This window comes from Mustelus asterias, chromosome 2 (assembly GCF_964213995.1).
Source record: "Mustelus asterias chromosome 2, sMusAst1.hap1.1, whole genome shotgun sequence".
NCBI classification, from domain to species: Eukaryota; Metazoa; Chordata; class Chondrichthyes; order Carcharhiniformes; family Triakidae; genus Mustelus; species Mustelus asterias.
This window is the reverse complement of record NC_135802.1, coordinates 10,933,494-11,005,582: the sequence shown is the minus strand read 5'-3', so window position 1 is coordinate 11,005,582 and position 72,089 is coordinate 10,933,494. Positions and strand designations below refer to the sequence as shown.

The following is a 72,089-nucleotide window of genomic DNA, read 5'->3' as shown; positions in this document are numbered from 1 at the left end:
CCTAACCTGTACATCTTTGGACTGTGGTAGGAAACCGGAGCAGCCGGAGGAAACCCACGCAGACACGGGGAGAACGTGCAAACTCTGCACAGACAGTGACCCAAGCTGGGAATCGAGCCCGGTTCCCTGGCGCTGTGAGACAGCAGAGCTAACCACTGTGCCACCGTGGTCATGAACAGCTTTTAACTACAGATTTATTCATTAAATTCTTAAATTCCACCAGCTGCCGCAGTGGGATTTGAACCCGTGCTTCGAGAGCATTAGCCTGGGGGCCTCAGGAGTGACTAGCCTGCTAACGTTATCACTTCACCACCAGACTCCCCCCCTCAGCACCAAACGAGAGCCGGAGGGGGGCGGGGGGGGGGTTCCCGACATCCTTAAAACAATCAAACTGGGGGAAAAGAAAATTCATCCAGGCTCCTGTTAGTTGTATCAAACTGGCTGCCGTGTTTCCCTCTGTTAATGCAGAGACAACACTGCAAAATAAAAGGCACATCGCTATCCTTGAAGAGCTTTGAGACATCTCAACGCTCTGGACAATGTTGCATGAATGCAAATCTTTTCCTCCGTTCTTTCCAAGTCCAGAGGAATTGCTGGTGCCCTCCCTGAAGGAGACGGAATAATGGGAGCGCCAAATAAGACAACAACATTGACTGGAGCTGGGTGTTTGGATCTCAAAGGCCTTCGTACTGACATTGTTTTAATGGCAAGCAGTTTATAAGTACCGTTCCACTCTCTTGTTTAAACAGGAATCCTTTCATGTCACACCATGAGAATTCTAATGCAGTGCCCTTGGTTCCTGCCAATTAAATCGCCTTTAATTCAGTGTTGCTCATTCATCACCCACCTGCTGCCACTCTCGGAGTTTGAAAGGGGAGAAAAGACTTGCCACTCTTCCCATGATTAATTCATCCCTCAGCCTGTGACTGTTTTTCCGTCGGTTCCTCCCATCAAAAGCACCGAGTTATTGCAGCCTTAGTTTCCATGGCAACTTGGTTCCGTAGGCCTCCCACATCAGCAAACCACATTCGCCATGCCCCCAACCCGAAACCCAGCCCCCGCTCCCTCCCCCGCCCCCACCCCCACCCCCTGCCCCCCTCCATTTACCCCCTTCCAACCAGCTCACTTGGCAAGGAGGACATGTCCGCCAATTACCTAGCACCAGGGAGACCCTGCAACAAATCTTTGATTTGATTTGATTTATTATTGTCATGTGTATTATCGTACAGTGAAACGTATTGTTTCTTGCTATATAGACAAAGCATACCGTTCATAGAGAAGGAAGGGAGAGAATGCAGAATGTAGTGTTACAGTCATAGCTAGGGTATAGAGAAAGATCAACTTAATGCGAGGTAGGTCCATTCAAAAGTCTGATGGCAGCAGGGAAGAAGCTGTTCTTGAGTTGGTTGGTACGTGGCCTCAGACTTTTGTAACTTTCTCCCGACGGGAGAAGGTGGAAGAGAGAATGTCCGGGGTGCATGGGGTCCTTAATTATGCTGGCTGCTTTGCCGAGGCAGTGGGAAGTGTAGACGGAGTCAATGGATGGGAGGCTGGTTTGCGTGATGGATTGGGCTACATCCACGACCTTCAGTAGTTTCTTGTGATCTTGGACAGAGCAGGAGCCAGACCAAGCTGTGATACAACCAGAAAGAATGGTTTCTATGGTGCATCTGTAAAAGTTGGTGAGAGTCGTAGCTGACTATCCAAATGTCCTTTAGTCTTCAGAGAATGTAGAAGCGTTGGTGGGTTTTCTTAACTATAGTGTTGGCCTCAGCTTTCCAGGGGGAAGGATGACTGGTAGACATCGTTTTTGGTGACCTTGTTCTCCCAGCATTGAGCTGACAGAGATGTTAGGTGTTTAGGGCTGGAGGACACTGCCACCTGTGGGATTTTCCCATGTGGAAAACCAGGTGGTCCTCACCCAACTCCCACACCCATGGCGAGGGAAGAAAATGGGTCCAGTTCTCATGGGACAGAATTTTACAGGGAACGGGTTGGTGGCGTGAGAGGAAGTGGATTTGGGCAGGTCACCCAGCCCTGGCAGGTCACCCAGCCCTGGCAGCCCACCACGATTTAACCTCTGTCAGGGCATTAGTTGCCTGGTTGTGAGGTTCCTGCCCCCATCCTGGGAGGGGAAGTCTCTGGTCCCAATAGCGCCACTGTCAGGGGTGGCCATCGCTGGGACAGCAGCCATCCCTGAATGGGATCAACGAGGGAGTCAGCTGTGGGGGTAAGTTGAGGGTTTGCGAGTGGTTGTGGAGGTGATGGTGTGCCTAACACTGGGACCAGATTGGCAGTTCCCATTAAAAGGGGGAGGGGGGAGCGAGAGAGAAGGGGGCTCAGGGGCCTTGTTGTACAGGGAACTCGGGGGAGGGCGAATGGGGAGGGGGAGATCAAAGAATTGAGGTGGGGTGCCCCAATGGAAAAGAGGGCCTGCAAAGGAGGCCCACCCTTCTTCTCCTCACGTGCCCAACTAGTGTTACCTGCCAGGCTTCCCACCGAGCCTCAGCCCTCCACCCAGGAAATGGCAACAGGGTCAGGGCAAGGCGGGTAGGTGCCAGGAAAGGTGCCCATGGAAAAGCTACCCACAGAGTAAAACTCAGCCCATGGTATGTGAGGCAGGTTTGAGGCAGAGGAAACCTTTTCCTGCCCATTCCATTGTGGTCTCCATCACCTTCTCAAGGGACAATTAGGGATGGGCAGTCAACGCTGGCCTGGCCAGAGGCATTCATGTCCCTTGAAAGAATTTAAAAAGCACTGTTTCATGTTGGTGGTTATTCCCCCAGCCCCCCCCCAAACCCCTCTTCAACTCGTCCCCTCTGCATTAGATTCTGTTCTTTCCTCTCTCATTGCCCATCTCATTTCTCTTGAAATGCTTCTTTTGCTGCTACAATAAGTCTGTCGAGGCAGAAGCAAGCTTTCAGTTTATTTATTAGTTGCAGGTAAGGCTTACATTAACACTGCAATGAAGTTACTGTGAAATTCCCCTAGTCGCCACACTCTAGGAAAAAGCACCTAACCAGCAGGTCTTTCAGAATGTGGGAGGAAACCGGAGCACCCGGAGGAAATCCACGCAGACACAGAGAGACTCCGCACAGACAGTGACCCAAGCCAGGAATCGAACCCGGGTCCCTGGCACTGTGAGGCAGCAGTGCTCACCACTGTGCCACTCCAGTCCCTTCACCAAAATCCCTTTATTTACAAACTCTAACAGCAGGGCACAGAGTGCAGTCAGCAGCCTACTTCCCGGGGAACTGACACTCCCGGTTAGATACAAGGCAAAGACTCCCTGATTGACCCATCAATGGGATCCTTAATCAGGGACTTCATACTCCAATAGGCCAAACCCAATGGCCTGATTGAAGTCATTACAGCTGTTTGCCTCAATTAGAATGGAGACAGTGCCGCACTGGTATTGTCACTGGACTTTTTAAAAATTCATTCGTGGGACATGGGTGTCGCTGGCTAGGCCAGCATTTATTGCCCATCCCTAGTTGCCCTTGAGAAGGTGGTGGTGAGCTGCCTTCTTGAATCGCTGCAGTCCATGTTCTGTGGGTTGACCCACAATGCCGTTCGGGAGGGAATTCCAGGATTTTGACCCAGCGACTGCGAAGGAACGGCGATATATTTCCAAGTCAGGATGGTGAGTGGCTTGGAGGGGAACTTGCAGGTGGTGGTGTTCCCATGTATCTGCTGCCCTTGTCCTTCTAGATGGAAGTGGTCGTGGGTTTGGAAGGCGCTGTCTAAGGATCTTTGGTGAGTTTCTGCAGTGCATCTTGTAGATAGTACACACTGCTGCTACTGAGCGTCGGTGGTGGAGGGAGTGGGTGTTTGTGGATGTGGTGCCAATCAAGCGGGGCTGCTTTGTCCTGGATGGTGTCGAGCTTCTTGAGTGTTGGAGCTGCACCCATCCAGGCAAGTGGGGAGTATTCCATCACACTCCTGACTTGTGCTTTGTAGATGGCGGACAGGCGTTGGGGAGTCAGGAGGTGAGTTACTCGCCGCAGTATTCCTAGCCTCTGACCTGCTCTTGTAGCCACTGTGTTTATGTGATGAATCCAGTTGAGTTTCTGGTCAATGGTAACCCCAAGGATGTTGACAGTGGGGGATTCAGTGATGGTTACACCATTGAATGTCAAGGGACGGTGGTTAGAGTGTCTCTTATTGGTCATTGCCTGGCATTTGTGTGACGCGAATGTTATTTGCCACTTGTCAGCCCAAGCCTGGATATTGTCCAAATCTTGTTGCATTTGAACATGGACTGCTTCAGTATCTGAGGAGTCGCGAATGGTGCTGGACATTGTGCAATCATCGGCGAACATCCCCACTTCTGACCTTGTGATGGAGGGAAGGTCAATGATGAAGCAGCTGAAGATGATTGGGCCTAGGACACTACCCTGAGGGACTCCTGCAGAGATGTCCTGGAGCTGAGATGACTGACCCTCCACATCCACAGCCATCTTCCTATGTACCAGATCTGACTCCAATTAGTAATCCCAATGCCCAGGCTAACACTCTGGGGACACAGGTTCAAATCCCATCACGGCAATCTGATGGAATTTTGATTCAATTGATGAAATTAGGAATATAAACTAGTCTCAGTAATGGTGACCATGACAACTTCCATTGTTTGTTGTAAAAAAACCCCATCTGGTTCACTAATGTCCTTTAGGGAAGGAAATCTGCCGTCCTCACCCGGTCTGGCCTACATGTGACTCCAGAGCCACAGCAATGTGGTTGACTCTCAGATGCCCTCTGAAATGGCCGAGCGAGACACTCAGTTCAGGGGCAATTAGGGATGGGCAATAAATACTGACCCAGCCAGCGACACCCACGTCCCATGAAAGAAAAGACAAATCAATGGGGCATTTCCTCATTGTTGCTTTCAGGAGTTGCAAACTGTCTCACCTCAACATCGTTTTATTTATTTATTAGTGTCACAAGTTCTTACATTAACACTGCAATGAAGTTACTGTGAAAATCCCCTAGTCGCCACACTCGGGCGCCTGTTCGGGTTACACTGAGGGAGAATTTAGCACGGCCAATGCACCCTAACCAGCATGTCCTTTGGACTGTGGGAGGAAACTGGAGCACCCGGAGGAAACCCACGCAGACACAGGGAGAACGTGCAGACTCCGCACAGACAGTGACCCAAACCGGGAATCGAACCCAGGTCCCTGGCGCTGTGAAGCAGCAGTGCTAACCACTGTGCTACCGTGCTGTTCGGTTAGTGAATGGAACGTGCTTTAATCTGAAGGAGGTGGTTTAGGTCTACATAAAACTTCAGTCTCATCTTTGACTTTTTTTTATCCTTCATAATCACCGTTTAATTCCAGATTTTTATACAATTCAAACTTCACCATCTGCACTTCACCATCTAACCTGGCTCTTTAATGGCCTGTTAATAAGGCCTATTGTTATAGGCTGACTAATCCTCCAATTGGTCTCATGGAGTTTTGATTTTTTGATTTGATTTGATTTATTATTGTCACATGTATTAACATACAGTGAAAAGTATTGTTTCTTGCCCGCTATACAGACAAAGCATACCATTCATAGAGAAGGAAAGGAGAGGGTGCAGAATGTAGTGTCACAGTCATAGCTAGGGTGTAGAGAAAGATCAGCTTAATGCAAGGTAGGCCCATTCAAAAGTCTGACGGCAGCAGGGAAGAAGCTGTTCTTGAGTCGGTTAGTATGTGGCCTCAGGCTTTTGTATCTTTTTCCCGACGGAAGAAGGTGGAAGAGAGAATGTCCGGGGTCCTTGATTATGCTGGCTGCTTTTCCGAGGCAGCGGGAAGTGTAGACAGAGTCAATGGATGGGAGGCTGGTTTGCGTGATGGATTGGGCTACATTCACGAGTCTTTGTAGTTTCTTGACCCCCGTATCATCAGGCTCTCGGCCAACTGCATGGAGGCGGCCTTCTGGCAGCAATTGTGGAGGGGAGAAGGGGGGGGGGGCTCAGTGCCCCAGGGAGGCTTTGAGGCCCTTTGTAATGGCCTCAATGAGGCCCATGAGGTTGGACTCTTGGAGTATGAGCTCCCTGATTGAGGTTATGACTGCCTGCCCAATCAAAGACCCTCAACTGTGTATATATATATCGAGGAGCGTCAGGGCTACGGACACTCTGGATTCTGACTTTGGAATTGGGTTTGTAAATAAAGGGAATCTGGTAGATGGACACCGGCCCCTGAGGAGTTATTTTGCATTCCTCACCAGTGTGGCCTGAGCTGAGGCTATTGGCCGCACTGTGGAAGCGATCTCCCTCCAGGACAGTGACCTAGCTGCTAAAGGTAATCTTTTACTTCAATGCTGAAAAAGATGGAGACAGGTGCCTCAAAATGGAGGTCTCTCCTTTTCACTTACTGATAAAACCAGCCTGATGCTGGTGGGCCTCCTATTGGCTCTCCAGATTCAAGCGCTTGACCATCATCTTTAATTGGATAACAAGCCTGCCCTCTGGCTTAAGTTTAAAGTTTATTTATTAGTGTTGCATTAACACTGCGATGAAGTTACTGTGAAAATCCCCTACTCGCCAAACCCCTGCTTGGCTACACTGAGGGAAAATTTAGCACGGCCAATGCACCTAAAAAGCATGTCTTTCAGGCTGTGAGAGGAAACCGGAGCACCCGGAGGAAACCCACACAGACACGGGGAGAACATGCAGACTCCGCACAGACAGTGACCCAAGCCGGGAATCGAACCTGGGTCATTGGCGCTGTGAGGCAGCAGTGCTAACCACTGTGCCACCCCTCTACTCAGTAACTGACCAATTCTAGGGAGGTCATTGCCCAGTCACTGTTTCCCACATAGGGTCATGACCCCCCCTCTGTCTGACCCTGATGTTGGGATCCCAAAGCCCATGAGGTGTATTGAGCCCATAGGCCCAATACACCTATACCAACTCACCTGTGGTCCCTTCATTATCTTATCAACATCAACTGATCAGTGTTAATCATTATCATCCTGAGGCCATGGAATCCTGACTCTTTAGGCCTCTCTGGTGTTATGGGCTGGGAGAGGCGCTGGAAAATCTTTTCCCCTGTTGTTACCTCTTGACTGCAGCAAGCTGTCTTTCTTGATAAGGAGCGTTTTAACTGTGATGTTAAACAACAGGCATGAACTAAAGAAAGGATAAACATTTATTTTCACAACCCCTGAAATGTAAATGTAACAAACATCCCTCCCCAAAAACGCACCTACACCCAGGAGGAAAGAAGATTTCTCGAGATGCAACACGCACTTAGATTTATTAACAGAGGAACAAGAAACCAGCTTTTAAAATGGAAATTGAAAGTTATGCAGGCCTGTACGATCATCTCCTTTGAAAGCAAATGGAGGTCGGATGTGTCTGGGTTTTCTGGGTGAAATTGTGACCGAGCTTCTGTAGTGAAAAAATACTTGCAGGTAAAACAAATCAGTCACTTTTCACCGCCTGTGGTGGCTATCTTTTAATGGTAGGATTCTTTCCCTCCTGTGCCGGGTGTGATTTCCCTGTGCTACCGGTCCTACGCTGCCTCGCTGGCTCTCTTGTGCATGAATGAGGTATTGATTCCCCGCTCTCCAGCTAGTTTCAGTCATGTGACGGCAGTACTGATACACTCCATCGCCCACACAATGGGTTGGAGCTGATATGATTGGCACACATTGGTCGATGACTGATATCTCATCACAATTCCAGTTGTGATGAGCTCACCATTTTTTATTGGACGTCCCACATTTCGAAGGCAGTTCCAGTATCCATTGTCCTTTTCCACCAGAATGGCGAGCGGTTATATATTTACGTCTGGGAAACCCATTTACATTGCCAGGTAACTTCCCAGACATCCCTGCCTGCGTCCAGAAACAATAACAGGCATCTTCTGACTTCCTGGAATCCATTTTGTGGAGGTACATTGTCCATATTTCAGTTTAAAGTTTTAAGTTTATTTCTTAGCATCACAACTAGGCGTAGGGTGGCATGTTAGCACAGTGGTTAGCACTGCTGCTCCACAGCGCCAGGGACCTGGGTTCCATTCCCGGCTTGGGTCACTGTCTGTGTGGAGTCTGCACATTCTCTCCGTGGGTTTCCTCCGGGTGCTCCGGTTTCCTCCCACAGTCTGAAAGGTGTGCTGGTTAGGTGCATTGTACCAAACAGGCGCCGGAGTGCGGCGACTTGGGGAATTTTATAGTAACTTCATTGCAGTGTTAACGTAAGCCTTACTTGTGACTAATAAATAAACTTTTAACTTATTAACATTGACACTGCAATGAAGTTACTGTGAAAATCCCCTAGTCGCCACACTCCGGCGCCTGTTCGGGTACACTGAGGGAGAATTTAGCACGGCCAATGCACCCTAACCAGCATGTCTTTCAGACTGTGGGAGGAAACTGGGGCACCCGGAGGAAACCCACGCAGACACGGGGAGAACGTGCAGACTCCACACAGACAGTGACCCGAGCCGGGAATCAAACTCGGGTCCCTGGCGCTGTGAGGCAGCAGTGTTAACCACCGTGCCACCGCGCTGCCCACTTGGAGCTTGCTTTCTCCCAACTTCCAATGAGCATTTTGGATGTGATGAGGCCATTGCACTGGAGAATGATAACTGTTCAAACTGCAAACGGAGTAACCTCTCCTTTGCACCTCTCTCTAAAACCTCCTGTCATGTGGAGGAATAAAACCCAACAGTTTCCTAACTGAGGCCTGGCATAAAGTGTTGTACAAGGACAAAATGAGATTATTTTATAGCAAACAATCCTGAAATTAAACACCACAATCCTGTCTGCTTGAATGACAGTTCCACACCGTAGGTCACCAAAATACAAACAAAGAACAAAGAACAATACAGCACAGGAACAGGCCCTTCGGCCCTCCAAGCCCGCGCCGCTCCCTGGTCCAAACTAGACCATTCTTTTGTATCCCTCCATTCCCACTCCGTCCATGTGGCTGTCTAGATAAGTCTTAAACGTTCCCAGTGTGTCCGCCTCCACCACCTTGCCTGGCAGCGCATTCCAGGCCCCCACCACCCTCTGTGTAAAATATGTCCGTCTGATATCTGTGTTAAACCTCCCCCCCTTCACCTTGAACCTATGACCCCTCGTGAACGTCACCACCGACCTGGGGTAAAGCTTCCCACCGTTCACCCTATCTATGCCTTTCATAATTTTATACACCTCTATTAAGTCTCCCCTCATCCTCCGTCTTTCCAAGGAGAACAAGAATCTCTAGAAAATCTAGAGATTCATTGCACTCAAATATCCAAGTCTCTCGTTCACCATCGACATTAGTTGCTTTTTCTCTCCTCAAGCTTGTGTGTAGAATTCTAGAGTCATAGAATTTTGCAGCACAGAAAGAGTCCCTTCAGCCCATCGTGGCTGTGCCGGCCATCAAGCCCCTATCTATCCTAGTCCCATTTTCCAGCACTTGGCCCGTAGCCTTGTATACTAGTGTTTCAAGTGCTCATCTAAATGCTTAAATGTTGTGAGGGTTCCTGCCTCTACCACCCTTTCAGGCAGCGAGTTCCAGACTCCCACCACCCTCTGGGTGAAAAAGATTTTCCTTAACTCCCCTCCAAATCTCCTGCCCCGAGTTATTGACCCCTTTACAAAGGGGCAATGTTTCTTTCCATCTACTCTATCTATGACCTTCATAATTGTGTACACCTTAATGGGGACGGCACGGTGGCACAGTGGTTAGCACTGCTGCCTCACAGCGCCAGGGACCTGGGTTCAATTCCCGGCTTGGGTCACTGTCTGTGTGGAGTCTGCACATTCTCCCCGTGTCTGTGTGGGTTTCCTCCCACAGTCCGAAAGACGTGCTGGGTTAGGGTGCATTGGCCGTGCTAAATTCTCCCTCAGTGTACCCGAACAGGTGCCGGAGTGTGGCGACTAGGGGATTTTCACAGTAAATTCATTGCAGTGTTAATGTAAGCATACGTGTGACACTAATAAATAAACTTCAACCTCAACAGTTCCTTCTCTACTCTAAGGAAAACAACCCTAGCCTAACCAGCCTCTCTTCATAGCTGAAACACTCCAGCCCGGGCAGCATCCTGGTGAATCTCCTCTGTACTCTCTCTAATATACTCTTCACCTATGCATAACCTTGTACGTAGCTGAGGCTCAGATATGGGCTCACTTTCCCACCTCATTGTTTGCTTCTGAGTAATGAGCCTTCTCTACCATCCCGAATCTCACATATATCTCTGTATCATCTTTAACCTCACAGATCACCCCCACAGCACCGAGATCTAAATTGTTGATGGAAAATCAGGGCACAATAATGACCCTAACTCTGGAACACCAAATGGACCCAACTCCAAGATCAATCATTCCCCATCTACAGTTCCACAGCCAATGCAATTTTAAAATACTTCACAAAGAACAAAGGGAAGTACAGCACAGGAACAGGCCCTTCGGCCCTCCAAGCCTGTGCCGATCCTGATGCCCTAACCAAACCAAAAAAGAACCTTCTGTCCTTACTCGGTCCATATCCCTCTCTTCTCTCCTTATTCATGTACCTAACCAGATGCCCCTTAAATGTTGATGGTAGCCACGATGTGGAGATGCCAGCGTTGGACTGGGGTTAACACAGTAAGAAGTCTCACAACAACAGGTTAAAGTCCAACAGGTTTATTTGGAATCACGAGCTTTTGGAACGCTGCTCCTTCACTGGGCGAGTCTTACTCTTAAATGTTGCTAATGTGCCTGCTTCCACCACCTCCTCTGGCAGTGCGTTCCAGGCACCCACCACTCTCTGCGTGAAAAACTACCCCCGCACATCTCCCTTAAACTTTCCCCTTCTCATCTTGAATCTGTGCCCCCTTGTAATTGACACTTCCACCCTGGGGAAAAAGTCTCTGTCCACCAACCCCCTCTCTGCCTCTCATAATTCTGTAGACCTCTATCAGGTCTCCCCTCAGCCCCCGTCTCTCCAGTGAAAACAATCCTAGTTTATTCAACCTCTCCTCATAGCCAACACCCTCGAGACCAGGCAACATCCTGGTGAACCTTCTTTGCTCTCTCTCCAAAGCTTCCACATCCTTCTGGTAGTGCGGTGACCAGAACTGCACACAATACTCTAAATGCGGCCTAACCAAGGTTTTATATAGCTGCAACATGATTTCCCAACTCTTGTACTCAATGCCCCGGCTGATGAAAGTAAGCGTGCCACCTGCCTTCATATTCACTTTGGCCACCTGTGTTGCCACTTTTAGAGAAGAGCGGGGGATTTTGTCCCAGTTTAGGGCTGATATGTATCCCTGACTCCCCCTCCACCCACTCACTCCGTAACCGCCCCCCCAACCAACATCACAAAAACAAAACCAACAAACCAGATGTGTTGTTGCACTGCTGTATGTGGGATCTTGCTGTTTACAAATTCGTTGCCCGCGTTTCTTTACATTCGGAGCAGAAACTGATAGCCACGTTCCGCATGTATGAGGACAGCCTCAACCGGGATCTTGGGTTCATGTCACACTATCTGTAACCCCCATGACTTGCCTGGGTTGCAAAATCTCACTAACTGTCCTGGCTGGAGACAATACACATCTCTTTAACCTGTGCTTATCCCTCTCTCCACTCGCACTGTCTGTACCTGTAAAGACTTGATTACCTGTTAAGACTCACATTCCAATTATTATCTTGTAATTGAGTCTGTGTCCACATATGCCCTGTTTGTGAACTCAACTCTCCACTCACCTGAGGAAGGAGCAGCGCTCCAAAAGCTCGTGATTCCAAATAAATCTGTTGGACTTTAACCTGGTGTTGTGAGACTTCTTACTGTGCCCACCCCAGTCCAACACCGGCATCTCCACATCATCTTTACATTCCAACAATGACCACATCTAAAAATGACATTATACAATGGCTATAAAGTGCTTTGAGATGTGCCGAGGTTGTGAGCATTGCTGTATACAATGCAAACCGCATATGTTTCCTTCTTAAGCTCCCCGCCAGGAGGGCTGCTTGGGGGTTTTGGGGGAGTGGGGGAAGTCAACACCCGCCCACCCCCCCCCCCCCCCCCCCGCCCCCCCTCAGCCCTCTCTGAGTCAGTCACTGAACAACAGCGAATGTTCCCCCCTGAGTTCGTATCACCAGCCGGGCGGCTACTGAAGCTGAGATCCGCCCCAGCGAGAGAGAAGGCTGGGGTTCCTAACGTTCCGACATGGAATCCTCGGAGAGAGGAAGAGGGTTCAGAATTCTAGATGGCTGCTCCTCACAGCTTTCACTCTCGACGGGAAAAGCCGGATATCTGGTGTGACCTGGTATACCTGCGATTTTTAAAAAGAAGCACAACAGATGATAATCAGAGAGGGTTTCAGGGATCACAAGTTATACCATGCTAATAAGTCCAGGTTAGATGTCGGGAGGTGGAAAAGTGGACATTTGCACCAGAATTCTACTGTCGCGCCCACCACGGGAATTGGAGCAGGCGAGGGGGCGGGCAATGGGAAGATCTGTTGACCTCGGGGGAGGGGATTTTCCAGTCTCGGGTGGAGCGAGTCTGTAAAATCCCGCCCAATTGCAATCGGCTACGAACTGGTGTGATGGCTGTTAATCAGCTAAACTCCTTCAAGCAATATCTGGGCCGGTTTCAGGGTTGCAGACCCCCCCCCCCCGGCACACCCCGACCCCGGTGTAAAAAATGGCTGCGGCTCAGAATTAGGAGGGGCATTCTTGGTTTAGGCCCCCAGTGCTTAAAGAGCCGCGGCTAGATCAGAGAGGAATTTCCAATCTTCCACCTCCTGCCAGACCCCATTATAGAATCCCGAAAGTACAGAAGGAGGCCATTCGGCCCATTGGCTGTGTACCAAACACAATCCCATCCAGGCCCTATTCCCACAACCCCACACATTTACCCTGCTAATCCCCCTGACACTAAGGGGCAATTTAGCATGGCCAATCAACCTAACCTGCACATCTTTGGACTGTGGGAGGAAACCGGAGCACCCGGAGGAAACCCACGCAGACACGGGGAGAACGTGCAAACTTCACACAAGCAGAGATCCAAGCCAGGAATCGGATCCCTGGTGCTGGGAGGCAGCAGTGCTAACCACTTTGCCACCATGCCGCCCTCGAAGTGGCCCATGGTTTTTAACCAACTTTTTTTCAGGCCTTTCCCACAAGATTTTTTGGCCACATTGGCAAACGAAGACATTGCGAGTTACAAGGGATCAAAATTGTGTGGGGCAAGTTCGATGGACTGGAGGGTCCTTCCGTGCATTGCTTGTATGTTTGGAAAATGCCTCCAAAATCAACACCTTCCAGGGTTTTGATACGTCCGACTGGGAATCAGCACCTGGTGGTGTGATCCCTGAAGCCCAACACTTGTCAAGGTTCAGCCCCCCACCCCCCACCTCGGCCCACCCAACCCCACCCATGCAACTTTATGCAAGGCTGCCTTCGAATTAGCCACCATCGCGTACGCCATCCAATTAAAGATGGTGCGTGGGGTTCCTGAGGGAGAGACCCAATGAGATGCCTGCAGAAGAGATCGACCGGATTCCCCACCTGTCAAGGCGGGTGCTGCCGAGAGAGAAAGGTAAGTTGCCCGATGCTGTAAACTTGCCCAGCCAGGTTGAGGCAAAAGATCCCGATAGACCATCCCAAAGAGCAAGGGGTGCCTTATCCAATATTTTCCCCTCAACCAATATCAGAAGAACACATTATCCTTTCATGGTCACATTCAGGGCTGGATTTTCCAGCCATGCTAGCCCCCAGGACGGAAAATCCCGCCCAAGGGCAACGGACCTTGAGGCCGACGATTCCCGTGGTGGGCGGAAACAGGAGAATTCCACTCATAGAGTCAGAGAGATGTACAGCACGGAAACAGGCCCTTCGGCCCACCTCGTCCATGCCGACCAGGTTTCCTAAACTGAACTGAAAGTTGTTTCTATTCATTACAGGAAGGATGTGGAAAAGATTGAAAGGGTGCAGAGGAGATTTACAAGGATGTTGCCTGGATTGAGTGGCATGCCTTATGAGGATAGCCTGAGGGAGCTCGGTCTTTTCTCCTTGGAGAGACGAAGGATGAGAGGAGACCTAATAGAGGTGTACAAGATGTTGAGAGGCATAGATCGGGTGGACTCTCAGAGGCTTTTTCCCAGGGTGGAAATGGCTGCTACGAGAGGACACAGGTTTAAGGTGCTGGGGGGTAGGTACAGGGGAAATGTTAGGGGTAAGTTTTTCACACAGAGGGTGGTGGGCGAGTGGAATCGGCTACCGTCAGTGGTGGTGGAGGCAAACTCAATAGGGTCTTTTAAGAGACTCCTGGATGAGTACATGGGACTTAGTAGGATGGAGGGTTATACGTAGGCCTAGAAGGTAGGGATATGTTCAGCACAACTTGTGGGGCCGAAGGGCCTGTTTTGTGCTGTAGTTTTTCTATGTTTCTATGCTTCTAACTACTCCCATTTGCCTGCGTTTGGCCCATATCCAAAGATGTGCGGGTCAAGAGGATTGGCCCTGCTAAATTGCCCCTTACTGTCAGGGGGACCATCTAGGGTAAATGCATGGGGTTATGGGGATAGGGCCCAGGTAAGACTGTGGTCAGTGCAGACTCAATGGGCCGAATGGCCTCCTTCTGCACTGTAGGATTCTATGATTCTATGATATCCCTCTAAACCTTTCCCATCCATGTACCTGTCCAAATGTTGTAATTGTACCCACCTCTTCCACCTCCCCTGGCAGCTCATTCCATACACGCACCACACTCTGTGTGAAAACGTTGCCCCTCAGGTCCCCTTTCCCCTCTCACCTTCAACCCAGCCTCTCTAGTTTTGGACTCCCCTACCCTGGGGAAAAGACCTTGGCTATTCCCCTTATCTAAATCCCTCATGATTGTATAAACCTCCATAAGATCACCCCCTCATCCTCCGACGCTCCAGGGAAAATATGTTTCTGTCTGTGGGAGCTTGCTATACACAACTTGTGTTCTCTACATTCAGACAGACCTGAAACAAAACCTTCTCTCACCTTGTGAGTGGTAGATCCTTCCGGACTTCCCAACGGCGATCCGAATTAGTTCTTTGAAAGAAAAGTAATTTCCTGAGAGATTCCTGAGGCAATCCTATGGCAGCGAAGAGAGAGAATTCTTCAACGGTGAAAGAGAGAAGGAAACAGGAGGGGCGGAGGAGGGGGTCGGCAGTGCTTTTCGTTTGACCTTTGAGCTAGAGTTCAACAGGAAGTGTCCAAATGGCTTTTCCCAATGACCGGCACGGCGCCGTAACTGTCCATTCTCCCCCGCGACCACCTCCTGTGTATTTCAGTCTGTACCTGTTGGAAGAATAGCAGGGCGCTCTTTAATAGTTCCACAGAGTCATCACGAGTAACCAATCACGGTGGCACAGTGGTTAGCACTGCTGCCTCACAGCACCAAGGACCCGGGTTCGATTCCCGGCTTGGGCCATTGTCTGTACAGAGTCTGCACATTCTCCCCGTGTCTGCGTGGGTTTCCTCCGGGTGCTCCGGTTTCCTCCCACACTCCGAAAGGCATGTTGGTTAGGTGGATTGGTCATGCTAAATTGACCCGAGGGTCAGGGGGACTAGCTCGGGTAAATGCATGGGGTCAGAGTTATAGGGCATGGGTGGGATTGTGGTGGCTGCAGACTCGATGGGCCGAATGGCCTCCTTCGCTATCTAGGATTGCCTCATAGTGTACCTGAACAGGTGCTGGAGTGTGGCGACCAGGGGATTTTCACAGTAACTTCATTGCAGCGTTAATGTAAGCCTACTTGTGACAATACAAACTTTAATTGAATTAATTTAGTGTGAAGGTGAGAGTTGTTTTAGAGAGTGATTGACGAGGACGATGATGGGTTGATGTGTCATATTGAAGCTTTTACTTACTTCTTGATTGAGGAAACAGTACAGCACTCCAATGATAAATCCCTGCAGAGGAACAGAGAGCAAGAAGTCAACCCTCAATAAAACCTTTCTCAACTGGAAGAAGCAAGGTGAGCTCTTGGACCTCGCTGGTGAGAAAAAGGAAAGAATTGCACTTATATACTGCCTTTCACATACAGCGACACTGGGGCAGCACGGTGGCACAGTGGTTAGCATTGCTGCCTCCAATGGCAGAGATCCGGGTTCGATTCCCGACTTGGGTCACTGTCTGTGCGGAGTCTGCACGTTCTCCCCATGTCTGCGTGGGTTTCCTCCAGGTGCTCCGGTTTCCTCCCACAGTCCAAAGATCATTGAATCATAGAATCCCTACATTGCAGAAGGAGGCCATTCGGCCCATCGAGTCTGCACCGACCACAATCCCACCCAGGCCCTATCCCCATAACCCCACGCATTTACCCTACTAATCCCCGTGACACTAAGGGGCAATTTAGAATGGCCAATCAACCTAACCCGCACATCTTTGGACTGTGGGAGGAAACCGGAGCACCCGGAGGAAACCCACGCGGACACGAGGAGAACGTGCAAACTCCACGCAGACAGTGACGCGAGGCCGGAATCGAACCCGTGTCCCTCGCGCTGTGAGGCAGCAGTGCTAACCACTGTGCCACCGTGCCGTCCCAAACACAAAGATGCAGCAAAGATGTGCGGGTTAGGTTGATTGGCCTTGCTAAATTGCCCCATAGTGTCAGGGGGACTAGCAGGGTAATTATGTGGGGTTATGGGGATGGGTGGGATGGGTGCAGGCTCGATGGGCCGAATGGCCTCCTTCTGGGGATTCTAAGGATTTAGGGATTCTTTAGGGATTCTATGATGTGCTTTCCAGACAATTAAGTACTTTTTAATAAAAGCAAATTACTGTGGATGCTGGAATCTGAAACCAAAAGAGAAAATGCTGGAAAATCTCAGCAGGTCTGGCAGCATCTGTAAGGAGAGAAAAGAGCTGACGTTTCGAGTCCAGATGACCCTTTGTCAAAGCTAAAAGGCATAGAAAAAGTACTTTTTGACGTGTCGTCACTGTTTTATATTGCAGGAAACACCACAGCTAATATGCACACAGCAAAACTCCCACACAGTAAGACCAGATAATCTGCTTTAGTGGTGTTGATTGAGGGATAGATATTATCCAGGATACCAGGAATAATCATAGAACATTCACAGCACAGAAGGAAACCACTTGTCTTCAGTGCCTCAACTGAAAAACCAGACACGCGGAACTCCCCTACTCTCTTCGATAATCCTTTTACTATCTACAAGATGCAACAATTCACCAAAGATCCTTAGACAGCACCTTCCAAACCCACGGCCACTTCCATCTAGAAGGACAAGGGCAGCAGATACCTGGGAACACCCCCACCTGGAGGTTCCCCTCCGAGTCACTCACCATCCTGACTTGGAAATATATCGGCCGTTCCTTCACAGTCAATGGGTCAAAATCCTGGAATTCCCTCCCTAATGGCATTGTGGGTCAACCCACAGCACGTGGACTGCAATGATTCAAGATGGCAGCTCACCACCATCTTCTCAAGGGATGGGCAATAAATGCTGGCCAGCCAAGTGACGCCCATGTCCCACGAATGAATTTTTAAAATGTCCTTGAGGTATAGGTACACCTGCAGTGTTAGGAAAGGGGTTCCAGGACTTAGGCCCAGTGACAGTGAGCGAACGGTGATATCATAGAAAGAAAAAATCATAGAAACCCTGCAGTGCAGAAAGAGGCCATTCGGCCCATCGAGCCCGCACCGACCACAATCCCACCCAGGCCCTACTCCCATATCCCTACATATTTACCCAACTAATCCCTCTAACCTATGCATCTCAGGACACTAAGGGCAATTCTTAGCATGGCCAATCAACCTAACCCACGCATCTTTGGACTGTGGGAGGAAACCGGAGCACCCGGTGGAAACCCACGCAGACATAGAACATAGAACATAGAAAGCCACAGCACAAACAGGCCCTTCGGCCCACAAGTTGCGCCGATCACATCCCTACCTCTAGGCCTATCTATAGCCCTCAATCCCATTAAATCCCATGTACTCATCCAGAAGTCTCTTAAAAGACCCCAACGAGTTTGCCTCCACCACCACCGACGTCAGCCGATTCCACTCACCCACCACCCTCTGAGTGAAAAACTTACCCCTGACATCTCCTCTGTACCTACCCCCCAGCACCTTAAACCTGTGTCCTCTCGTAGCAACCATTTCAGCCCTTGGAAATAGCCTCTGAGAGTCTACCCTATCCAGACCTCTCAACATCTTGTAAACCTCTATCAGGTCACCTCTCATCCTTCGTCTCTCCAGGGAGAAGAGACCAAGCTCCCTCAACCTATCCTCATAAGGCATGCCCCCCAATCCAGGCAACATCCTTGTAAATCTCCTCTGCACCCTTTCAATGGCTTCAACATCTTTCCTGTAATGAGGTGACCAGAACTGCGCGCAGTACTCCAAGTGGGGTCTAACCAGGGTCCTATAAAGCTGCAGCATTATCTCCCGACTCCTAAACTCAATCCCTCGATTAATGAAGGCCAGTACACCGTACGCCTTCTTGACCGCATCCTCCACCTGCGAGGCCGATTTAAGAGTCCTATGGACCCGGACCCCAAGGTCCTTCTGATCCTCTACACTGCTAAGAATGGTACCCTTCATATTATACTGCTGCTTCATCCCATTGGATCTGCCAAAATGGATCACCACACACTTATCCGGGTTGAAGTCCATCTGCCACTTCTCCGCCCAGTCTTGCATTCTATCTATGTCTCGCTGCAACTTCTGACATCCCTCCAAACTATCCACAACACCACCTACCTTGGTGTCGTCAGCAAACTTACCAACCCATCCCTCCACTTCCTCATCCAGGTCATTTATGAAAATGACAAACAGCAAGGGTCCCAGAACAGATCCCTGGGGCACTCCACTGGTCACTGACCTCCATGCAGAGAAAGACCCCTCCACAGCCACTCTCTGCCTTCTGCAGGCAAGCCAGTTCTGGATCCACAAGGCAACAGCCCCTTGGATCCCATGCCCTCTCACTTTCTCAAGAAGTCTTGCATGGGGGACCTTATCGAACGCCTTGCTGAAGTCCATATAGACCACATCCACCGCTCTTCCTTCGTCAATGTGTTTGGTCACATTTTCAAAGAACTCAACCAGGCTCGTAAGGCACGACCTGCCCTTGACAAAGCCGTGCTGACTACTTTTGATCATACTAAACTTCTCTAGATGATCATAAATCCTGTCTCTCAGGATCCTCTCCATCAACTTACCAACCACTGAGGTTAGACTCACCGGTCGGTAATTTCCCGGGCTGTCCCTGTTCCCTTTCTTGAATATAGGGACCACATCTGCAATCCTCCAATCCTCCGGAACCTCTCCCGTCTCCATCGACGATGCAAAGATCATCGCCAAAGGCTCCGCAATCTCCTCCCTCGCCTCCCACAGTAACCTGGGGTACATCCCATCCGGTCCCGGCGACTTACCAACCTTGATGCCATTCAATAGTTCCAACACATCCTCTTTCTTTATGTCCACATGCTCGATCCTTTCTGTCCACCGCAAACCAGCAGTACAACCACCCAGATCCCTTTCCACCGTGAATACCGAGGTAAAGTATTCATTAAGCAGCTCCGCCATTTCTAACGGTTCCGCACAAACTTTTCCCCCTTCACCTTTTAAGGGTCCTATGCCTTCACATCTCATCCTTTTACTCTTGACATATTTGTAGAAAGCCTTGGGGTTCTCCTTAATCTTACCCGCCAAGGCCTTCTCATGACCCCTTCTCGCTCTCCTAATTTCCTTCTTAAGCTCCTTCCTACATCCCGTATACTCCTCTAAATCCTTAACACCTCCTAGCTCTCTGAACCTTCTGTACGCCTCTCTTTTCTTATTCACCAGGTTCATCACAACCTTCGTGCACCACGGTTCCCGTACCCTACCAACACCCCCCTGTCTCATCGGAACGTTGTCATGCAGAGCTCCAGACATGAGGAGAATGTGCAAACTCCACACAGACAGTGACCCAAGCCGGGAATCGAACCCAGGTCCCTGGAGCTGTGAAGCAGCAGTGCTAACCACTGTGCTACCGTGCCGCCCAAGTCATATGTTTCCAAGTCAGGATGGTGAGTGAGTTGGAAGGGAACCTCCCGGTTGTGGTGTGTGACAAATTGGACAGCCCTGTCGACTCAATTCTCTGTCAGGCTCCAACTGTATCTGAGTCCAGGGAGATTGAGTCTCTTCTATCTTGAATTTACTTCTACTTAGCTGAAGATCAGAGGCGATGGGCCGAATGGCTCCCTTCTGCTCTGAAAGATTGGGAGATCGTGAGGATGTTTGCGGTAGCATCATGAGCGAACGCAGTGATGTCACGGCAGCACTAATCCCTCACAAAGAAGGTCACCACCATCCCTCCCCTGAGACAGTTCAAAGGTCACCGTACCTGAAACGATCCAATGCAGAGGTCGAGGTAAAGGCGAGTGGCCAGCACCACCCCATCGGGTGGGAAAGCACACACAATGTAGTGTACACCAAACAGGGGTACCAGGAGCAGCGTTGACTTTGTCAGTCGCCTGTGGAGGAAGAGGAGAACAAGTCATTTTTTTCAACGTTTATTTATTAGTGTCACAAGTAGGCTTACATTAACACCGCAATGAAGTTACTGTGAAAATCCCCTAGTCGCCACACTCCGGCGCCTGCTTGGGTACACTGAGGGAGAATTTAGCATGGCCAATGCACCCTAACCAGCACGTCTTTCTGACTGTGGGAGGAAACCGGAGCACCCGGAGGAAACCCACGCAGACACAGGGGGGAACGTGCAGACTCCACACAGACAGTGACCCAAGCCAGGAATCGAACCCAGGTCCCTGGCGCAGTGAGGCAGCAGTGGTAACCACTGTGCCATCAGGTCACTCTACATCTAACCATAGAACAACTACAGTGCAGAAGGAGGACATTTGGTCCATCGAGTCTGCACTGATCACAATCCCACCCAGGCCCTTCCTCCATTACCCCATAAATTTCCCCAAGCTAGTCCCCCTGACACGAAGGGGCAATTTAGCACGGCCAATCCACCTAACCTGCACATCATTGCAGTGTCGGAGGAAACGCACGCAGACACAAAGAGAACTTGCAAACTCTACACAGACAGTGATCCAAGCCAGGAATCAAACCCGGATCCCTGGCGTGTGAGGCAGCAGTGCTAACCACTGTGCCACCGTGCCGTCCCAAGATGTGCAGGTTAGGGGGATTACCCTGGTAAATGTGCAGAGTTACGGGGATGCAAAAACCCAGCCTCATGATGAGCACTTGGTACATCATAACATTCAGAGCTATGGGCCAAGTGCTGGTAAACAGGATTAGGTGGGAGGTCAGGTGTTTCTCATGTGTCGGTGCAGACTCAATGGGCCGAAGGGTCTCTTCTGTACTTTATGGTTCCGTGGCTGATTTGTGCAACGGCAGATCTGTCATATGAGGAGAGACTAAGTCGGTTAGGATTATACTCACTGGAGTTTAGAAAAGTGAGAGGGGATCTCATAGAAACTTATAAAATTCTAACAGTGTTAGACAGAGTAGATTCAGAAAGAATGTTCCCAATGGTGGGGGAGTCCAGAACTAGGGGGTCATAGTTTAAGGATAAGGGGTAAACCTTTCAGAGGTGAGGAGAAATTTCTTCACCCGGAGGGTGGTGAATGTGTGGAATTCACTCCCACACAAAGTAGTTGAGGCCAAAACGTTGTGTGATTGCAAGAAGAAATTAGATATAGCTCTTGGGGCTAAAGAGATCGAGGGATATGGGGGGGAAGGGAGGGATCAGGATATTGAATTTGATGATCAGCCATGATCAAAATGAATGGCGGAGCAGGCTCGAAGGGCCGAATGGCCTCCTCCTGTTTCTAGTTTCTATGATTCCATGGTTCTATGAATTAAGGGTTATGGTGAGCGGGTAAGTGGAGCTGAGTCCATGGAAAGATCAGCCATGATCTTATTGAATGGCGGAGCAGGCTCGAGGGGCCAGATGGCCTACTCCTGCTCGTAGGTCTAATGTTCTTATGGTTCTACGATCGTGCCACGCCAGCCATCAAGCACCTATCTATTCTAATGTCATTTACCAGCACTTGGTTCGTAGCCTTGTGTGCTGTGACATTTCAAGTGCTCATCTAAATGCTTCTTAAATGTTGGGCGGGTTCCCACATCTACCACCCTTATGAGGAAAGGTTGAGGGAGCTAGGGCTGTTCTCTCTGGAGCGGAGGAGGCTGAGGGGAGACTTAATAGAGGTTTATAAAATAATGAAGGGGATAGATAGAGTGAACGTTCAAAGACTATTTCCTCGGGTGGATGGAGCTATTACAAGGGGGCATAACTATAGGGTTCGTGGTGGGAGATATAGGAAGGATATCAGAGGTAGGTTCTTTATGCAGAGAGTGGTTGGGGTGTGGAATGGACTGCCTGCAGTGATAGTGGAGTCAGACACTTTAGGAACATTTAAGCAGTTATTGGACAGGCACATGGAGCACACCAGAATGATAGGGAGTGGGATAGCTTGATCTTGGTTTCAGATAAAACTCGGCACAACATCGTGGGCCGAAGGGCCTGTTCTGTGCTGTACTGTTCTATGTTCTATGTTCTTTCAGGCAGAGATTTCCAGATTCCCACCACCCTCAGGCTAAAGAAATGTTTCCTCCTCTAAATGTCCTGCCCAGTTGTGTGGTAACGCAGTCCGCTCCTACCATTCGAGGAAGTCACACTGAAGTGCCCTAGCTCCACAATGGAGGGTGAGATGTTCCTGTATCACAGGTGCCCGGCTTCTTCAGCCTGCCCAGTTAACTCACCTGTACTGAGAGGAATTCGCTGTGTGGATCTCATTAGGGATCAACTTTTGGACCAGGATCCGGATGATGTTAATAAAAAGTATAAAATTGACCTGCCAAAGCAAAAGATGTGAGAAATAGGAGCAAGAACCATAGACTCCCTACAGTGCAGAAGAAGGCCATTCAGCCCATCGAGACTGCACCGACAATAATCCCACCCAGGTCCTATCCCCGAAACTCCACCTATTTACCCTTGCTAATCCCCCTGACACAAACGGGCAATTTACCATGGCCAATCCACCCAACCTGCACATTTGTGGGAGGAAACCGGAGCACCCGGAGGAAACCCACACAGACACGGGGAGAACGTGCAGACTCTGCACAGACAGTGACCCAAGCCGGGAATCGAACCCAGGTCCCTGGTGCTGTGAGGCAGCAGTGCTAACCACTGTGCCACCGTGTCGCCCAAGTTAAGCTAGAAATTTAATGCGATACTTGTGTCTCCCCAGTACTAGTTTAAACTACTCCTCCAGTAAAAAGGAATGAAATCTTAAAGGTCACCAATCACCACATCACTACTGTTGAAGGGGAGGTGATGGCCTAATGGTACTTTCGATAGACTATTAATCCAGAAACTCAACTAATGTCCTGGGGACCCGGGTTTGAATCCCAGCACGGCAGCTGGTGGAATTTGAATTTGATTGAAAATATCTGGAATTAAGAATCTACTGATGACCATGAAACCATTGTCGATTGTTGGAAAAACCCATCTGGTTCACTAATGTCCTTGAAGGAAGGAAATCTGCCGTCCTTACCTGGTCTGGCCTACATGTGACTCCAGAGCCACAGCAATGTGGTTGACTCTCAACTGCCCTTGGGCAACTAGGGATGGGTAATAAATGCTGGCCAGCCAGCAACACCCATGTCCCATGAATGAATTAAAAAAAGAACACTCACCAGCTACTGGAGGCTGAAATGGATATAAGAAAAACAGTAACCCCTTCCCTCTCTGCACTGATCTCTCCCCTGCAGCAATTCCCAAGTTAGCACTTGACAATTCACTCTCCAGGAGGTTTATGGATGCTCCACTATGGAATATATTTAAGGCTGAGGGACAGATCATTGGTCTCAGCTGAGATGTAAAGTGGAATTGAGATGGAAAAATGATCGTGATTGTACTGGACCATGGAACAGGCTCGAGGGGCTTTTTTTTCATTTGTGGGACATGGGCATCGCTGGTTGGCCAGCATTTATTGCCCATCCCTAGTTGCCCGAGGGCGGTTGAGAGTCAACCACATTGCTGTGGTTCTGGAGTCACATGTAGGCCAGACCGGGTAAGGATGGCAGATTTCCTTCCCTAAAGGACATTAGCGAAACAGATGGATTTTCCGACAATCGACAATGCTGTTGGACTGGATGGGATTGGTGTTCATAAGGAGGAGGTGTTAGCAATTCTGGAAAGGGTAAAAATAGATAAGTCCCCTGGGACGGATGGGATTTATCCTAGGATTCTCTGGGAGGCTAGAGAGGAGATTGCAGAGCCTTTGGCTTTGATCTTTGTGTCATCATTGTCTACAGGAACAGTGCCAGAAGACTGGAGGATAGCAAATGTTGTCCCCTTGTTCAAGAAGGGGAGTAGGGACAACCCTGGTAATTATAGACCGGTGAGCCTTACTTCTGTTGTGGGCAAAGTATTGGAAAGGATTACAAGAGATAGGATTTATAATCACCTGGAAAGGAATAATTTGATTAGGGATAGTCAGCACGGTTTTGTGAAGGGTAGGTTGTGCCTCACAAACCTTATTGAGTTCTTTGAGAAGGTGACCAAAGAGGTGGATGAGGGTAAAGCGGTTGATGTGGTGTATATGGATTTCAGCAAAGCGTTTGATAAAGTTCCCCATTGTAAGCTTTTGCAGAAAATACGGACACATGGGATTGAGGGTGATTTAGTGGTTTGGATCAGGAATTGGCTAGCTGTAAGAAAACAGAGGGTGGTGGTTGATGGGAAATATTCATCCTGGAGTTCAGTTACTAGTGGTGTACCGCAAGGATCTGTTTTGGGGCCACTGCTGTTTGTCATTTTTATTAATGACCTGGATGAGGGCGTGGAAGGATGGATTAGTAAATTTGCAGATGACACTAAAGTCGGTGGAGTTGTAGACAGTGCAGAGGGAAGTGGCAGGTTACAGAGGGACATAGATAAGCTGCAGAGCTGGGCTGAGAGGTGGCAAATGGAGTTTAATGCGGAAAAGTGTGAGGTGATTCACTTTGGAAGGAGTAACAGGAATACAGAGTACTGGGCTAATGGTAAGATACTTGGTAGTGTGGATGAACAGAGGGACCTGGGTGTCCATGTGCATAGATCCCTGAAAGTTGGCACCCAGATTGATAGGGTTGTTAAGAAGGCGTATGGTGCGTTAGCTTTTATTGGTAGAGGGATTGAGTTTCGGAGCCAGGAGGTCATGCTGCAACTGTACAAAACTCTGGTGCGGCCGCATTTGGAGTATTGCGTACAGTTCTGGCCGCCGTATTATAGGAAAGATGTGGAAGTGTTGGACAGGATGCAGAGGAGATTTACCAGGATGTTGCCTGGTATGGTGGGAAAATCGTATGAGAAAAGGCTGAGGGGCTTGAGGTTGTTTTTGTTAGAGAGAAGAAGGTTAAGAGGTGACTTAATAGAGGCATACAAGATGATCAGAGGATTAGATAGGGTGGACAGTGAGAGGCTTTTTCCTCAGATGGTGTTGGCTAGCACGAGGGGACATAGCTTTAAATTGAGGGGTGAGAGATAAAGGACAGATGTTAGAGGTAGGTTCTTTACTCAGAGAGTAGTAAGGGCGTGGAATGCCCTGCCTGCAGCAGTAGTGGACTCATCAACATTAAGAGCATTCAAATGGTTATTGGATAAACATATGGATGATATTGGAATAGTGTAGATTAGAGGGGCTTTAGATTGGTTCCACTGGTCGGCGCAACATCGAGGGCTGAAGGGCCTGTACTGCGCTGTAATGTTCTATGTTCTAATGGTTTCATGGTCATCAGTAGATTCTTAATTTTTTTTTATTGAATTCAAATTCCACCATCTGCCGTGGCGGGATTCGAACCCGGGTCCCCAGAACATTGGCTGAGCTTCTGGATTAATAGGCCAGATTTTACCGACACACGAGCCCTGATTTTGGGCGCGGGCGAGGCTCGGAGAACGGCATTCTCTGTTGGCCTCGGGCGGGATCGTATGAAACTCGGGCGGACGTGACGGTAAAACTCCGCCCACAGTCTAGCGATAATACCACTCGGCCATCGCCTCCCCGGCTGTATTGTCTACCCCTCTACAGTTTCCCAAGGGCTCATTTTTATCAAAAGGCACAATTTGACTTTGGTATCACTTACCGCAACAGAAGTCACGATCGGACCTTTGATAATCCACCAGTACGGAGAGTCTTCAATAACATCCCAGCACCTGCAAGCACGCAGAGTGTTAATCGGAATGGTGCTTTTCTTCCATTGTTGATGCGATCATTAGCAATATACAATTCCTACTGTCTTGAAGGAAGAAGACACGCGACAACGCAGAATCGCTGAGCAGAAACTGATAGCCAAGTTCCACACACATGAGGACGCCATCAGTCGGGATCTTGGGTTCATGTCACACTATCTGTAACCCCCACGACTTGCCTGGGCTTGCAAAATCTCACTAACTGTCCTGGCTTGAGACAATTCATACCTCTTTAACCTGTGATTAACCCTCTCTCCACTCGCATTGTCTGTACCTGTAAAGACTTGATTACTTGTAAAGACTCGCATTCCAACCATTATCTTGCAATTGTGTCTTAGTCTATATATGCCCTGTTTGTTAACCCAACTCTCCACTCACCTGATGAAGGAGCAGTGCTCCGAAAGCTCGTGATTCCAAATAAACCTGTTGGACTTTAACCTGGTGTTGTGAGACTTCTAACTATGCCCACCCCAGTTAGACGCCGGCATCTCCACATGGAAGGAAGAAGGCAGCAGGCACATGGGAAAACCACACATTTCAAGCCACTCACCATCCTGACTTGGAAATACATTGCCGTTCCTTCACTGTGTCTGGGTCAAAATCCTGGAACTTCCGCCCGACACCACGGCGACTTCAATTTCTTCACCACCTTCTTACCGGCCACTAAGTGTGGGCAATCAGTGCTGGCCTGGCCAATAGTGCCCACATCCCACGAATGAGTAAAGAAAATGCACACTTTTAGCAGCATATTATCTGTTCTTTGGAGGAGGCAATGGCCTCATTGGCCTTCATTGGCTAGATCAGCATTTATTACCCATCCCTAATTGCCCTTCAGAAGGTGGTGGTGAGCTGCCTTCTTGAGCCGCTGCAGTCCATGTGGTGTAGGGACACCCACCGTGCTGTTAGTGAGGGAGTTCCAGGATTTTGACCCAACGACAGTGAAGGAATGTCGATATATTTCCAAGTCAGGATGGTGAGTGGCTTGGAGGGGAACTTGCAGGTGGTGGTGTTCCCATGTATCTGCTGCCCTTGTCCTTCTAGATGGAAGCGGTCGTGGGTTTGGAAGGTGCTGTCTAAGGATCTTTGGTGAATTGCTGAGTGCATCTTGTAGATAGTACACACTGCTGCTACTGAGCGTCAGTGGTGGAGGGAGTGGATGTTTGTGGATGTGGTGCCAATCAAGCGGGCTGCTTTGTCCTGGATGGTGTCGAGCTTCTTGAGTGTTGTTGGAGCTGTACCCATCCAGGCAAGTGGGGAGTATTCCGTCACACTCCTGACTTGTGCCTTGTGGATGGTGGACAGGCTTTGGGGAGTCAGGAGGTGAGGTACTCACCGCAGTATTCCCAGCCTCTGACCTGCTCTTGGAGATACAGCATTTATATGGATTGTCCAGTTCAGTTTCTAGTCGATGTCAACCCCCCCCCAGATGTTGATGTGGAACTATTCCCTGTGGTAGCGGGTTCCGCATTCTCACCACTCTCTGGGTAAAGAAGTTTCTCCTGATTTCATGATTAGATTTATCGACCCTGGTTTATTTTCAGTTCATTAATTTGCGATGGCACAGTGGTTAGCACTGCTACCTTACAGTGCCTGGGATCCGGGTTCGATTCCCGGCTTGGGTCACTGTCTGTGCGGAGTCTGCACGTCCTCTCCGTGTCTGCGTGGGTTTCCTCCGGGTGGTCCGGTTTGCTCCCACAGTCCGAAAGACGTGCTGGCTAGGTGCATTGGCCGTGCTAAATTCTCTCTCAGTGTACTCGAACAGGCGCCGGAGTGTGGCAACGAGGGATTTTCACAGTAACTTCATTGCAGTGTTAATACAAGCCTACTTGTATTAGATAGGCACATGAACAGACAGGGAATAGAGGGATAAAGGCGGTTGGTTTAGATAGGATAACATGATGGGCACAGGCTTGGAGGGCCAAAGGGCCTGTTCCTGTGCTATACTGTTCTTCATTCTTGTGACACTAATAAATAAACTTGAACTAATTCCCAACCTTAAATTTCATTAAAAAGAAAGCACTTTACTTACTCTGTGTTTTCAAATTGAAATTTTGTAATCACCCAGGCAACGGTACATACAGTGGGAATACCTTGAAGGGAAGAGATTCACCATTAGACCATCATCAAAGGTGGAGAATTAAGCTTCTCTTCCGGCTTCAGACTGGTGAGGAGATCAGGAGCAGCTGAATTGAAAATCAAGTGCTGGGGATGATAATCTGTTCCTGCCAGGACACTCGCATCAATATTCACAGCACACTCACTGGCTGCAGACAAGAAAATCATTCTCCCTTCAGATGTTCCCAGTTGAAGCCCTCTGTGATTAGAAGCATCTGACAGGATCAGCAATGATCAAAAACCACAAAGGATCAGTCGAATCACACAAACATACAGCCCAGGAGGAGGCCATTCAGCCTATCGAGCCAGTGCAGCCCTCGGTATAATTCAATCCGGCACAGGGGTGGCACAGTGGGTTAGCACTGCTGCCTCACAGCGCCAGGGACCCGGGTTCGATTCCGTCCTCGGGTCACTGTCTGTGCAGAGTCTGCACATTCTCCCCGTGTCTGCGTGGGTTTCCTCCGGTTTCCTCCCACGCTCCAAAGATATGCGAGTTAGGTTGATTGGCCATGCTAAATTGACCCGAGTAACATGGGGATTAGCGAGATAAATATGTGGGGTCACGGGAATAGGGCCTGGGTGGGATTGTTGTTGGTGCAGACTCGATGGGCTGAATGATCCCCTTCTGCACTGTAGGGATTCTATGATTCTATGAATATCTCCCCCTCTCTCTCCCCCACCCCTACCTATAGCGCTGTGATATATATTTTTCTTTTACGTGGGTTTGTTTCCTTTTGATAGTTACGACTGAATCATCTGTCAGAACTCAACCCAGGCAGCAACAACCACATCCCACTTTCTACCAACGCCTTTGCATCTTTCCTTGAGTGTGGTGCCCAGAACTGGATGCAAGGGTGGCACGGTGGCACAGTGGTTAGCACTGCTTCCTCACTGCACCAGGGACCTGGGTTCAATTCTAGCCTTGTGTCACTGTCTGGGTGGAGTTTGCACGTTCTCCCCGTGTCTGTGTGGGTTTCCTCCGGGTGCTCTGGTTTCCTCCCACAGTCCGAAAGACGTGCTGGTTAGGGTGCATTGGCCGTGCTAAATTCTCCCTCAGTGTACCCGAACAGGCGCCGGAGCGTGGCAACTGGGGGATTTTCACAGTAACTTCATTGCAGTGTTAATGTAAGCCTACTTGTGACAAATAAATAAAATTAAACTTAAAACGATGTGTAGGTTAGGTGGATTGGCCATGCTAAATTGATTGGCAGGGACAGAGTCATGTCCTTAATGGGAGGAGCGAAGGTTGCAGGGAAGATACACAGTTGCTCTTTCATTTTTAAAACAAGCAGTTACTGCCAGGGGGGTACCATTTGCACTGCCAAGGGCCAGGGCTTGAGGGGGGCAGAAGTGGGTCTGGGGGGAGAGGGGGACTGAGGAAAGTCTGAGAGTGGAGGTTCTGAGGGGGTGGGGGGGGGGGGGGGGGGGGGGCGTTGGAGAGGGCAGTCAGGCCGGGTCACCCCTATACCTGTGTGGTGTTGGGCGTGGGCATGAGCGTGGAGGGGTGACTTGTTATTTCAGTAATGATGGGGGGGTATGCCCCTCTTTGCTGAGGGGTTGGTGGTGCTCCCCTTGTCAATGGGGGAGAGGGGGGTTCCCCGGCCGTGTTCCACGGGCGAAATTGGCTCTGCACCCATGAGCTAATTCAAATGTTAATGACATGTTTAACATGTGATTATTGAGTCCCAGATGCCGTTGTCCAGGCTCATTTGCATTACCCGCTTCCCCTTTCAAACTTCCGAGCACCGAGATTCACAACTGGTCTCCATCGGCAGAGAACAGACGCGGTGACTTCAGGAAGCGTAAAGGAGAACATGCTCCTGTCTACATCAACGGGGATGAAGTAGAAAGGGTCGAGAGCTTCAGGTTTTTAGATGTCCAGATCACCAACAACCTGTCCTGGTCCCCCCATGCTGACACTATCGTTAAGAAAGCCCACCAACGCCTCTACTTTCTCAGAAGACTAAGGAAATTTGGCATGTCAGCTACGACTCTCACTAACCTTTACAGATGCACCATAGAAAGCATTCTTTCTGGTTGTATCACAGCTTGGTACGGCCCCTGCTCTGTCCAAGACCGCAAGAAACTACAAAGTGTCGTGAATGTAGCCCAATCCATCACGCAAACCAGCCTCCCATCCACTGACTCCGTCTACACTTCCCGCTGCCTCGGCAAAGCAGCCAGCATAATTAAGGATCCCACGCACCCCGGACATTCTCTCTTCCACCTTCTTCCATCGGAAAAAAGATACAAAAGTCTGAGGTCACGTACCAACCGACTCAAGAACAGCTTCTTCCCTGCTGCTGTCAGACTTTTGAATGGACCTTGCATTAAGTTGATCTTTCTCTACACCCTATCTGCAGCTGCAGTAATACTTTCCTTTTCTCCTGTGTATTCCATGTACGGTACGCTTTGCCTGTACAGCGCGCAAGAACCAATACTTTCCATTGTATCCCAAAACATATAACAATAATAAATCAAATCCTGAGGCTGTGAAGGGTGCTATATACATTTATTTTATTTATTTATTTGTGACAAGTAGACTTACATTAACACTGCAATGAAGTTACTGTGAAAATCCCCTAGTCGCCACACTCCAGCGCCTGTTCGGGTACACTGAGAGAGAATTTAGCACGGCCAATGCACCTAACCGGCACGTCTTTCAGACTGTGGGAGGAAACCAGAGCACCCTGAGGAAACCCACGCAGACACGGGGAGAATGTGCAGACTCCACACAGACAGTGACCCCAAGCCGGGAATCGAACCCAGGTCCCTGGCGCTGTGAGGCAGCAGTGTTAACCACTGTGCCACCCCTATGGATGAATGTTTCTGCGCGCAGCGCCACCTTTAACATAGAAGCATAGAAGATAGGAGCAGGAGGAGGCCATTCGGCCCTTCGAGCCTGCTCCGCCATTCATCACGATCATGGCTGATCGTCCAACTCAATAGCCTAATCCTGCTTTCTCTCCATAACCTTTGATCCCATTCACCCCAAGTGCTATATCTAGCCGCCTCTTGAATATATTCAATGTTTTGGCATCAACTGCTTCCTGTGGTAATGAATTCCACAGGCTCACCACTGTTTGGGTGAAGAAATGTCTCCTCACCTCCATCCTAAATGGTCTACCCTGAATCCTCAGACTGTGACCCCTAGTTCTGGATGCACCCACCATCGGGAACATCCCCCCTGCATCTACCCTGTCTAGTCCTGTTAGAATTTTATAAGTCTCTATGAGATCCTCCCTCATTCGTCTGAACTCCAGCGAAAACAATCCTAACCTCATCAATCTCTCCTCATACACCAGTCCCACCATCCCCTTTGTTAAACACGCGCTGGGCTTCCTCTCCCCATCGTGCTGTATTTACCCGTTGCCCCTTGTGCGCGGGTACCTACCCCATCCCAGCATGCTCCACCACCAGAAGTAATTCTTGCCATAGATGAAGGAGACTATCAGCAAAGAGTTGAGGTACAGAGCTTCCACCAGCAGCCAGAAGTAATTCGTCATCATACAGAAGTAGCAGAACACCACAGACATCTTACACCCCACCTGCAATGAAAGAACAGCCACAGCATCAGCTCCAGTAGTGAACAGCAACCGTACCCGTCATCACTGAGGTGGGACGGTTTAAAGTTTATTTATTATTGTCACAAGTAGGCTTACAGTAACACTGCAATGAAGTTACTGTGAAAATCCCCCAGTCGCCACACTCCGGCGCCTGTTCGGGTACACAGAGGGAGAATTTAGCACGGCCAATGCACTTAACCAGCACGTCTTTCGAACTGTGGGAGGAAACCGGAGCATCCGGAGGAAACCCACGCAGACACGGGGAGAACGTGCAGACTCCACACAGACAGTGACCCAAGCCGGGAATCGAACCTGGTGCTGTGAGGCAGCAGCGCTAACCACTGCGGTAGCTGTCTGAAATCATACTCCCCATCAGCCACTATGAGAGGCATAGACAGGGTGGATAGTCAGAGGCTTTTCCCAGGGTGAAAGGGTCGACTACAAGAGAGCACAGGTTTAAGATGAGAGGGGGAAAGTTTAGGGGAGACGTGCGGGAAAAGTTTTTCACCACAGAGGGCGGTGGGTGCCTGGAACACGCTGCCAGTGGAGGTGGTGGAAGCAGGCACATTAGCAACATTCAAGGTGTATCTTGATAGAGGCATGAACAGGAGGCGAACAGAGGGATAGAAACCATGTATGGATGCAGGCTTGGTGGGCCGAAGGGCCTGTTCCTGTGAATCATAGAATCCCTACAGTACAGAAGAGGCCATTCGGCCCATCAATTCTGCACTGACCACAATCCTACCCAGGCCCTATTCCCGTAACCCCACACAGTTTATCCTGTTAACCCCCAGACACTAGGGTCAATTTAACATGGCTAATCAAAGCTATCCTTTTTTTTATATGATGTGAATGAATCTCACTTCATCCCTGTACTCACACAGGCGAATTCCTCACTGAAGGAAGAACCTACTTGCTTTGGAAGCAGTTCAGAGACGGTGCACCAGGTTGGTTCCTGGGATGGCGAGATTGCCTTCTGAAGAAAGGTTGGGCCCTATATTCATTGGCGGTTAGAAGAATGAGAGGTGAAACGAGTACGATTCTGAGGGAGGGTTGACAGGGTAGATGCTGAGAGGACCTTTCCCCACATGGGCTAATCTAGGACAAGGGAACAAAGATTCAAAACAATGTGTCTCTCATTTAAGACGGAGATGAGGAGGAATTTCCTCTCTCAGAGAGTGGTTAGTGTTTGGAATCCTCTTGCCCAGAGAGCAGTGGGAGATGGGTCACCGAGTTCAAGGCTGAGTTAGACAGATTTTTCATTGACAAGGAAGTCAAAGGTTATGGGGAGGGTTATGAGTGATACGGTGGCACAGTGGTTAGCACTGCTGCCTCACAACACCAGGGACCCGGGTTCGATTCCCGGCTCGGGTCACTGTCTGTATGGAGTCTGCACATTCTCCTTGTGTCTGCGTGGGTTTCCTCCGGGTGCTCCGGTTTCCTCCCACAGTCTGAAAGATGTACGGGTTAGGTGCATTGACCTGAACACGCGCTGGAGTGTGGCGACTAGGGGAATTTCACAGAAACTTCAGTGCAGTGTTAATATAAGCCTTACTTGTGGCACTAATAAATAAACTTTACTTTACTAAACAGGGAAGAGGAGTTGATACTACAATCAGATCAGCCATGAGCTTGTTGAATATTCAATGGGCTGAATAGCCTACTTCTGCTCCTATTTCTTCTGATTATATGATCTTAAATGCGTTACGTTTTTAATTTGATTTGATTTGATTTATTATTGTCACATGTATTAGCATGCAGCGAAAAGTATTATTTCTTGCGCGCTATACAAAGCATACCATTCATAGAGAAGGAAAGGAGAGAGTGCAGAATGTAGTGTTACAGTCATAGCTAGGGTGTAGAGAAAGATCAACTTAATATAAGGTAGGTCCATTCAAAAGCCTGACAGCAGCAGGGAAGAAGCTGTTCTTGAGTCAGTTGCTACGTAACTTTTCCCCGATGCAGGAAGTGGAAGAGAGAATGTCCGGGGTGCGTGGGAACGTTTGAGAGTTAGCCATCCAATGCAGTAGGCAACAGTCAATCAGGGCTAGGATAGGGAGATAATTGCCTAGCCAACCTCCATGACATTCTTGAGGAAGTGAACCCCCCAGGCCGGGTCAGTGACACCCTCGAGGTGTTGATGTGCTTAGAATTGAAACCAAAGCATTCTGACCTGGTAAATTCTGTCCAATCTGGTGGGGAGGGAAAGCAAATCTCTGGGTGTGTGAGGTGGCCAGCAGATGCCTGATGGGATAGAAACCACGTACCGCTGTAGGCCCGGTGGGTCGAAGGGCCTGACCCTGCGTTGTATTGTTCTTTGTGCTACATGATTGAATCTCACTCCCTCCCTGCACTCACACAGGTGAATTCCTCACTTAAGAAAGGACCTTTAACCTCCGGCTGAAATCTGACCTTGCCGGTCTGGACAAATGCCCCTATCATTGGCTCCTCATAATCCAACGGGAATTAGGTTTGGATGGTCTCAATGGTTGATGGGTAATATTGAGAGGTTATGTTACAATGGGAGTGAGGAGGGTGATGGGGAGTCCAAAGACTCAGGGGTGGGATCTCCTGGCCGCACTCACCCCGAAACCGGAAAATCCCGCCCAAGTTCAACAGACCTTTCCATGGTCCAGCCCCTCAGAACGGGAAAATTCGCCTCTACGTCTGTTTATAGATTCCAAACAATAGAAGCTTAAAGTGTCATCTGGCCAGAACACTGCACAATTTGGTCATGACATCCTCTGACTGGTATTCTACCATATGGACTCTGTTGCTCGAGTGGCTTCTTTTGGTTTAATTTAAGTTGTAGAATATGGATATTGCTGACAAGGCCAGCATTTACTGCCCATCCCTAATTGCCCCTTGAGAAGGTGGTGGTGAGCTGCCTCCTTGAGCCACTGCAGTCCATGTGGTGTAGGTGCACCCGCAGTGCTGTTAGGGAGGGAGTTCTGAGATTTTGACCCAGCGACAGTGAAGGAACGGCGATATATTTCCAAGTCAGGATGGTGAGTGGCTTGGAGGGGAACCTCCAGTTGGTGGTGTTCCCAGGTATCTGCTGTCCCTGTCCTTCTAGATGGTAGTGGTCATGTGTTTGGAAGGTGCTGCCTAAGGAACCTTGGTGAGTTCCAGCGTCCTGAGGAGAAATTTCTTCACCCAGAGAGACCACGCAAAGGTCCGTTGACCGTGGGTGAGATTTTCTGGTTTTGGGGTGAGCGTGGCTGGAAAATCCCACCCCTGGTGTTTGCTTCATGCTGTGAGCTATAGTTACTCGGCCGGTTCCGGGGGTCCAGCTCAGTTGATTTTATTTATTTGTGGGACATGGGCATTGCAGGCTGGGCCAGCCATCCCTAATTGCCTCTTGTACTGAGTGGCTTGGTCACTCAGAGGACAGTTGAGAGTCAACCACATTGCTGTGCCTCTGGAGTCACATGTAGGCCAGACCAGGTAAGGATGGCAGGTTTCCTTCCCTAAAGGGCATTAGTGAACCAGATGGGTTTCTCCGACAATCAACAATGGTTTCATGGTCATCTTTTAATTCAAGAATTTTATTTCATTCAAATCTCACCATCTGCCATGGTGTGATTCGAACCCAGGTCCCCAGAACATTACCCTGGATATCTAGTCCAGTGACAATACTGTCTGACAAATCTATTAGAATTCTTTGAGGAGGTAACAAGGAAGTTAGATGAAGGAAAACCAGTTTAGATTTCCAACAGGTCTTTGACGAGGTGCTGCATAGGAGACTGTTAAATAAGTTAAGTGCCCGTGGTGTTAAGGGTAAGATCCTGGCATGGATAGAGGATTGGTTGACTGGCAGAAGGCAGAGAGTGGAGATAATGGGGCCTTTTTCAGGATGGCAGCAGGTGACTAGTGGTGTGCCCCAGGGGTCGATGCTGGGACCACAACTTTTCACAATATACATTAACAATTCGGAGGAAGGAACTGAAGGCACTGTTGCTAAGTTTGCAGCTGATACAAAGATATGTAGAGGGACAGGTAGTATTGAGGAAGCGGGGGGGCTGCAGAAGGACTTGGACAGGTTAGGAGAGTGGGCAAAGAAGTGGCAGATGGAATACAATGTGGAAAAGTGTGAGGTTATGCACTTTGGAAGGAGGAATGGAGACATAGACTATTTTCTAAATGGGAAAATGCTTCGGAAATCAGAAACACAAAGGGACTTGGGAGTCATTGTTCAAGATTCTCTTAAGGTTAACGTGTAGGTTCAGTCGGCAGTTAGGAAGGCAAATGCAATGTTAGCATTCATGTTGAGAGGGCGAGAATACAAGAGCAGGGATGTACTTCTGAGGCTGTATAAGGCTCTGGTCAGACCCCCATTTGGAGTATTGTGAGCAGTTTTGGGCTCTGTGTCTAAGGAAGGATGTGCCGGCCTTGGAAAGGGTCCAGAGGAGGTTCACAAGAATGACCCCTGGAATGAAGAGCTTGTCGTATGAGGAACAGTTGAGGACTCTGGGTCTGTACTCGTTGGGGTTTAGAAGGATGAGGGGGGATCTTATTGAAACTTACAGGATACTGCGAGGCCTGGATAGAGTGGACGTGGAGAGGATGTTTCCACTAGTAGGAAAAACTAGAACCAGAGGGCACAACCTCAGACTAAAGGGACAATCCTTTAAAACAGAGATGAGGAGGAATTTCTTCAGCTAAAGAGTGGTGAATCTCTTTGCCGCAGAAGGCTGTGGAGGCCGGGTCATTGAGTGTCTTTAAGACACTTTAAGACAGAGAGAGATCAGTTCTAGATTAATAAAGGGGTCAGGGGTTATGGGGAAAAGGCAGGAGAATGGGGATGAGAAACATATCAGCCATGATTGAATGGCGGAACAGACTCGATGGGCCGAGTGGCCTCATTCTGCTCCTATGTCTTATAGTCTATTGGTTTAATCCCACATTGTCCACCTTTCCTAAATGAACCTTCCCTGTTTTTGGCTGCTAAGGATCCAATGGGAGTTGAGCTTTGCTGGTTCTGGAGGAGATGCCCACCCCTTGTCCCCTTGCCCATCTCTCCCCCATCCCGCTGTTCCTTACACCCTCTCCACCCCCTGCACCCAAACCCCCTCCACCCCATCTCACCATCCCCTTCCCCCAAGATGTTAGACTATAAAATAACCTAACCTCAAGACCACACACACAGCAAAACTGCACAGACACTAAGGAATTGCTGTAATGGACAGAGGGATAAGCTAACTGAATCATTGGCTTACCAAGAGACTGAGAGAGCCATTATCACAGACAAAGTCCAGAAATGTGCAGGTTAGGTTGAATAGCTGTGCTAAATTGCTCCTTAGTGTTAGGGGGATGTCAGGGGGATTAGTCGGATAAATCTGTGGGGTTGCGGGGGTGGGGCCTGTTGTCAGTGCAGACTCGATGGGCCGAATGGCCTCCTTCTGCACTGTAGGGATTCCATTCTATTCTAAGTCGCCATTGTCCCAGATGACCATAGGCTGTTCTCCCCTTTGAGGGGGAGAGCTGACTGGTGGTGATTTAAGCTGAGGATCACCTCTCCTCAGGCGAGGGGCAAGGTTGAGAAGGTGGGGTGAATAACCTCAGCTGGGACGTGAATTAAACCCATGCTGTTGGCATCGCTCTGCATCACGAACCAGCCATCCAGCCAACTGAGCTCATGGGCACAGGGCAAATACCGTCACACAGCACCCTGAGCTCCTGCCAGGAGTGAAAGGAACATTCACACCACCGTCAACCTCGGGACCAGGTCACCCTCACCACGCGGAGAGGGTCACAATGTTTTCTGAATAACATTACGGATGCTGGAAATCTGAAATAAAACCAGAAAACGCTGGAAAAACCCTTGCAGTGTCTGTGAAGAGAGAAACAGAGCTAACATTTCGAATCCCTATGACCCTTCATCAGAACTACAGCACCCGCTCTGTAGAAAAGTCACAGGGACCTGAAACCTTGACCGTTCACTCTCCGCCGCCAGCAAGGACAGAGGAAATTAGTGCTCAACCCAAATCTCCACTCGCTGCAGCGGGGCTGGATAATCCCGCTGGTAGAACGGTGGAGAATTCCAGCCCTTAACTCTGTGTTTCTCTCTCCACAGAAGCTGCCACGCCTGCTGAGTTTATCCAGCACTTTCAGCTTTTATCTCACGTTGTTTCCTGTCGTATACACAGCAGAGGAATTGACGATCTCCGTCCAGTGCTGTCCAGGCCAGGGTGTGGAATAAATCCAGGTGAAGAGGTGTAAACACAGGATGGCTCAGTGGAATTGTAACAGGACCTGAGCAAGAGGCTCTTTCAGAGAGTGGGTGTGACTCGATGGGCTGAATGGCCTCCTTCTGAACTCTATTCTATGGATTCTGGGGAGATGGTGGCATCGTGGTACTGTCACTGGACTTGTAATCCAGAGACCCAGGGTAATGCTCTGGGGACCCGGCTGGGTTTTTCCGACAATCGACAATGGTTTCATGGTCATCAGTAGATTCTTAATTCCAAATATTTTTTATTGAATCACGGCGCCAGGGACCCGGGATCGAATCCCGCCATGGCAGATGGTGACATTTGAATTCATAGAATGGAATCAAAGAATCATAGAATCCCTACAGTGCAGAAGGAGGCCATTTGGCCCATCCAGTCTGCAATCCCACCCAGGCCCTATTCCCGTAACCCCACATATTTTACCCTACTAATCCCCCTGACACTAGGGGGATTTAGCATGGACAGGCAACCTAACCCGCACATCTTTGGACTGTGGGAGGAAACCGGAGCACCCGGAGGAAACCCACACAGACACGGAGAGAACACGCAAACTTCAAGGCTGGAATTGAACCAGGGTTTCTAGCGCTGTGATTCAATAAAAAATATCTGGAATTAAGAATCTACTGATGTCCATGTGTCACGGTGGCACAGTGGTTAGCACTGCGGCCTCACAGCGCCAAGGACCCGGGTTCAATTCCCGGCTTGGGTCACTGTCTGTGTGGAGTCTGCACATTCTCCCCATGTCAGCGTGGGTTTCCTCCGGGTGCTCCGGTTTCCTCCCACAGTCCGAAAGACGTGCTGGTTAGATGCATTGACCCGAACAGGCGCTGGAGTGTGGCGACTAGGGGAATTTCATTGCGGTGTTAATGTAAGCCTTACTTGTGACTAATAAATAAACTTTTTGAAAAAAGACAATGAAACCATTGTCGATTGTCGGGAAAAACCTATCTGGTTCACTAATGTCCTTTAGGGAAGGAAATCTGCCATCCTTACCTTGTCTGGCCTACAAGTGACTCCAGAGCCACAGCAATGTGGTTGACTCTCAACTGCCCTCCAAGGGCAAGTAGGAAGGGGCAATAAATCCTGGCCAGCCAGCGATGCCCATGTCCCACGAATGAATAAAAAACTCGATGGCTGAATGGTCTCCTTGTGAACTGGATTCTATGGTCATCGCCAGATCCAGGTCAACAGGGGGTGGCCACTGACTGTGTGGGTGATAGGAGGTTTCAGTAAGATCATGGAGGAGTTGGGTTGTGATTACAAATCACGGAGGGGTTTGTGCTGGAGAGTCACAAAGAACAGTACAGCACAGGAACAGGCCCTTCGGCCCCTCCAAGCCTGCGCCGATCATGATGCCTGCCTAAACTAAAACCGTTTGCACTTACGGAATCCATATCCTTCCATTCCCATTCTATTCATGTATTCGTCTAGTTGCCCCTTAAATGCCGCTATCGCACCTGCTCCCACCACCTCCCCGGGCAACGCATTCCAGACATTCACCACCCTCTGTGTAAAAAACTTGCCTCACACATCTCCTCTAAACTTTTCCCCATGCACCTTAAACCTATGTCCCCGAGTACTTGACTTTTCTACCTTAGGGAAGAGCATCTGACTATCCACTGTCCATGCCACTCATAATCTTGTAGACTTCTATCAGGTCATCCCTCAACCTCCGTCATTCCAGTGAGAACAAACCGAGTTTATTCAACCTCTCCTCATAGCTAATACCCTCCAGACTAGGAAAACCTTTTCTGTACCCTCTCCAAAGCATCTACAAGAATTGTATGCAATATTCTAAATGAGGCCTAACTAAGGTTCTGCACAGCTGCAGCACGACCTGCCAATTTTTATACTCAATGCCCTGACCAATGAAGGCAAGCATGCCGTATGCCTTCTTGACTACCTTATCCACATGTGTTGCCACTTTCAGTGATCGGTGGATGTGTACACCCAGATCCCTCTGCCTGTCAATGCACCTGAGGGTTCTACCATTTACTGTATGATTCCTACATGCATTGGACCATCCAAAGTGCATTATCTCGCACTCCTGAAAGTTTGATGAGCAAACGAGTCTGCAGTTGAATCTAAACCCTGTGTTGTGTGCATTTTGTTATTGCAATCCCAGGAGTCCGACAACTATTGTACGGGTGGATGGAGATAGAATATCCTGACACTTTCAATCCCAATCTCAAACTAACCCATTGCCGAAAGTACATCTCCCTGGTGGGCAAGGGGATTGCTTAAACAGTGAAGTTGGATGACAATCTTTGATTCTAAAAACGGCAAGGAGGCGATGAAGAGGAATTGTACTTTACCCGGCGAGCTGTTGTGATCTGGAGTGCACTGCCTGTCAGGTGGTGGTAGCAGATTCAGTCGTAACTTTCAAAAGGGAGAAATATTTGAAAGGCTTACTGTTTGCGGGGCTGTGGGAAAAGGACAGGGGTGTGGGGGGAGGGTGGGGGGGACGGGAGTTGGTCTGGGATTAATAGTCTCAAAGATGGCAGGGGCTGAACAGGCTGAATGGCCCTCTTATCCGCTGTAAAGTTCGACAGGTAGAGTCTCTGCTCTGATTGGGGATGAGCTTGGAGGTGAAGAAGGAGGTGGAGATGGTGACAAGGAACAAAGAATAAAGAACGAAAAACAAAGAACAAAGAACAGTACAGCACAGGAACAGGCCCTTCGGCCCTCCAAGCCTGTGCCCATCATGATGCCCTAACTAAACTAAAAAAAAACCTTCTGCCCTTACTCGGTCCATATCCCTCTATTCCCTCCCTATTCATGAACCCATCCAGATGCCTCTTAAATGTTGCTCATGTGCCTGTTTCCACCACCTCCTCTGGCAGTGCGTTCCAGGCACCCACCACTCTCTGCGTGAAAAACTTCCCCCGCACATCTCCCTTAAACTTTCCCCCTCTCACCTTGAACCTGTGCCCCTTGTAATTGACACTTCCACCCTGGGGAAAAAGCCTCTGACTATCCACCCTGTCTGTGCCTCTCATCGTTCTGTAGACCTCTATCAGGTCTCCCCTCAGCCTCCATCTTTCCAGTGAAAACAATGCTGGTTTATCCAACCTCTCCTCATAGCCAACACCCTCGAGACCAGACAACACCCCGGTGTAACTGAACCCTGCCTCTCTGCTGCCTCTACTGGGTGGAGAGGCCTCTGATTGACCCATGAAAGTATTTGTTAAAAAAAAATCCCCCTACTCCTCGCACTATGGATTGTTTTCTATGGCGGATGTGTGGTGAACCATTGTTGGTTCTCACCAGGTAGTGCTGAGCCAGGGTCTGGCCAGTACTATGAGTCTGTATATATGTTACTGTTGGGGTTAGGGTTGGGCTGTTCTACTTGTTACTGTTGGGGTTAGGGTTGGGCTGTTCTACCTGTAATATAGTTCTTATGGTACATCCCAGTCGGGCTCCGCCTCCTGGGAGAGGTATAAAGGTCACTGCTCTGTCTGGGACCCTTTAGTCTGGGATCGTGTATTATATATGGTAGCTCTATTGTTGTAGTCAATAAAAGCCTTTATTTCCCCGAGTACCTCTAGCCTCGTGAGTTATATCGCGCATCAGGATGTGGTGAGCCATTGGCTGCTGCTGCCAGGGTCTTCCAGTGCTGCCAAAGTCTACGGGCTTCCTCATGGCTCACCTGCCAGAGATCCCACTGCAAGGAGTGGACTTCGGCGGGTCTGGAAGACCCGGCGGAAGGAAGGGCTGGAAAATCCTTCCCTCCGGATGGACCAAGCATCCTCTTCCTGTTCCATTATTTCTCCATGACTATGCCCAGCCAAGCACCTCTAGAGTTTATTTACTAAATGGAAGGGTGCTATATGAATGCAGCTTGGGACAGGTTTTCTCAGCCCACATTACCCCAATCTTCACCTCCGAGTCCAGCTTCCTGCGGCGAAATCCTGGCCCGAGAGACGCCCCCTCCCAGGTCAAAGGGCGCTTACCGTGGAAAAGCTACAGTGGTCAATATCGTCGTCACCAAAGAGGACGGCATCTTTAATAAAGACGGACAGACTCCGCAGGATAAAGGTGACGAACAGCTGGATGTGAATATAATTCCTGGTGCAGTGGAGCCTCCTAGAGGAAATACAAGAGAAAGGCAGCTTAGGAAGACTTTCCATCGAGGAAGTCACACAACACGCGATCGGTTTTTACCTGAGCGTAAAATTAAACAGAAAAGAGAAGACAGTGATCCGACTAGCTTAGTGGTTAAAAAAAAGGGACGGCATGGGCAAGTTGGGCCGAAGGGCCTGTTTCCAAGCTGTAAATCTCGATGATAATTAGAGGCTGAGTAAATGATGTCTATATTCTCCGGAGTTTAGAAGAATTTGATTTGATCTGATTAGATTTGATTTATTATTGCCACATGTATTAGTATACAGTAAAAAGTATTTCTTGCGAGCTTTACAGAAAGTAGTCTCACAACGCCAGGTTAAAGTCCAACAGGTTTATTTGGTAGCACGAGCTTTTGGAGCGTTGCCCCTTCATCAGGTGAGTGCAGGATCTGTTTCACAAACGGGGCACATATAGACACAAACTCAATTACAAGATAATGGTTGGCATCTTTTTAGAAACTTGACATCTGTGTCGATGTGCGCGATCTGCTTGGAGATCCTCTCCACTTTGCGCGCTATACAGACAGAGCATACCGTTCATAGAGAAGGAAAGGAGAGGGAGCATAATGTAGTGTAAGCGATTGAATTAAAACATTGTTGGAGAGTTTAAGAGAGTTAGAATGAAGTTTTAGAAGCATGGTAACAGAGTAAAAGATAGGATTAGAGGGGATGCTGGGCACAGCTTGCAAGAAGCCGCCTTGCTCCGGCATAATTAAAAAGCGAATGAGTGGCGATTTTATCGAAACTTAAAGGCCAAAGTTCACTGGCTGTTCACACTGGCGGGATTCTCTGGTCCCACCCCGCCAGCGTGGGGTGACGTCAGTAGGAATTCCCGTTAACAGCAGCGGGACCAGAGAGTCCCGCCGCTAGCAAACAACGCGCCACCTCCGCGGGAAACACGCGGCTGGGAGGCAGGAGAATCTCGACCAAGGCTCAGAAGGGTCCTGAAAGAGTAGGAACCGAGGGCAGAACAGGAAGGCGGCACGGTGGTTAACACAGCTGCCTCGCAGCGCCAGGGATCCGGGTTCGATTCCCGGCTTGGGTCACTGTCTGTGTGGAGTCTGCACATTCTCCCCGTGTCTGCGTGGGTTTCCCCCGGGTGCTCCGGTTTCCTCCCACAGTCTGAAAGACGTGCTGGTTAGATACATTGACCATGCTAAATTCTCCCTTAGTGTACCCGTACAGGCACCGGAGTGTGGCGACTAGGGGATTTCCACAGTAACTTCACTGCAGTGTTAATGTAAGCTTACTTGTGATTAATAAATGAACTTTAATAAATTTAAACTTTAAGGAATTTATTTACTGTGATCTTCAGTGCAGCAGTGTGTTTGCAGCCACTCCTAAAATACCTCTGCCCTCGGAGGACTCCTCCCTCTGGGGTTGTTCCCCACACTGAGTCCTGATTGGTCACCCAGGTCAGGTGACCCTTACTCTGCTGTGTTGCCCTGACAGGGATAATCATCACAAGCTCTGAGACAATCCCAAGCCCTGTAGGAAAGGATTCACATGCTGAGGGGACATGCATCATAATTCAGGGTGTTAACATGATAAGGGGGGGTGTAGTTCGAAGCGGTTTACATAGATTTGTAGGTCAAATAACAAGCAAACTGATGCACATTCTCCAGGGAGGTGTTTCATAGAATCATAGAATCCCTACAGTAAAAAGGAGGCTATTTGGCCCATCGAATCTGCACCGACCACAATCCCAGCCAGGCCCAAACCCCATAACCCCACGTATTTACCCTAGCTAGTACTCCTGATACTGATGCAATTTAGCACGGCCAATCCACCTAACCCGCACATCTTTGGATTGTGGAAGGAAAGCGGAGCACCTGGAGGAAACCCACGCAGACACGGGGAGAACGTGCAGACTCCACACAGACAGTGACCCAAGCCGGGAATTCATAGAATCATAGAATCCCTACAGCGCAGAAAGGGACCATTTGGCCCATCGAGTCTGCACCGACCACAATCCCACCCAGGCCCTACCCCCATATCCCTACACATTTACCCGTTAATCCCTCTAGCCTACGCATCTCAGGACACTAAGGGGCAATTTTAGCATGGCCAGTCAACCTAACCTGCGCATCTGTGAACCCGGGTCCCTGCGCTGTGAGGCAGCAGTGTTAACCACTGTGCCACCGTGCCCTGTTTCATCCTGTCTGCCGACTTTGTTACCATGGTAACATCATTGTTTCTCCCTCTTGCTGCAGTTTGCAGGCTTTTAAAGTGGACGGACTCCTAACCACCCTCTATTGGCTGCCCAAAGACAATCTACTGGTTAAAAAGACAAACTGGGCAATGCCCATTCAAATAGTTTTGACTTTGCTTCACTTTATAATTCTTTACTTTATAACCAGCCTCCCATCCACTGACTCTGTCTACACTTCCCGCTGCCTCGGCAAAGCAGCCAGCATAATTAAGGACTCCACGCACCCCGGACATTCTTGTCTGTGTGGAGTCTACACATTCTCTCCGTGTCTGCGTGGGTTTCCTCCGGGTGCTCTGGTTTCCTCCCACAGCCCAAAGTTGTGCAGGTTAGGTGCATTGGCCATGCTAAATTGCCCTTTAGTGTCCAAAGATGTGGAGGTTATGGGGATTAGTGGGGAAATTGTGTGGGGTTACGGGTATAGGATAGGAAAGAGGATCTGGGTAAGAACTCTGTCAGGGAGTCAGCACAGACCCAATGGGCTGAATGGCCTCTTTTTGCACTGTAGGGATTCTATGATTCTATGAGCTAAGTTTTTTGTCATTAGGCCCCAACTCAGAGACATGGGCTCACAGTCTAAGCTGCTGCTGGATTGCTGGAAGCTTCCAATGCAGCATCTTACAGACAAGGAATGGAAGTTAATATTTGCAATGGGGGTCACACTGTCCAGCCAGCCCGGGACACGCGTCACCTCTGTTGGGGAAGACCCGTTGGATGTAAGGCCTGTCAGGCAATTAAATGGCCAGCCATTGGGCCTCAGACCTTCCACTTTGGATTAAGAGCTCGGGGGGGTGGCGTTGGCCTGGGACCCCACCCATTGAGAGTTGCCAGCCAGTCAGAGGCCAACAGCTCTCCACTGCCGTGAGCACCACCAGGAGCGGTGGCCACTGCGGATATTGCACCCACTAAAGGCCCAAGATCAACGAGGGAGCCCCAGGTGAGTGAGGGTAGGAGGGGTTTCACAGGGTCACAGGGAAAGGGAGGAGGGGGGGATTGGTCAGCAGAAAAGTAAGGCGGGGCCGGGTCACTCAATCAGTCACTTGAGCGTCTTTGAATGAAGGACCCCTCTTGGTTGCCTGCAAGCAGGCCTGACTAAATTTTCCTTCCCACACTCCTTTGCTTGGTGACTCCCCACCTTGCACTGACTAAATACCAACAGGACTGGGATAAGGCCCTTGCTTGGGCACTAATTTCTCACTTTCGAGCCTCAGACAGAATCGGACAGGTAGCCCCCCCCCCCCCCCCCCCCCACTGCCCCCCCCCCTTTCCCCTCCCCAACCCCCACCATGAGCCATCCCGCCACAGACTCAATTGGCCTGAGGCAGGAGGGCAATGGGGTCGTGACCTGACACCCTCCTGCCCGATTACACCTCAAAAGCCACTGGAGGTTGTTGGGGTGGGAGGGCATTAGATTCAGCACATGGTCTCGAACAGGGCCTGTTCATGTGGATTTACTCGCCCCGCTATTCAGAGACTCGCCATGGAGTTCTCCCACTTTTCCACCTGAAGTCTCTCAACCATAAACTGCTCACAGAATCACAGAATCCTACAGTGCAAAAGAGGCCCTTCAGCCCATCGAGTCTGCACCGACACATAAAAGCCCTGACTTGCCCACCTAATCCCACTTGTCAGCACTTGGTCCATAGCCCTGAATGTTATGATGAGCCAAGTGCTCATCCAGGTACTTTTTAAAGGATGTGAGGCGTCCCGCCCCCACCACCCTCCCAGACAGCGCATTCCAGACCGTCACCACCCTCTGGGTAAAAACGTTTTTCCTCATGTCCCTCCTAAACCTCCCACCCCTCCCTTTAAACTTGTGTCCCCTCGTAACTGACCCTTCAACTAAGAGGAACAGCTGCTCCCTATCCACCCTGTCCATGCCCCTCGTCAGATAATTCACCTGGGATCTTGCTGTGCATAATTTCCAAAAGCGTTTAAGTAAGTTTATTAGTCACAAGTAGGCTTACATTAACACTGTAATGAAGTTACTGTGAAAATTCCCTAGTCACCACACTCCGGCGCCTGTTCGGGTACACTGAGGGAGAATTTAGCATGGCCAATGCACCTAACCAGCGCGTCTTTGGACTGTTTGAGGAAACCGGAGCATCTGGAGGAAACCCACGCAGACACGGGGAGAACATACAGACTCCACACAAACAGTGACCCAAGCCAGGAATCGAACCCGGGTCCCTGGTGCTGTGAGGCAGCAGCGCTAACCACCATGCCGCCCCGAGTTGGCTGCAAAGCGCATTCGGACATCCTGTGGATGAGACAAGGTGCTACGTAAATACACGTTATTTCCTTTGCTGACCCAGCTAGTGTTTGAGCCATATGGCGTTTGCCTGGTTACTCTAGTTAGCATAATCTTTAGCCGAGGGAGTGCGATAATTGAGTGGTGTCTTCAGAATTGCTCCGAGGGGAAGTCTCAGCTGTTGTGAGACAGATGGGCCGGTTCAGGAGGGGCAACGTAAGCAGTGTGCCCTTGTCTGCAGGTTTGAGAAGGACGGATTGATAGCTTGAAAGTGCGTTGCATTTTTATGTTTCAGACTGAGCAACAGGGTCAGTCACCAGACAATACAGGTTCCAGATAATTGGGGAAAGTGGCAGAGGTGAAGGCGAGTTGTAATGATGGAGAATGTGCTGTCTGAAAGGGCAGAGTTATGGTGCGAAGGTGATTTTTCCCTCCGCTCGATTTTGGAACCACTCAAAGGGATATACTCCGCCTTGTAATCTTATACGAGTGTGTGTGTGTGTGTGAGGTAGTTGGAAGTTATTGCAGCATCTGTAAGGAGAGAAAAGAGCTGAGATTTCGAGCCCAGGGGACCCTTTGTCAAAGCTGACTCGAAACGTCAGCTCTTTTCCCTCCTCACAGACGCTGCCAGGCCTGCTGAGATTTTCCAGCATTTTCTCTCCTGGTTTCAGATTCCAGCATCCGCGGTAATTTGCTTTTATTTAGCAGGAAGTTGCTGGTTTTGGTAAATTAAAGCAGGATCTGGCACTCTCTATCATGAACAATTAACAGGACGTTATTTTTAAACTGTTGACAACCTTATTAAAACAATTAACAAACTGAATAAAATCCCAATAGAATGCTGTTCAAATATTCCTTCAGGAATAATGAAATAAATCATTGCAGAATTCAGTCACTCTCAACTAATATACAAACAAGCGTCTTTTGGAAGTATGAACCTTCTTTGGTGATGTTCTTGCCTGAGGAACACTTTCTGAGTTGGTATCTCTCTCTATTAAAGCAGTGATTTTATGAAGACATACATGGAACTGCAGGATTTACATGAGAGCCTCACCTTTCCCTCCTCCTGACTCAACAGGTGGCAAGCATACCCTGACAATTACCCCCCCTTCTCTGGGCTGATGTACCTGGAATTACCTCACAGTGTTCCTGCGATCTGAATGGCTTGAGGCTGTCAACAACCCTTACATTTAAATTCCATTGGTTCTATGCTCTGCGTGCTTGCTTTAAATTAATTGGTCCAATTCAAAAGCCTGTTTGGGTGAGGTTGGAACACTGACTGCTAGGCTTTGATATAATGTTGCAAAAAATTGCTTCTGCAGCCTGCTCTCTGCAATTTAAAATCCACTCACAAAGACATCTGTATTGTTTAAAGAGACAATGCTATATGATTTCTCCTTTTGGTTTTAGCATTTCACCATTTACATTTGTCAAACACCACATTTTTAACCTTACATGTACAACTTCACAACAGCAGCAACAATCCAACAATCATTCTCAGAAGGAAATTGGATGAATTGTTGAAACGGAGAAACTTGAAGATCAATACAGAAAAGAACAGGGAAATGGCATGGAATTGTAAAGCTCTTTCGAAATGCCAGCAGAGGCACAGGGATGTAGGACTTAGATGCAATGGGTAGGCCATTTGGCCCTTTGGCACTATGCTACGTTCCTGCACCTATCCTGAAAAGGAATTGCAACAACTATCTCAGCAGGGGACCAATGAAGCTCCTTCTTGAGAATGTTAATTGTCCTTAGATCACCTTCCTCCTAGGGTACTTGGTCCTGTCTGGGGACAGAGGGGAGGCAATACATGTTTCTGATCTCTAGTCATCCCCAAGCCTTGTGGATTTGATCTCATGTTCTCCTGAGTTGTGCATATCCTCCAGAGCTGTACTGAGGGAGTGCGGCACTGTTTGAGGTGTCACCTTTCAGGTGAGACTTTAAGCTGGATCTAAAAGATCCCATGGTGCAATTTCAAAGACCAGTGGAGTTATCCATTGAGTCTTGGTCAACATTTATCCCTCAACTACCATCGGTCACGATCTCATTTCTGCTTATGGGAGCTTGCTGTGCATAAATTGGCTGCTGCATTTCCTATATTACAGCAACGACTCCACTTCAGAAAGTGCCTCATTGGCTGCAATGTACTTTGAGGTGTTCTGAGATTGTGAGAGGCGCTATATCAATGTAAATCTTTCTTTGCAGTTTGTTTTCCATGTTAGAATTAATTTTGCTGATAATAGTCATGATGATGCCGGTGTTTGTTTGATGGGAAAGTGATTACCCAAGCATAGAGATAACTATTATCCCCGCAGTGTTTCAGCCAATGGCTTTGAGTGTGAGAACTTACCGAAAGGTCAGTAAGATGACCACAGCGATTGAAAGAGTGACCAATGAGAGGCTGTAACCCACTGTGTAGATGATCTGTATTGTTCCATAGTACGACACCTGAGTTTAAAAATAAGTGTTAGGATCCAGGTCGGCATAGCAACCCCACACACACAGCTCACAGAGGCCTTCATGGCTGTACAGAGCCAAGGGACACGAGGGACTGAGGGAGTAAAAGGTGCTGTAAATATGCAAGTCTTTCCTTAGTCACCCCTCCAGACTCACTCCCTGCCCTCCCACTCCCCCAACTCCTTCACCCCCTCACTCCCCAATGCCCCCTCCCAGTCCCCAATTCCCTCTCTCACTCCGCAATTCCCTCTCTCACTCCGCAATTCCCTCTCTCACTCCCCCAATTCCCCCTCTCTCTATCTCTCTCTCCCTAATTCCCTCTCTCTCTCTCTCTCTCCCCAATTCCCCCCCTCTCTCTCCCCAATTCCCCCCCCCTCTCTCTCTCTCTTCCCAATTCCCCCTCTCTCTCTCTCTCTCCCCAATTCCCCCTCTCTCTCTCACTGCCTGTGTGGAGTTTGCATGTTCTCCCCATGTCTGCGTGGGTTTCCTCCGGGTTCTCCGGTTTCCTCCCACAGTCCGGAAGATGTGCAGGTTAGGTGGATTGGCCGTGCTAAATTCTCCCTCAGTGCACCTGAACAGGTGCTGGAGTGTGGTGCATAGGGGATTTTCACAGTAACTTCATTGCAGTGTTAATGTAAGCCTACTTGTAAATAAACTTTACTCACTCTCCAATTCCCCCTCTCCCTCTCACTCCCCGAATTCGCCCTCTCCTTCTCACCTGCCCCAATCACCCCCCTTCCTCCCAATTCCCTCTTCTCCCCCAAACTCTCCTCTGGCCCCTGGCAGTGATGTATAAACAATGACCGTGGAATTTAGAACAGTTCTTTGAGTGATTCCCACATTTCAAATCACAAAAGGGTAAACAGGCAATTATGAAACACGTAGAGAGGAGGCCTCAACCCTCGCAAAACAATCCCTCTCCTACTGCAAAGAATAACAGGTTACCAAGGGGCTCCAGCAATGAGAACTTGGGAAGCTTCACAATAAACTCCAGTGTTATTCACAACCTCTTCGACTTGCTAATATTATCACTAAGAATAAACTGAGAGAACACAGACACAGTGAGGAGGGGGAACACAATCGGATATAACAGCTCAACAACAATAACTTACATTTCTATGAACCTTCAGTGTAATAAAACGGCACTTCATAAAGGAATTCCAAAATAAACTCAGACTGAGATAGAAAGAGGTCTTGGGGCAGGAGGTGAAAAGCTTCTTCAAAGTCTTAAACAGCATCATCAAGAGGGAAGAGAGAGACAGGAATGAGGTAGAGAATCTGGTGAACTGGTGCGGCAACAATAATCTCTCCCTCAATGTCAACAAAATGAAAGAGATTGTCATCGACTTCAGGAAGCGTAAAGGAGAACATGCCCCTGTCTACATCAACGGGAACGAAGTAGAAAGGGTCGAGAGCTTCAAGTTTTTAGGTGTCCAGATCACCAGCAACCTGTCATGGTCCCCCCATGCCGACACTATAGTTAAGAAAGCCCCACCAACGCCTCTACTTTCTCAGAAGACGAAGGAAATTTGGCATGTCAGCTACGACTCTCACCAACTTGTACAGATGCATCGTAGAAAACATTCTTTCTGGTTGTATCACAGCTTGGTATGGCTCCTGCTCTGCCCAAGACCGCAAGGAACTACGAAAGGTCGTGAATGTAGCCCAATCCATCACACAAACTTCCCGGCTTGGGTCACTGTCTGTGCGGAGTCTGCACGTTCTCCCCGTGTCTGCGTGGGTTTCCTCCGGGTGCTCCGGTTTCCTCCCACAGTCTGAAAGACGTGCTGGTTAGGGTGCATTGACCCAAACACTTGCCAGAGTGTGGCGACTAGGGGATTTTCACAGTAACTTCATTGCAGTGTTAATGTAAACCTGACTTGTGACTAAAGTGTAAAGTTTATTATTAGTCACACTTAAGGCTTACGTTAACACCAATGAAATTACTGTGAAATTCCCCTAGTTTCCCCTACTAAATTCCCCTAATAAATAAACTCTACTCCACTCTACACCCACATCCTGTGAATGAATTTAAAAAATAGTCTTGAAGGATTTGATTTGATTTGATTTATTATTGTCACATGTATTAGCATAGAGTGAAAAGTATTGTTTCTTGCGCGCTATACAGACAAAGCATACCGTTCATAGAGAAGGAAAGGAGAGAGTGCAGATATAGTGTTACAGTCATAGCTAGGGTGTAGAGAAAGAGCAACTTAATGCAAGGTAGGTCCATTCAAAAGTCTGACAGCAGCAGGGAAGAAGCTGTTCTTGAGTTGGTTGGTACGTGACCTTTGACTTTTGTATCTTTTTCCCAAAGGAAGAAGATGGAAAAGAGAATGTCCAGGGTGAGTGGGGCCCTTAATTATGCTGGCGCTTTGCTGAGCAGTGGGAAGTGTAGACAGAGTCAATGAATGGGAGGCTGGTTTGCGTGATGGATTGGGCTACATTCACGACCTTTTGTCATTCCTTGCGGTCTTGGGCAGAGCAGGAGCCATACCAAGCTGTGATACAAATGGATAAATGTTGGGTTATGGGGATGGGGCCTGGATGGGATTATGGTCGGTGCAGACTCAATGGGCCGAATGGTCTCCTTCTGCACTGTTGGGATTCTATGATTTCTATAGGTATAGAGGGATATGGGTGAATTGCGGGCAATTAGGACTAGCTTATTGGTAAAAACTGGGGGGTGTGGACAAGTTGGTCCAAAGGGCCTGTTTCCATGCTGTAAATCTCTATGAATCTATGAATCTCTATGAATCTACAACCAGAAAGAATGCTTTCTATGGCTCATCTATAAAAGTTGGTGAGAGTCGTAGCGGACATGCCAAGTTTCCTTAGTCTTAACTTAGGAGTGGGACAGGGTTCAGCACAATGGGCTGAATGGCTCCTTGTGCTGTTCATTCGTGAGCTGTGTTGCTCATCCCTAATTGTGCTTATTTTGTTGTGTGTATTTAGGATGAGCCAGTGACGGTGGCCCAGTACTGTGGATTTATTTTACTGTGTAAGCTATGAATCATCGGTAGGTACTTCAGTGAGAAGATTGAAAACATCAGCACAATACAGAGCCTTGGTAAAGATGCAGATGCTCATTGAGAATCTTTTGAAGTGATGCCTATTCTATTCTACCAGCCCAATTAAAGGAGTTTCATTCTGTTGAAGAGCAGTTTAACAGGGGACAGTCAGTGGCATCATTGCAGCGATGATAATCACATAGGGACAAAGGAATTTCCAGAGAGACCAAGGTATATCTAATTCACTGCCTATAATCCTGGCTAGTCACATGTCCCAATGATAAAGGCTGTTGTTTAATACACGGTTATTAATCTCCATCAATTAGTCTACAACAATCTCAGGGGAAAAACTGAGGACAAAGAACAAAGAACAGTACAGCACAGGAAACAGGCCCTTCGGCCCTCCAAGCCTGTGCCGCTCCTTGGTCCAACTAGACCAATCGTTTGTATCCCTCCATTCCCAGGCTGCTCATGTGACTATCCAGGTAAGTCTTAAACGATGTCAGCGTGCCTGCCTCCACCACCCTACTTGGCAGCGCATTCCAGGCCCCCACCACCCTCTGTGTAAAAAACGTCCCTCTGATATCTGAGTTATACTTCGCCCCTCTCACCTTGAGCCCGTGACCCCTCGTGATCGTCACCTCCGACCTGGGAAAAAGCTTCCCACTGTTCACCCTATCTATACCCTTCATAATCTTGTACACCTCTATTAGATCTCCCCTCATTCTCCGTCTTTCCAGGGAGAACAACCCCAGTTTACCCAATCTCTCCTCATAGCTAAGACCCTCCATGCCAGGCAACATCCTGGTAAAAAGAGCTCTCCCAGCTCTTTGGAGACATTTGCATTCTTTTTATAGTATTCGTTCATGGAATATGGGTGTCACTGGTTGGAAGAGCATCTATTTCCCACACGTAAGGGCAGTTGAGAGTCAACCACATTGCTGTGGCTCTGGAGTCACACGTAGGCCAGGCCAGGTAAGGCCAGCAGATTTCCTTCCCTAAAGGACATTGTTCAGACATCACGGCCTGGGGCAGAAGGAGAGTTGGGGGATGAGAGGGAATTGGGAGGGAGAGGGAGAACTGAGGGAGCGAGAGGGAGAGAGGTGGAATTGGGGGAGTGAGAGGGATAGAGGGAATTGAGAGGGAGAGGGGAAATTGAGAGGGAAGTGAGAGGGGGAATTGGGGGAATGAGAGGGAGAGGGGGAATTTGAGGAGGGAGGGGGGGAATTGGGAGGGAGTGGGGGAATTGGGAGGGAGAGGGGGAATTGGGAGGGAGAGGGGGAATTGGGGGAGTGAGAGGGAGAGGGGCAATTGGGGAGTGAGAGGGAGAGGGAGAATTGAGAAGTGAGAAGGAGAGAGGGGGAATTGGGGGGAGTAAGAGGGAGGGGGGGAATTGGGAGGGAGACGGGGAATTGAGGAGGGAGAGGGGGGAGTGATGAAATGAGAGGGAGAGGGGGAATTGGGGGAGGGAGGGAGAATTGAGGACTGAGAGGGAGAGGGGGGAGTGAGGAAATGAGAGACAGAGACAGATGGGTTTTTGACAGTTTTATTGGATGGGACTTTCCAGTCCTACCGCTGCCACAGGAGGGAAGGAAAGGAAAACCCCATCCATGCTCCTCACCATCACCAATGACTGGCTTTATATTCCAGATATTTTTATTTGAATTTAAATTCCACCAGCGGCCATGGTGGGATTTGCACCCCTGTCCCCAGAAGCCTGGGTTTTTGGATTATTAGATCCATTGCCACTATATGCCACCTGCTTCTCACTCAGTTGAAGGCTTACTACACTCCTTATACACCTCTGACTGTGCGGCCAAATTCCCCTCTCATTCGATTTTCAGGTTTGTTGGTGATGCCACTGTAGTGGGTCAGATCTCAGTGACGAGACAGAGTACAGGAATGAGATAGAGAATCTGGTGAACTGGTGCAGCAACAATAATCTCTCCCTCAATGTCAACAAAAAAAAGGAGATAGTCATCGACTTCAGGAAACATAAAGGAGAACATGCCCCTGTCTACATCAATGGGGACGAAGTGGAAAGGGTCGAGAGCTTCAGGTTTTTAGGCGTCCAGATCACCAACAACCTGTCCTGGTCCCCCCATGCCAACACTATAGTTAAGAAAGCCCACCAACGCCTCTACTTTCTCAGAAGACTAAGGAAATTTGTTATGTCCACTACGACTCTCACTAACTTTTACAGATGCACCATAGAAAGCATTCTTTCTGGTTGTATCACAGCTGGGTGTGGCTCCTGCTCTGCCCAAGACCGCAAAGAACTACAAAGGGTCATGAACGAAGTCCAGTCCATCACTCAAACCAGCCTCCCATCCATTGACTCTGTCTACACTTCCCGTTGCCTCGGAAAAGCAGCCAGCATAATTAAGGACCCCACGCACCCCGGACATTCTCTCTTCCACCTTTTTTCGCCGGGAAAAAGATACAAAAGTCTGAAGTCACGTACCAATCAACTCAAGAACAGCTTCTTCCCTGCTGCTGTCAGACTTTTGAATGGACTTGCCTTGCATTAAGTTGATCTTTCTCTTCACCCTAGCTATGACTGTAACACTACATTCTGCACTCTTTCCTTTCCTTCTCTATGAACGGTATGCTTTGTCTGTACAGCGCGCAAGAAACAATACTTTTCATTGTATGCTAATACATGTGACAATAATAAACCAAATCAAAAATCTCTTGACTTTTCCACTGTGTTCATCATTGAAGAGGGTGAGGATTAGACAATGCGACTGATTTGCAAAGAACATTGTGGCATGGTGGCACAGTGGTTAGCACTGCTGCCTCACAGCACCAGGGACCCAGGTTCGATTCCCGGCTCGGGTCACTGTCTGTGTAGAGTTTGTATGTTCTCCCTATGTCTGCGTGGGTTTCCTCCGGGTGCTCCGGTTTCCTCCCACAGTCCAAAGATGTGCGGGTTAGGTGGTTTGCTAAATTGCCCCTTAGTGTCAGGGGGATTAGCAGGCTAAATGCATAGGGTTATGGGGATAGGGCCTGGGTGGGATTGTGGTCGGTGCAGACCCGATGGGCCGGATGGCCTCCTTCTGCACTGTGGGGATTCTATGATTCATGTTTTCCATCAGGGCCATTCCAGTGCTGGGGACAGGGTGGAAGTTACGGAAAGGCCACCTTCACTGGCACCTTCACTCAGACAATAACACTCACCTCAGCCGTGAGTATTGGTGCATCGAATACACAAGTGTTCAAGTCCGTGGGTAATGGATCAGACCATCCTTCACTCGTACAGTTCCTTGTGATTGTTCCTGTCAAACAGATCAAGATATCAATCGATCCTGATGCAAAAGATTCACATTGAATAAACCCACACTCCCTCCTTTGTCTGGCACACTCTCAATGGGCACTGAGTTATTATTTGAATTGTTCTTGGAGTGAATGGTTTGCTGGGTCCAGAGCAATGTGTAGGGTGACAAATGGGAGGCGGGATGTGAAGGGTTGGAAAGGTCAAGGCCAATGTTCCCTTTAAATTGTTTGTTGCACTGGCAGGCGATAAACTCCACTGAACATGATGTTCTAACCCGTGGGCAGTGTCAGATGGGCAACAAATGCTGGCTTTGCCAGCGATGCCCACATCCCATGAAAGATTTTACACCCCCTAGCTGCTGTGCTGGGATTTGAACCCATGTCCCCAGAAGCCTGGGCTTGTGGATTATTAGATTAGTGATGTTCCCACTGATCTAACGAGGATGAAGGCTCCGTCGTCTCTCCTGACTTCTTCACTATCTTCATGGTGGAAGAGAATGAGGATGGACACTCCGACTGATTTGCAAAGAACATTGTTCAGGTTTTCAGTCTGAGTCATTCCAGTGCTGGGGACAGGGTGGAAGTTAAAAATTTAAGTTTATTTATTAGTGTCACAAGTAAGGCTGACATTAACGCTGCAATGAAGTTACTGTGAAAATCCCCTAGTCGCCACAGTCCGGCGCCTGTTCAGGTCAATGCACCTAACCAGCACGTCTTTCAGACTGTGGAAGTAAACCGGAGCACCCGGAGGAAACCCACGCAGACACGGGGAGAACGTGCAAACTCCGCACAGACAGTGACCCAAGCCAGGAATCGAACCGTGCTGTGAGGCAGCAGTGCTAACTACTATGCCACCGTACTGCCCCAATAGGGAAAGAAGACTTCAGAATGTTCTCTCAAATTTGTTTAAATTTGTCTCCCCACTTTGCATGGTGCACCGGGCATCTGTGAGGTATATTGTTATGGGGTTGGGGAAGGAGTGGCGGGGGAGGGGGGCCACGTATTCCTTGCCCAGTGGGCGTAATATCAATCTGTACCATGCTGACTTTCAACATGTCTATCCCTCAGGGGGTACCAGGGCCTCCTTAATTACCTGAGGAGGGAGGGGAAGTGTCCTCCACCCCTCGGGGTCAGGAAGCCCCTCCCTTGAGGGCCGCTGTCCAATCTGATTGACTGATAACTCTGTCGTCCCAACAGCTCCTGTTGTGAGTGGTGACCACTGCTCAGACTCTACACAATCCCTAGGAAGGAAAAACATGGCTACCGGACTCAAAAGGTAAGTCCAAGCATTTTGGCTGGACAGGGAGTGGAGGCCCCGGGGAAAGGGAATGTGGGGAGTTAGGTTTCGGAGGCCAGTGGAGGCACAAAGCTGAGTGATGCGTGATTAAATCACTCGGGAGGCTGGATCGTACCCGGGAAATAAAGGCTTTTATTAGTAACAAGAATGGAGCATACTATATAACAATACAATCCCAGACTAAAGGGTCACCAGGCAGTGCAGTGACCTTTATACTCCTGCAGGTAGGCGGAGCCAACCAGAGTGTACCACAGAACAATACCAACAGGTAGAACACCCCAACCCTAACCCCAACAGTGACAACAGTAACATATGTACAAGTACCCATAGTGGTAACCATCTATGGTTCACCACACTGAGTACCCCGCCTTCCACACTGTCTTTATTCATACAAATCTCTGCGACCTGCATCCTAACTCACACAAAGCCCCATTGCCCAATCACCCCTGTTTCATTCATCCCTGGGACATGGACATCACTGGCTGGACCAGCATCTATTGCCCATCCCTAGTTGCCTTGAACTGAGTGGCTTGCTAGGCCATTTCAGAGGGCAGTTGAGAGTCAACCACATTGCTGTGGCTCTGGGAGTCACATGTAGGCCAGGCCGGGTAAGGACGGCAGATTTCCTTCCCTAAAGGGACATTAGTGAACCAGATGGGTTTTTTCCAACAATCGACAATGATTTCATGGTCATCAGTAGATTCTTAATTCCAGATATTTTTTAATGAATTCAAATTCCACCATCTGCCGTGGCGGGATTCGAACCCGGGTCCCCAGAGCATCAGCTGAGTTTCTGGATTAATAGTCTGGCGATAATACCACTAGGCCATCGCCTCCCCGATTCTCTGTTTTTATAAAGCTCGTCCCTAGCGCATTGGGATGTTTTTAAGTTGAAGCTTCTATGTAAATGTAAGCTGCTGTTGTCTCAGTCATTCTTACCTAATACTGGGCTAAACTGTAGGAAAACAATTGGACAGGACACATTAACACTCTCTCCATGAACAGCTTGTGGCCAGCACAACGCACCATCCCATATCATCCGGCAGCCTAGAGGGCAGAGGGGGGAAGAAGGCAAATGGGATTAACATTCATTTCATCATTGGCAACTATACTCATTGTAAATATTGTCTGAGATTAAGGGTTGGACAGGGTAGATTCAGAAAGAATGTTCCCAATGGTGGGGGAGTCCAGAACTAGGGGTCATGGATTGAGGATAAGGTTTCAGAACTGAGGTGAGGAGACATTTTTTTTTATTTATTAGTCACAAGTAGGCTCTCATTCACACAGCAATGAGGTTGCTGTGAAAATCCCCGAGTCGCCACACTCCGGCGCCTGTTCGGGTACACTTAGGGAGAATTTAGCATGGCCAATCACCTAACCTGCATGTTTTTGGACTGTGGGAGGAAACCAGAGCACCCGCAGGAAACCCACGCAGACATGGGGAGAATGTGCAAACTCCGCACAGACAGTGACCAAAGCCGGGAATTGAACCCGGGTCCCTGGCGCTGTGAGGCAGCAGTGCTAACCATTTCTTCACCCAGAGGGTAAATGTGTGGAATTCACTCCCACAGAATGTAGTTGAGGCCAAAACGTTGTCTGATTTCAAGAAGAAATTAGATATAGTTCTTGGGGCTAAAGGGATCAAGGGATATGGGAAGGAAGGGGGAGAATCAGGATATTGAATTTGATGATCAGCCATGATCATAATGAATGGCGGAGCAGGCTCGAAGGGCTGAATGGCCTCCTCCGACTTCTAGTTTCTATGTTACTAAGGCCAGATTCTGGCCTTAGTAACCTAGGTGTTGTGTTTGACCCCAATGTGAACTCCCGACCACATACCCACTCTATCTGCCCCTCCCCCAGTCCCTCTACTCCTTCCTCCGAAACATCGTCCGACTCTGCAACAGCCTCAGCTCATCTGCTGCTCCAGCCCTTACCCATGCTGATGATTTGATTTGATTTGATTTATTATTGTCACATGTATTAATATACAGTGAAAAGTATTGTTTCTTGTGCGCTATACAGACAAAGCATACCGTTCATAGAGTACATTAGGTAGAAGAAAAGGAGAGGGTACGGAATATAATGTTCCAATCACAGCTAGGGTGTAGAGAAAGATCAACTTAATGCGAGGTAGATCCATTCAAAAGTTTGATGGCAGCAGGGAAGAAGCTGTTCTTGAGTCGGTTGGTACGTGACCACAGACTTTTGTATCTTTTTCCCGAAGGAAGAAGGTGGAAGAGAGAATGTCCGGGGTGCGTGGGGTCCTTAATTATGCTGGCTGCTTTGCCGAGGCAGCGGGAAGTGTAGATGGAGTCAATGATGGGAGGCTAGTTTGCGTGATGGACTGGGTTTCGTTCACAACCTTTTGTAGTTTCTTGCGGTCTTGGGCAGAGCAGGAGCCATACCAAGCTGTGATACAACCAGAAAGAATGCTTTCTATGGTACATCTGTAAATGTTGATGAGAGTCGTAGCTGACATGCCAAATTTCCTTGGTCTCCTGAGAAGGTAGAGGCGTTGGTGGGCTTTCTTAACTATAGTGTCAGCAGACCATGACAGTTTTTTTTTAGAGTTTATTGATTAGTGTCATAAGTAGGCTTACATTAACACTACAATGAAGTTACTGTGAAAATCCCCCAGTCACCACACTCCGGTGCCTGTTCGGGTACACTGAGGGAGAATTTAGCACGGCCAAAGCACCTAACCATTACGTCTTTGGACTGTGGGAGGAAACCGGAGCAGCCGGAGGAAACCCATGCAGACATGGGGAGAACGTGCAGTCGACGCACAGACAGTGACCGAAGCTAGGAATCGGACCCAGGTCCTTGGCGCTGTGAGGCAGCAGAGCTAACCATTGTGCCACCATGCCAATTGCTGGTGATCTGGACACCTAGGCCTGTTACCTCTAAACCTGACCAATCTTCCTTTGACCGTGCGTGCGCCCAGCCTTGCAGCAACAGGGGATGTCGCCTGGGTTCCGTAAGCTGACAACTGCCAGCTGGCCAGAGCCAGTCCCCAGCATCATGTAGGTAACGTATCTGACATTGTCCATGGGCTAAAACATCATATTTCAGTGGAGTTTATCACCTGCCAATGCAACAAACAACTTAAAGAGAACATCGGCCTTGACCTTTCCAACCCTTCACATCCTGACTCCTATCTGTCACCCTTAACATTGCTCTGGATACAGCAAGCCATTCAGTCCAAGAGCAATTAGCGATGGGCAACAAATGCTGGCCTTGCCAGCGATGCCCACATCCCAGGAAAAATGTTACACCTCCTCAGGCGAGATCTCCCTGGAGTCCTGGCCAATGTTTATCCCTCAATCAGCTTCACAAAAAAAGAGCCAATCTTGGTGTTCTCACATTGCCGTTTGTGGGAGATTGCTGGGGGCAACTTGGCAGCTTTTTTCCTATATTACAACAGTCAAAAGTATATTACTATATTACAACACATCAAAAGTACTTCATTGGCTGTAAAGAACTTTGAGACATCCAATAGTCATGTAAAGCACGATGTAAATGCAAGTTTTCCTTTCTTCTTTCTCTCTGGATCCATTTCCTGCTTTTTTAAAAAATTCATTCAAGGGAATGTAGGCGTCGCTGGCTGGGCCAGCGTTTATTGCCCATCCCTAATTGCCCCTTGAGAAAGTGGCGGTGAGCTGCCTTCTTGAACCCGCCAAGGTGTAGGGACACCCACAATGCCGTTAGGGAGAGAGTTCCAGGATTTTGACCAAGCGACAGTGAAGGAACGGCGATATATTTCCAAGACAGGATGGTGAGTGGCTCGGAGGGGAACTTGCAGGTGGTGGTGTTCCCCATGTATCTGCTGCCCTTGTCCTTCTAGATGGAAGTGGTCGTGGGTTTGGAAGGTGCTGCCTAAGGAAAATTGGTGAGTTGATGCAGAGCATCTTGTAGATGGTACACACTGCTGCCACTGTGGAGGGAGTGAATGTTTAAGGTAGCAGATGGGGTGCCGATCAAATATGCTGCTTTGTCCTGGATGATTAACAGTCCCATATCACTCTTTGTCTGACTTGCATCATCAGTCTGTTACCATTGACTATCTGTTGCCTTCCAGCCCATCACAGACCTTCCTTTTTGCTCCTTTTCCACCTCTTCCACTTTCCTTATTTCTTATTTGCTTTAAAATCTGTTAAATCTCCACGGAATCCCAACAGTGCAGAAGGAGGCCATTCAGCCCATCGAGTCTGTACCGACCACAATCCCACCCAGGCCCTATCCCCATAACACCATGCATTTACCCTAGCTAGTCCCCCCTGACACTAAGGGGCAATTTAGCATGGCCAATCCACCTAACCCACACATCTTTGGACTGTGGGAGGAAACCGGAGCACCCGGAGGAAACCCACGCAGACACGGGGAGAACGTGTGACCCAAGTCAGGAATTGAACCCGGGTCCCTGGCATTATGAGGCAGCAGTGCTAACCATTGTGCCACCGCAAACTTTCCTCCAGCCCTGAAGAAAGGTCATTGAGTTGAAATAACCTCCTGGTTCCCCTGTGTTGCATTTAGGGGGATATCCCAATGATGCACTGCTGCCTCTCAGCACCAGGGACCCGGGTTTGATTCTCAGCTCGGGTCACTGTCTGTGTGGAGTTTGCACGTTCTCCCCGTGTCTGCGTGGGTTTCCTCCGGGTGCTCCGGTTTCCTCCCACAGACCGAAGGACATGCTGGTTAGGTGCATTGACCGTGCTAAATTCCCACCTTAGTGTCAGTGGGACGAGCTAACGTGGGGTTAGGGGATAGGGCCTGGGTGGGATTGTGGTCGGTGCAGACTTGATGGACCAAATGGCCTCCCTCTGCACTGTAGGGATTCGATGATGCACTGGGGAATCCCGCGAGGAAGCTCCCAGGTAAAGGTTTACTTGGCAATTGCCCAGAAGTGCTAACTTCCTCTAGGTTGGGAACCATACAACGGAAACAACTGAAATCATTAACTTTGGATGATACTGCCAGTTTTACTCTGATAGTTACACTGAAGGAGTTTGAAGGAAAAAAAGCGCTTCTAACTTTAGAGTAATTATTTCAAAAAATTAGACCCTGCCACATCCCAGAACCCCGAACCCCTAGGGGATCACCCCCACCCCCAACCAAGCACACACCATGCCCCAAACCCAACACTAGACACCCCAACCCTCCCCCCAATTCCAACCCCTCAAACCTTGCCCCCCCCCCCCCCCATCCCCCCACCCCTAGGGTCTGAATGTCCACTCCCTCACCTTTGTCCGGTCTGACTCTGCGACCTCCTCACCCCTCTCCTAGTCCAGTCCCCTCTCCTCCCCTGCAGGTCTGACCACTGCTCTCTTTCCAGGTCCCATGCCCCAAAAAAACTCAACTACCCAACGCCCTGCCCGCTCCTGGTCCGATCAGGGCAGGACTTACTCAGTTAATGGTAGGGCGTTGGGGAGAGTTATAGAACAAAGAGATCTAGGGGCACAGGTTCATAGTTCCTTGAAAGTGGATTCGCAGGTGGATAGAATGGTGAAGAAGGTATTCGGCATGCTTGGTTTCATTGGTCAGAACATTGAATACAGGAGTTGGGACGTCTTGTTGAAGTTGTCCAAGACATTGGTAAGGCCACATTTGGAATACTGTCTACAGTTCTGGTCACCCTATTATAGAAAGGATATTATTAAACTAGAAAGAGTGCAGAAAGGATTTACTAGGATGCTACCAGGACTTGATGGTTTAGCTATAAGGAGAGGCTGGATGGACTGGGACATTTTTCCCCTGGAGCATTTGAGGCTTAAGGGTGATCTTATAGAGGTCTGTAACATAATGCGGGGCATAGATCAGATAGATAGTCAATATCTTTTCCCAAAGGTAGGGGAGTTTAAAACTAGAGAGCATAGGTTTAAGGTGAGAGGGGAGAGATACAAAAGTGTCCAGAGGGGCAATTCTTTTACACAGAGGGTGGTGAGTGTCTGGAACAAGCTGCCAGAGGTACTAGTAGAGGCGGGTACAATTTTGTCTTTTAAAAAGCATTTAGACAGTTACATGGGTAAGATGGGTATAGAGGGATATGGGCCAAACGCGGGCAATTGGGACTAGCTTAGTGGTAAAAACTGGGTGGCATGGAAAGTTGGGCTGAAGGGCCTGTTTCCATGCTGTAAACCTCTATGATTCTGTGACTCCCTGACCCCCGCGCACCCAGGTCTGTCTCCCCGCACTCCCATCCGTCCCCAGGTCTCCTCCGCCATTGCAACTCTCGCCTCCCCCCACACCCCCACACCCCACCAGGTCTCGAAGCCACCCCCTCTGTGCCGATGCAGTGGTGGCACCTTTCACTGCTCCTGTCTCACCCAGCCTGAGGGAGGAAGGTTGGGCGAAACGGGGGCTTTGGAATTTCAACAAGGGCAAGTCCCACCAGAGGGACAATCGCCGGTGATTGTCACTCCAGGAAGGTTCCAGGCCTATACTCATTGTTCTCTCTGTCTGACACCTTCAGCATTTCTGGAACATTCTTTCGTTTCAGATTGATTTATTGTCCCGCTCAAAGGTTGTTCAGAAATTGGAGGCAAAGGAATTCAATCCCTGAATGGTCCAAAGGTTCAAACAGAATATTGAGAGGAAGGTTGTAAATGCGCGTGTGTTTGCACAAATCATTCTGGTGAAATTGACGGCAGTAAATGTGAGTTACCCACCCTGGACTGAAGCATTCCCATTCTCCTTAATGCTTCGTAAACATTGGTCTTCATCTCTCTTTATCTCGGTTAGAATTTCACATTCCGGATGCAGTTTTCCCATGATCTAAATGGGGTGAGACAAATACATAGAATCATAGAATCCCTACAGTGCAAAAGGAGGCCATTCGGCCCATCAAGTCTCCACTGACAACAATCCCACCCTATCTCCGTAACCCCACGTATTTACCCTGCTAGTCCCCCATACAGTTCACTACCCCAGTAATCTATTATGACTCTTCCTATCTCTGTAATCTCTTACAACCTTGCCTAACTCTGGAACTTCCAACAAACCTCACTATCTCTGTCATCATCCACAATCTCCATTATCTCTGTAACCTTCGACAACCCTCCCTGCCTACTCTCCTATAACCTTCCTAACCTTGGAATCTCCTACAACCCACACCTCCCCTCCACCCCCCGCAAACCCCCTCACCATCTCTGTATCATACAATCCTCGAATCCCCAGTGCAGAAGGAGGTCATTTGGACCATCAAGTCTGTACTCACTCTCCAACAGAGCATTTTACGCAGGCCCTATTCCCGTAACCCCATGTATTTACCTCTCTATTCCCCCAACCTATACATCTTAGCCATGATGAAGGAGCAGCGCTCCGACAGCTCGTGATTCCAAATAAACCTGTTGTACACACCTCAGGACACTAACGGGCAATTTAGCGTGGCCAATCCACCTAACCTGCACACCTTTGGACACTAAGGGGCAACTTAGCATGGCCAATCCACCTAACCTGAACATCTTTGGACACTTAGATGCAATTTTGCATGGCCAATCCACTCAACCTGAACATCTTTGGATACTAAGGTGCAATTTAGCATGGCCAATCCACCTAATTTACACGTCTTTGGACACTAAGGGGCAATTTTGCATGGCCAATCCACCTAACCTGAACATCTTTGGACACTAAGGGGCAATTTAGCTTGGCCAATCCACCTAACCTGAACATCTTTGATCACTAAGGCGCAATTTAGCATGGCCAATCCACCTAACCTGTACATCTTTGGGCACTAAGGGGCAATTCAGCATGGCCAATCCACTTAACCTGCACATCATTGGAGTGTGGGAGGAAACCCACGCAGACACGGGGAGAATGTGTGAACTCCACTCAGACAGTGACCCAAGGCCAGAATTGAACCCGGGTCCCTGGCGCTGTGATGCAGTACTGCTAACCACTGTGCCACCGTGCCGTTCAGCAAACAGAACAGATTCACTTCACTGACTTGTGATTCCATTTTTGTGGATTAACCCCAGTTATTTAAGCATGGTTGACACAGTTGTCCAATATCTCTGTTCATTTACAAAACCGAGGAAGGTGATTTTTTAAAAAATTTATTCATGGGACACGGGCATCGCTGGCTGGGCCAGCATTTATTGCCCATCCCTAATTGCCCCTTGAACTGAGTGTCTCACTCGGCCATTTCAGGGGGCAGTTGACAATCAACCACATCGCTGTGGCTCTAGAGTCGCATGTAGGCCAGACCGGGTAAGGACAGCAGATTTCCTTCCCTAAAGGACATTAGTGAACCAGATGGGTTTTTCCAACAATCGACAATAGTTTCATGGTCATCTGTAGATTCTTAATTGCAGATATTTTTTATTGAATTCAAATTCCACCATCTGGCGGATTCGAACCCGGGTCCCCAGAGGATTATTCCTGGGTCTCTGGATCACTAGTCCAGTGACATTACCACTGTGCCAGCATCTTATAGAGGTCTATAAAATAATGAGGGGCATAGATCAGCGAGATAGTGAACATCGTTTCCCAAAGGTAGGGGAGTCTAAAACTAGAGGGCATAGGTTTAAGGTGAGAGGGGAGAGATACAAAAGGGTCCAGAGGGGCAATTTTTTCACACAGAGGGTGGTGAGTGTCTGGAACAAGCTGCCAGAGGTAGTAGTGGAGGCGGATACAATTTTGTCTTTTACAAAGCATTTAGACAGTTACATGGGTAGGATGGGTATAGTGGGATATGGACCAAACATGGACAATTGGGACTAGCTTACCATAGAATCATAGAATCCTACAGTGCAGAAGGAGGCCATTCTGCCGATCGAGTCTGCACCGACCACAATCCCACTCAGGCCCAATCCCCTTATCCCCATGTGTTTATAGAACATAGAACATAGAACAGTACAGCACAGAACAGGCCCTTCGGCCCACGATGTTGTGCCGAGCTTTATCTGAAACCAAGATCAAGCTATCCCACTCCCTATCATCCTGGTGTGCTCCATGTGCCTATCCAATAACCGCTTAAATGTTTACCCTAGCTAGTCCCCCTGACACCAAGGGGAAATTTATTTTGGCCAATCCACCTAACCCGCACATCTTTGGACTGTGGGAGGGAACCGGAGCACCCGGAGGAAACCCAAGCAGGCACGGGGAAAACGTGCAAACTCCACGCAGACAGTGACCCAGGCCGGGAATCGAACCCAGGTCCCTGGCGCTGTGAAGCAGCAGTGCTAACCACTGTGCCGTCGGGCCACCCCGGTGGTTTAATGGTTAAAACAAAAAGGGCGGCATGGATAAGTTGGGCCGAAGGGCCTGTTTCCATGCTGTAAACCTCTATGACCTCCCCACACATACCCTCCATGTCAAATTTCTGATGAAGAGGCTTATTAGACTCGAACCGTTGTGCGTAACTTTCACGGTGCCCCTGATGTCAAAGGACCTTCAAACGGTTCGCTGCATTTTTCACTCCTGTCCGCAGGTCAACGCTCTGATAATCGGACTGGAAAGTTCCACTCTTGAGCACAAGAGTGGTACCGTGCAGTACAAGGGAAGTGCAGTACAGAGGAGCAGCTGGCATTTAATTCAACCCTCTCCTATCTCACGGCAATAAGCTGAAGAACAACATCAACAACTGATATAGCGCCTTTGACTATAACAAAGCAGGAGGAGCATTATAAGACAAAATATACCACACCCTCAGGACACAAGAATGTGGGGTTGTAGCACGTGGGATTGGATGTAAATAACAACACAGGTTTATTGAATAGCTGTTAACTCTGCAAAGGCTGGACCTAGACTGAGGCAAGGCCCCATGACATCACTCGCCGATGATATCACAAACTATACACCTGACCATTGAATCCCTCCCATGCAGAAGGAGGCCATTCGGCCCATCGAGTCTCCACCGATTCTCTGAAACAACATCCTACCCAGGCCAACCGACCACCGCCCAATCCCCATAACTCCCGCGCATTTACCACAGCCAATCCACCAAAACCTGCACATCTTTGGACACTAAGGGGCAATTTAGCAAGGCCAATCCCCCAACCCGCACATCTTTGGGCTGTGGGAGGAAACCGGAGCACCCGGAGGAAACCCACGCAGACACGGGGAGAACGTGCAGACTCCACACAGCGAGTGACCCAAGCCGGGAATCGAACCCGGGTCCCTGGAGCTGTGAGATAGCAGTGCTAACCACTGTGCCACCATGCCACACAGGGATGCATCAGTTAGAGGGACAGACAGGCGATTCTGTGGGGGCGAACGGGACTCCAGGATGGTAGTCTGCCTACCTGGTGCTGGGGTCACGGATGTCTCCGAGCGGATAGGAGGCATTTTAAAAGGGGAAGATAAAGAAACGGATGTCATTATACACATTGGTGGAAATGACGTAGATAGGAAGAGTAGGGGGGTCCTAAGAGAGCAATTCAGGGAGTTGGGAAATAGGTTAAAAAGTAGGGTCACTAGGGTGGCCATCTCTGGGCTGCTCCCAATGCCTCGTGCCAGTGAGGCTAAGAATAGGGAGTTGGTTCAAATGAATGCCTGGCTAAAGGACTGGTCCAGGAGGGAGGGCTTTATTTTCATAGACCAAAGGGAGGTTTTCAGGAGAGGATGGCACCTGTACAAGAGGGAGGGGTCACAACTAAGTTGGAAGGGCACAAATATCCTGGCTGGGAGCTTTGCTAGTGCAGTTCGGGGGGGTTTAAACTAGTATGGCAGGGGGGTGGGGATCAAACTATTAGGTCTATAAGTGTGGTGGCTGGGGACGAGCTTGGGGCTGGGACAAGGCTGGCAAAGAAGAAGAGCACTCTGGGGGAGGACAACCTCACTGAGCCTGGGGGTCTGGAGTGCTTATACTTTAATGCAAGGAGCGTAGCAGGTAAAACAGACGAACTTGGGGCCTTAATGCACACGAGGAATTTGGATGTGGTTGCGGTGACAGAGACTTGGTTGAAAGAGGGACAGGACTGGCCGCTGAATATTCCAGGGTACAAGTGTTTTAGGCGAGACAGAGGAGGGGCCAAAAGAGGTGGGGGAGTAGCGGTATTGGTTGGAGAGCATATTACAGCGGTGCAGAGGGAGGACAATTCGGAGGAGTCGTGTAGCGAGTCACTCTGGGTGGAGCTTAGAAACAGGAAAGGCGCAGTCACTATGTTGGGGGTGTACTACAGGCCCCCCAACAGCCCAAGGGAAGTGGAAGAATGGATATGTCAGGAGATACTGGATAGGTGCAGGAAATATAGGGTTGTTGTAGTGGGAGACTTCAATTTCCCTGGTATAGACTGGAAATTGCTGAGGGCAGGGACTCTGGATGGGGAGGAATTTGTAAAATGTGTACAGGAGGGTTCGTTGGAACAATATGTGGACAGCCCAACTAGAGAGGGGGCTATACTGGACCTGGTACTGGGGAATGAGCCCGGTCAGGTCTTCAAAGTTTTGGTTGGGGAACATGTGGCAAATAGTGACCACAATTCTGTTAGCTTTAGGATAGTGATGGAAAAGGATGAGTGGTGTCCCAAGGGTAAGGTGTTGGATTGGGGGAAGGCTAACTTTATTGGGATCAGGCAGAAATTGGCAGCTCTTGATTGGGAGAGGCTGTTTGAGGGTAAATCCACATCTGGTATGTGGCAGTCTTTTAAGGAACGGTTGTTAGGGCTACAGGACAAGCATGTGCCTGTAAAAAAGAAGGATAGGAAGGGTAGGATTAGAGAACCGTGGATAACCAGGGAAATTGAGGGACTGGTCAAAAGGAAAAGAGAGGCGTATGTTAGGTCCAAGCAGCTAAAAACGGAGGGAGCTCTGGAGGAGTACGATGAAAGTAGGAAAATACTCAAACGGGGAATTAGAAGAGCAAAAAGGGGTCACGAAATGTTCTTGGCAGACAGGATTAAGGAGAATCCCAAGGCATTTTATTCATACGTTAGGAACAAAAGGGTTGTTAGGGAAAAAATCGGACCTCTCAGGGACAAAAGTGGGGACTTATGCTTGGAGCCCAAAGAGGTAGGGGAGATCCTAAATGAATACTTTGCGTCGGTATTCACAAAGGAGAGGGATGTGTTGACTGGGAGTGTCTCGGAGGGGAGTGTTGAACCGTTGGAGAAAATCTCCATTACAAAGGAGGAAGTGTTAGGTTTGTTAGAGAATATAAAGACTGACAAATCCCCAGGGCCTGATGGAATCTATCCAAGGCTGCTCAGGGAGACGAGAGGTGAAATCGTTGGGCCTCTGACGCAAATCTTTGTCTCGTCACTGGACACAGGTGAGGTCCCAGAGGATTGGAGGATAGCCAATGTGGTCCCGTTAGTTAAGAAGGGTAGGAAGGATAACCCGGGTAATTATAGGCCGGTGAGCTTGACGTCCGTGGTGGGGAAGTTGTTGGAGAAGATTCTTAGAGATAGGATGTATGCGCATTTAGAAAGGAATAAACTCATTAACGATAGTCAACATGGTTTTGTGAGAGGGAGGTCATGCCTCACGAACCTGGTGGTGTTTTTTGAAGAAGTGACCAAAATGGTTGACGAAGGAAGGGCTGTGGATGTTGTCTATATGGACTTTAGTAAAGCATTTGACAAAGTCCCTCATGGTAGGCTAGTGAAAAAGGTTGGATCCCATGGGATAAAGGGGGAGGTGGCTAGATGGGTGGAGAACTGGCTTGGTCATAGAAGACAGAGGGTGGTAGTGGAAGGGTCTTTTTCCGGCTGGAGGCCTGTGACTAGTGGTGTACCGCAGGGCTCTGTATTGGGACCTCTGCTGTTTGTGATTTATATAAATGATCTGGAAGAAGGAGTAACTGGGGTGATCAGTAAGTTTGCGGACGACTCAAAACTGGCAGGACTTGCAGATAGTGAGGAACATTGTCAGAGGCTACAGAAGGATATAGATAGGCTGGAAATTTGGGCAAGGAAATGGCAGATGGAGTTCAATCCTGATAAATGCGAAGTGATGCATTTTGGTGGGAATAATGTAGGGAGGAGCTACACGATAAATGGAAGAACCATAAAGGGTGTAGAGACGCAGAGGGACCTGGGTGTGCAAGTCCACAGATCTTTGAAGGTGACGTCACAGGTGGAGAAGGTGGTGAAGAAGGCATATGGCATGCTTGCCTTTATAGGACGGGGCATAGAGTATAAAAGTTGGGGTCTGATGTTGCAGATGTATAGAACGTTGGTTCGGCCGCATTTGGAATACTGCGTCCAGTTCTGGTCGCCACACTACCAGAAGGACGTGGAGGCTTTGGAGAGAGTACAGAGGAGGTTTACCAGGATGTTGCCTGGTATGGAGGGGCTTGGTTATGAGGAGAGATTGGGGAAACTGGGGTTGTTCTCCTTGGAAAGACGGAGGATGAGGGGAGACTTAATAGAGGTGTATAAAATTATGAAAGGCATAGATAGGGTGAACGGTGGGAAGCTTTTCCCCGGGTCGGTGGTGACGTTCACGAGGGGTCATAGGTTCAAGGTGAAGGGGGGGAGGTTTAACACAGATATCAGAAGGACATATTTTACACAGAGGGTCGTGGGGGCCTGGAATGGGTTGCCGGGCAAGGTGGTGGAGGCGGACACACTGGGAACGTTTAAGACTTATCTAGACAGCTATATGAACGGAGTGGGAATGGAGGGATACAAAAGAGTGGTCTAGTTTGGACCAGGGAGCGGCGCGGGCTAATTGTTCCTGGTTTCTCGTTTCAAGGCTTCATTCTATGATCATCTTGCTGGTGCCAGTACAGAGTGAGACTGCGGATAGTTGGGAACCTGTCTCGGGGGCAGGGAATTCATATGGTGTTCGTGGAAGTGGAAATGACTAGGGTTGGGAAGCATTTTGTGATCAGGGCCATTGTGATCTCCTGGACTCGTTTCGATCGCCTCAGGGGGTCGGAGAGGAACTTCCCAGATTTTTTTTCCCCATATTGGCCCTGGGGTTTTTCACTCTGGGTTTTCGCCTCTCCCTGGAGATCACATGGTCTGGAATGGGGGGGTGGGGGTAAGTTAATAGGTTGTAATGAACAAAGCATCGTAGCTGTGAGGGACAGCTCGGTGGATAGGATATTGGTATGTAGATAGGCTGGAAAATTGGGCGGGGATCCTGGATTCAGGATTCAATCCTGGACCGGGGAGCGGCGCGGGCTTGGAGGGCCGAAGGGCCTGTTCCTGTGCTGTATTGTTCTTTGTTCTTTGTATATGGACATACACTTGGTCAAAGTGGTGGATTTTAGAGGAGGCACAGTGGTTAACACAAAAATCATAAAAATAGAGGGAGCCAGGCCGTGGTGGGATCTGAAAACAAGTTTAAACACCGAAACTAGAAGCAGGAGGAGGCCATTCGGCCCTTCGAGCCTGCTCCGCCATTCATCACGATCATGGCTGATCATCAAATTCAATATTCTGATCCCCCCTTCCCCTGATTGAGGCGTGTGTTAAACAGGAACCAGTGTAGGTCAGAGATGGCAGAGGTGATACCTGAAAGGATCTCGGTGTGAGTTAGGACACAGTCAGCAGTGTTCAGGATCACCTCAGTTTGACAGAGGGTGGAATTAATTCATTCGTGCTAATGGGCGTCGCTGGCTGGGCCAGCATTTATTGCCCATCCCTAGTTGCCCTTGAGAAGGTGGCGGTGAGCTGCCATCTTGAATCGCTGCAGTCCATCTTCTGTGGGTTGAACCGCAATGCCGTTAGGGAGGGAATTCCAGGATTTTGACCCAGTGACTGCGAAGGAACGGCGATATATTTCCAAATCAGGATGGTGAATGGCTCGGAAGGGAACTATGGGACAGCAGGGTGGCACAGTTGTTACCACTGCTGCCTCACAGCGCCAGGGACCTGGGTTCGATTCCCGACTTGGGTCACTGTCTGTGCGGAGTCTGCACATTCTCCCCGTGTCTGCGTGGGTTTCCTCCGGGTGCTCCGGTTTCCTCCCACAGTCCGAAAGACATGCTGGTTAGGTGCATTGCCCATGCTAAATCTTCTCTCAGTGTACCCGAACAGGCTCCAGAGTGTGGCGACTGGGGTATTTTCACAGTAACTTCACTGCGGTGTTAATGTAAGCCTACTTGTGACAATAATAAATAAAAACCTTTTTAAAAACTTCCCAGAAAGTAACCAAAAGAGAAAATGCTGGAAAATCTCAGGAGCTTTGACAAAGGGTCATCTGGACTTGAAACATCAGCTCTTTTCTCTCCTTGCAGATGCTACCAGACCTGCTGAGATTTTCCAGCATTTTCTCTTTGGGTTTGAGATTCCAGCATCTGCAGTAATTTCCCAGAAAGTAAACCGGCTGTGGTGAGATTAATGTACCTCCATAACTCACTGCCCCTCTCCCCAATAAATATCGTTTCACACTTACCCCTGCATTCCCTTCATTCCCCGCCCCCCCCCCCCCCGCCCCCCTCCCCTGTCTGTTGCCTCCAGACTGAATAAAACCTGGCAA

General features: G+C 49.0%; 1 protein-coding gene across 1 annotated transcript; it reads right to left on the bottom strand.

The window, feature by feature from the left end:
- Positions 1-15,123: 15,123 nt before the first annotated feature.
- Positions 15,124-63,488, bottom strand: ghrhrl (growth hormone releasing hormone receptor, like). Its single transcript, XM_078229604.1, has 13 exons — positions 63,382-63,488; positions 59,635-59,756; positions 57,657-57,764; positions 55,325-55,422; positions 49,027-49,124; positions 42,043-42,175; positions 31,685-31,838; positions 28,205-28,265; positions 26,070-26,139; positions 22,704-22,795; positions 20,314-20,443; positions 15,826-15,867; positions 15,124-15,252 (listed from the first exon to the last, which is right to left on the bottom strand). The coding sequence occupies exons 1-13, from the start codon at positions 63,486-63,488 to the stop codon at positions 15,154-15,156; spliced, it is 1,314 nt and encodes a 437-aa protein (XP_078085730.1). The 3' UTR covers positions 15,124-15,153.
- Positions 63,489-72,089: the final 8,601 nt, after the last annotated feature.

What these genes read in the sequence shown, in the direction of transcription:
- ghrhrl (XM_078229604.1), bottom strand. Translation starts at nt 63,488, where the DNA reads ATGGGAAAACTGCATCCGGAATGTGAAATTCTAACCGAGATAAAGAGA. An exon ending in GCACGGTCAAAGGAAGATTG is followed by an intron (nt 57,765 to 59,634) that starts GTCAGGTTTAGA and finishes TCTGCCCTCTAG; the next exon opens with GCTGCCGGATGATATGGGAT. An exon ending in GTGGAGCATGCTGGGATGGG is followed by an intron (nt 28,266 to 31,684) that starts GTAGGTACCCGC and finishes CTTCCCTTCAAG; the next exon opens with GTATTCCCACTGTATGTACC.